General features: G+C 39.2%; 1 long non-coding RNA gene across 2 annotated transcripts; it reads right to left on the bottom strand.

Moving 5' to 3' along the window:
- Positions 1–19,769: 19,769 nt before the first annotated feature.
- LOC142059487 (uncharacterized) lies at positions 19,770–30,274 on the bottom strand. Of its 2 annotated transcripts, XR_012661379.1 has the most exons (6): positions 30,172–30,274; positions 27,287–27,446; positions 27,063–27,182; positions 26,189–26,385; positions 25,143–25,278; positions 19,770–21,661 (listed from the first exon to the last, which is right to left on the bottom strand). It is a non-coding gene; the product is annotated as an uncharacterized LOC142059487 (long non-coding RNA). The 2 variants fall into 2 exon arrangements; XR_012661380.1 differs by lacking the exon at positions 27,287–27,446.
- Between the last annotated feature and the right edge of the window lie 41,815 nt (positions 30,275–72,089).

Consider the following 72,089-nt stretch of genomic DNA (forward strand, 5'->3'; position numbering starts at 1 on the left):
TTGAAAAATTGAGAGCTGAGTTCCCCTTTGGCAATTCAGCCTTCCAGTTTTGTATACCAATTTAGTCATAAAATTAACTTACATAGCACATTTCATATGCAAACACTTTCTAACAAAATATCAGTATCATTTTCCCGCTGTGTCACTAAAGCATATTTTCTTGTATCACATGAATCCCTCCTGAATGGTCTACCTTCTTCTTTTCAGTTTAGAGGTCAAACATTGTATCTAGAAGAGCACGTTTCCATTAAAAAAGGCACTTACTATAGATGTAACATTTATAAAACTCAGGGTGTAATTTTTATCATTTTCTTCACAGTATGTTGGTAAGACTTAATTCGGTTAAATTAAAATCCAAAACTGAAATAGCTAATAAAACATTGACAGGGAAAATATGAAAAATTATCCCCAGCTGCAGCTAGTTATACTTGCTATACAGAAAAAGCTGAATGAGTAACTGAGTGTCTAAAAATAGGTTGTGTTTTTTTGAATGGTATTGAATTATTGAATTGTATTCTAGCAGCGTAGACTAGATAATGGATTCACTAGATTCTGCCCTAAAGGATTTACCAGAAGATCAGATAAATATAGTTGGAGATGAGAGTAAAAACACAGAAATGTCATCAAGAGCTTTCAAAGAAAATCTTGGATTTAAAACCAGATTAACAGGAGGCAGACTGAAAGAAAGAGATGGATATTGGTTGCTTAATTAGATAAGGCCAGTACCTTAGTTTTAATGAACTTTCCAGAATTACAAGTAGCGTTAAAGACCATAGCAATTTACATCAACAAGTACCTAATAGGTCTGTAAGATAATATTGCCTTTAGCTATAAAGCATCTATGGTAAGAGGTACTTAGCATTCCCTTTGCGTATAAACACACTCCAAACCTTTCTGGACAGTTTATTTTAAACGCTTTGGCTTTGTTTTCAAAATCTACACACTTACACTGCAGAATGGGCTGGTGGATTAGTCAGTGCTGATAAACCTAATTGAGGGCAGTTAGAGATCTGAATGTGAATATACACAAGACTACCTTTTAATGACCAGTTTGTAATTATCAACGGATAATTTCGATAGTTTCCATTATTTCTTGGCAAACTGAAATGAATCACAGGCTCCATGCTTACTTACAAGTTGTGTATAAACTAAAGGTATAAGCTACTACCATATCTCATGGAGCAGAGGCTGAGCAATGAGAGTGAAATGCACACCTTTGGTGATTTTGAAGAAATAAAAATGTATTTCAAAGCTATTAAAATTTTTCAAGAAAGATCAGGAAAGATTTATGAGTTGTTGGATTTATTGCAAAGGCACACCTTTCCTGGACTTCAGCTCTTTTGCAGCTGTAGAGGAAGAAAAATGTGTTTTGGTTCTTTGTGTTAAACTTAAGCCAAAACAAACCGAAACCCTCGGTCTACTTCTGAAGCTGCAAACACTTACTGCAAAAATTCCTGACCTCATATTTTGGCTAAACATCTATAAGGAACTATTGATGTGGGGGGGACACCTGTGACAGTCACTTGCTTCTTGCCAATTGCTGGGAACCGGAGAGGATATTCCAGGGGCAACATGTGTCGTCCTGCATCTAGCGATGAGCATTAGTAGTCACCCGTCATCCTCTTGCATGCAAATATGGTGGGAAAAGTTCGGTTCCTGTCCTTCCCAACAAGGGGCTGGGTGCCATTTCTCGCTAAAAAGATACCAATTTGGGGCTTTTAACTGATTTCTAATGTTGCTGTCTTCATGCAAATTCCTTGGCATGCTAAGCTGCAGCAGATCCCAAAGGGCTTATTCTATAACCTATTACACAAATACGTGTCTTAAGGAAAATATCATATGTATAGTGTGCCATTACATATCAATGATGCTTTATTACTTGCCTGTTTTGGGTCTTTTACTTTCAAGAAGCTGCTCAGGTGTTATCCTTTGGCCTCCATCAGAATGACCTAGGAAAGCCTCAGGGGCAGATGGATCTCCTGAGCTCTGCAGGCAGCTGCCGCTGTCCTCAGTGCCTGCACAGCGAGATATTCTACCCCGCTCCAGAAGTGCTTCCCCGTGGCTTCATTTACAGCTTGTTCAGGTGCTGAAAGTTTACAAGCGGTAGTTATAAAAGTTAACTTTAAAAAGTGACAGCTTGCCCTTTTCACTATCATTCTGGACGTCCTATGAATAATCTCTCACTAGCTTTTTATTATTATTATTTTTTAAACAGGTACATTTAGAAATATCTGCCAGCTCCACTTTATTCTGCTTCTGAATTGAATTTGTTGCAATGCCTATAAATGGTTATTGCAGATAGCTATGCATCATTTCAGCAATTAATTGCTTATTAAACTCTTGGTGTGGTGTGGAAATAAATGGAAGATTTCTGCAAAGGCTGATGTTTGTGATATTATCCAGCTGCTTACTGTTAGAAAATTGAAAGTAACGATTTCAAATTAGAATCCACTGAGCCAATTCTTGCATATCCAGATATGCTGCAAGTAACAGGTCTTAAAGGTCCATGAAGTGAATGCTACCATTAGCCTGTGTTGTGCCTGTCCACAGAGTATGCACACAAGTTTTGACCTGCTCAAAGATACTCAAAATTATACTTTCTCTGGAAAAAATGTAACTCAGTAAATCTTTGTGGATCATCACGGTACATGAAGCAGGAGAAAAAACATGCATTTATTGATAACAAACAGGTTTATTATGTCTTTAGGTACGCAAACTCCGTTTAAGAAGTACAGATTTAATTTAACCAAAAGTGAAGTGGTTAACTTTGGAGAAATAATAATATAAAACTTGAGTCTCAGGCAACCAATAAGACCCTGAACTGAAGGAATAAGTCTGTATGTAGGATATAAATGTGCAAAGAACTTCCCAAAGAAGTATTTGTAACACAGTCTGTCATCATGCCCACCAACAGTTGGGTACCGCTGTAGCTCTTTTTATATCCGACTCTAGCACACCTGTATGCAAATTGCAGCAGCTCTAAAGACCATGCTGGGGTCACGCGTCTCACAGCACGTCATTACCTTCGCAGTGCCTCGGGACTTCCTCGCTGGAACCTTTTTGATGAACAGTGATAAATAAATTAAAAAAAGGCTTTGCATGTCAGTTAGTTACAGGGATATATTTCAACGCCTGCATCACTCCTTATTAGATGTACCCGTCCCGGGGGCTTGTTTATCCTGGTGGAAATGCAATAAAAAAGTTTCTTATGCTTTTTACTACCCTCTATAACGATTACCGTCTATCCGCCCTCGGTGATTATTTCTTATATATATATCATATGTGGTCTAAATATTACCTTGCACAGCTAGATATTTATAGGCAGTTCAGGATTTAAGTTTTATAGGTAACATAGCACTTTTAATTGCATATTCTTCTGAATTTCGATTAAGCTGAATAATGGGATGACATCCATTTCAAATTCAAATTAGAGTAACTTATTCCACCAACGAGTGAACTTTATCTTCATAATCTAGCTCAGCAAGAGAGCGTGATATAACATAGAAAATGGTAACTGAGAGTGCTTTAACTGATGTACATGCCATCAGAAATGCAGCTGCATGTTTGACAGCTGAACCACTGAATTTTGATTTTTATTTTTATTAATTGGAAGACCCTTACAGTAACCTCTGTTAATCAGTGCCTGAGCGGCTCACAGCACATTGTCAAGAGCACACGTACAAATGAGGACTCTGCACTCATTTAAGCCATATATGTAAAAGTATCCTGTTGTCCAGTGTTTGCTGAGTTTCACAGAAGTAAAACTAGGCCTGAACATTTTCATGCACCACGTGATGTTATTTTACATCTCATAGCACATTTGTGTTGCACATAGTGATGCTTCCTCCTTCCATATAGCACCATTAATAAAGGAAATTGTACTGAGAATAATTCGGATTATTTGGAAAATAGAGGCCACAGATTAAGTAGAGGAATAGATATAGTTTTTGTATCTCTGCTAATGAATTTTCCAATTAAATGTTCCATCAGAGTTATTAGTTTTAATCAATTAGATTCAGACATACTGGGCCATATTTTCATATTATTCATATAGATTCATTTCAGTTAAATAGCAAGTTTACCACCAGACAAATAGGCCTGTATATTTTCCATTTTTTAAAATTATGCTGAAGTTGAAAAGCTCAAAGAACCCCAAAGCTGGCAACATTTGCGCTTATATTTTGGTTAGGTGTGAACCAAGACCAAAACCCAACACCTGTTTCAAGAGACACAAGAATATCAGAAACCATGCATACATATATTTTGCAATATATTTGCAATATTTGCAAAACAAGACATGTTTCCGCCAATGCAATATTCATTTTGCAGAAGCGGGATCCACCTTTTCCATACCACACTGCCAGGAATGAGTATCTCAGGGCTTGTGTCCTTGACCAATTTTAATTTAAGATATTTGGAAGGGGCAGACTCCGCTGACACATACTCTGCATCAGGGTCCTGGCGGTCACTGGCAATTAAAACCCCATCTGAAATGGTCCGTAACACTTTCCATCCAAGCGTGTTAAACCACTTTAAACATAAAATGTATTGACTAATTAATTAGTTATAATATCTTCTGAGACTTGTAGATATGATCTTCAGTTGGTCATTCAGGAACATGAGGCAGAGAGAGGCAAAAGCCCTCCCGAGAGGTGCCAGCCTGCCCTCGCTCGGTCACTAGGAAGGAACCCTGACTCTCAATACAGCCATACACCCACAAGACAAGGACCTATTTCTTACCACAGACACACCAATGTTACCGATTTTACTTATTCTTCCCTGGTTTTCTTCTTCTTTAAAAGGCTGTATTATGGAGGTTTGATCATCATCAAGAAGAAAGTTTACATTTAAGCACTCTTAAATATTTGACAAAGCCACAAAACCAAGGAAATTCAGATTCAAGGCTGAAAATCCAGACTGACACTCCAACCTTACTGATACTGCCACAAAACTCCTTGCTTTTGTGCATTGAAGTCAGACCTCTTACTTTACTAAATGCTGTTTTTTTGTAGTTAAATTATAGTAACAACTGCTCCAGTTTCACTAAAACCCACTACCTACAAGATATGGATTACTAAAACGTAACCTAAATCCTTTCTGCTGGTGGTGTGTGCATTTGAAGATAAGTAGCAGGGTGAGTAGGCTAATAATGGATTGGAATCTCCTATAGATAGTTCAGCACATCTCTAATTTCATTGTAACTATTTTTCGAGTTAAATTTACATGAAAGAGAGAGACTTCTTGCCTGCTATTTTTTTCCTTTAAGGCACTATGAGAATCCTGTTATATAAAATTATACATACAGACAAGAGAAAAGTGGCAGCCACAGTAGCATATTAATTTGTGTCATATTTCCGATGATTTTGATTGATTATAGCATGGATGATGCTGTCCCACAATAGTTAAAGACACAGTATTGTAGGAATTAACATAAAATTGGTCCTCTAACTCACCTTGCTAAAACATGTACTTATTATTTGTTTAGTGTAATTTTAATGACATTTCTACTGTTCGAGTCCTATGTACATCAGTCTTTAAGTGGAGAGAGCTCAACCGCAGCCTTTTCTGGCAGTAGAAAGATTCCCACATATTCACAAGCCTACCAGAAAGCAGACTCCAGAATAAGCATAGAAGGTGCTGGCATACCCTTTTGGTTTTGTCCAGGAAAATGTACAGAATCCAGAGAATAAAAAAGCATGGCAATTAAACAGAAAGGTTTAAGTAAGTCAGAGATGGAGGAGAGGCATATACATGGGGAACAAGCAGCTCACACACTATACATCTTTCTGACTATAGCTTTATTGTTTTGAACCACATCTTTGGCACAGCTCTTACCAGGATTTGTGAATATTCATCACCTACATTTTCCAGGAAAAAACTTTTGGGGGAAGATGATTGACAATACAGATGAAAAAAGTGTAATGCTTTTATTATGATTTTAAAAAAAAATTCAATGAGCAGATGAATTAGGAAAAATGCTTATTGTGGGTCCTAGCCTGCCTTAGCAAAATATGAATTAGAAAGGACTCCTAGTGAGGATTTGTTTATGTCAACATGGAACTTAATGAAAATTAAACCTTGCTTTATGTAATATGCTGGAAACCAAATCCCCAGCTTGGTAACAGAGGTGTAAACACAAACTAACTCCACTGTGCTTGATGATCCTACTGTGGATTTCCATCTTGCTGTCATCTGTGTCCCACCAATTTATGGCAGAGGTGGATCCAGCTGTCAGCAAGCGATTTGCCTAAAACGAGAGTAATATAACCCAGGGGTCTGCACATAAGCATAAAGAACTCCTAGGCTTATAGTTTGCCTCTCATCAGCTGTTGCTCATTAATGCTTTCCTCGCTGATATTCATTTTAAAGTCTAGCACCTTTCTCTCTACATTTGAGGCATTTGCCTTCAGTCATTTTAATATTCAAGCTACAAAGGTGTTTGCTGTCTTTGGCTCAGTTGACCTTTACTTGCGAGAAACTGAACCGAAGCGGCTGGTAATTTCTGTAAGAGGTGTTGGCATTAATTTTCTTGCTGTTCTGCCTTGTTGCTCCAGTAGATGTTTGTAGATGCCAACATTGTCTAATTTTTTCCCCTTTTACTTATGTTTGACAGGTTACTTATTGTTTATTGACTGCAGAAAGTTTCATGTGCGATTTTGCTTCCTGAGCTCTGTTATTCAGCAAAAAGGCTTTATATGTCTCACAATAAGGTGTTTTTTTCTGACATTAAGTCCTTTTTCTACAAGTCAGACTTCTAAATAAATTATTATAAACATCACTACTTAGCTGTTAGCAAACGCTGTACACTTTGATTATATGAAATGAAGAAAATGTGATAATTTACTGAGTGACACAGAATTGTCTAAAAAATGTTCGGTTCCCTTTTCATATCTTATTCGTGTACTATCAGATGAGGGCAATGACTTATCTTTCATAGAAGAATCTATACTGATGAGTGCTAGGATTAATAAGACATGTTTTAAAGGATCAATAAGACATCTTTTAAATGTATATTACACATTTGAAAAACAATGTGACAAGTACATTATTACAAGTATCTTTTCTAAGTTATAGTCCACCAGGTGAATAAGGAACAAAATTGTAATAACTGGAGACCAACAGTGACTGTAAAAAGAAATTTTAATAAATACGTTAAGATCTAGCTAAAGGCTTCTGTCAATAATTACCATCACATAATAACGCTCAGTGTTGATACCCTGGTGCACTACGCATATAAGCAGATATGAACACATAATTCCGTTCAAATTTAGGGGTCCTGAAGTAATTGCAGGCCATAAACAGAGCTGCCTGATTAGACTTTTGATAAACTTACTTAGGATTAACCATGGTTTCTCTGAATAAGTATGACAGCATCAAGCAGAAAAGTCAGGAAAGGTCTGATGTCTTCCCAACATCTTTTTTCTTTAAGTTTCCCACTTAACATCTTTTGCTTCTTGCCAATAAGTAGCACAGAATATATTACAGAGGAATCATCTACAGTGGGGAAAAAATTGTGAAAAGTAATTTCATCAAACACATGGTCTCTTTCCTGCCAATAATACAGAGTTTTAAATCTACAACCCTGATACTCGGTAGCTTGGTGACCGTGCTGGTCTCAAGCCTTCCTGTGTAAAAGTCACAATATATTTTGAAAATTATTCTTCCTCCCAAGCCACCTTTGCAAGCACACATTTGGTGTTTCGCTGCAACAAGAAGCTCAAGCCTGGCCAAGGTCGTTCTTCACCTTACTTTGAGAAGAGCGGAGCTTGCCCAGCCATGGAAATGCCAAAGGAATTTACACAGAGATTGTAAGAGACAAGTAAAACTAGGCCATGATAATACCATCCCTTCCTTCATGAGCTTAAAACTATGGCTGAGTCCATCTAGACAGAAAATATAGGCACTGCTTTTGAAAAGGGCCCGCTTTGTTTTTAATGCTGGGTATTAGCAGACAAAAACAGAGAGGAGATAACATTGGATCACCCGAAAACATTCCCAGATGCATATTTTTGGCAGGTAACTGCATTTCCTTGCAACATGATAAAGCAAATCAATAAAATGAATACAGAAACCGTGAAACTGAAATCTATACCATAGTATTCACAAGAAATCCAGCAGGATCTTGTTCAGAACCATGTGTCCAGGTCATGTCAAGATGTAGGCTGCATGGTTTTCTGGAAAAAAAAAAGAACAATTAAATAAAACAAAAAAACAAAAGAGTCAAAACCAGTAAAGTGATCTGTTCATCCCTTTTCCAAGACCAAATAACATTACTTTCATGCTACACTTTGAGAAACAGGAGTGATCAGAACAGTAGTTTGTTGATTTAGAAAATGTGGCTCTGTAGTGGCTTTGAAAAGGCAGTGAAAACAGTTCTTCAGCTGCAGAAGCTGAGGTTGACGTGGATATAGATTTCACTTTTGCCTTCATGAACTTATTAGATTTTTTTTTTTTTTTTTAATGAATCATCCTAATCCAAGCCACAAGGAGGCAAGCATCCCTGTATCAGCAGGACCACTGCAATCAAAGTCCTCCATTTACTCAGAGTTAGTCCTGCCCCCAAAGAGACTGCTTAGTGACAACACGTACTCACATGCTGACTGCTTGTACACAAACTCCCCAATACCAAGCTGGCTGCTCCCTTTCTAGTTGTAATTCCTGTAGCGGAGATGCCGTGTTCTTCTCCGCGAAGAAAACACTTGGTTTGCTCTGAAGAGACAGGCTTTGCAGGTAACTCCATGCGTGTGGCTTTCCTTTGTTCTCAGAGTTTTTACAGTCATTCTTGACTCTCAAAGATTTCCATCATCCTCTGGCCTTAATCTTCAAAATTTATTCCAGAGCCTCAGAAGCTTTGTTTGGCTGAGTGCAGCTAAGCAGTGAGCAGCTGAAACCCTTTGTAGCTGTCATACAGTTTCCCTATTTCTTTTCAATATCCATCAAGCTTGAAGTTTTATGAAACCTGTTTTAAATGTGTTATAAGAGAGTTTATTTGGCTACGGGCAGTGTTTTCATGATGGGTTTTGGGTTTTTTCCTGAGCTGATAAAAATGGAATTAACAGGTATTAGCAACTAAATTAGTTAGCAGGCATTAATAATAAAAGAACCTGTTCAGGCTCACTGAAGCAGATATAATTCTAGTTACAGGTAAAATATTTTTTTCAATAAATTGTTTATTTGCATTGCTTTTTAAGTATTATTTCTTAAGAAATTAATGCTTCTTAACCATAGCCCAGTGAACTCAAGAGTCTATCTGACACTGCCTTAGACTACTGCTCTCGCAGAAGAAACCCTCACCATCGTCTCATTTCCTCTCAGACAATGAGTCTGTATTCCCCAGGGGGGTTTTAATTCAACCTCAAGAACAGCATAATTTCAAATGTCTGTAGAGAAAATGGAGTTACAGAACACCATGAAAAGTATATGTTCAGGCTCGTCGCACGTGTGCAATTAGTGCTCTGCTGAATTTCTTACCAGTTACGAAAAACAATGACCTTATGTATCGCAATACGCTGCAGCAGCAATTTCTTACATAAGCGTATAAACTGCTTTTCCCAAAAGCTGTATTTTGATCTCGTGTTTACTTGTTCAAACGCTCTCACCAGATAAAGCAGTGTTCAAATAGTCCTTCCTTAGAATGCAAAAATGCATGGAATCCCTCTCAAATTTAAGGTTACAGTTAACTAATTTCTTTGGATGCAACATTTCCATCTTCAAGTCTTCTGTAGAAAATAACAGAAATGAAAGTGAGACCATCTGAAAATTAAATGAACTGTAGGACAACTATAAACTGGGAATGACAGGTTCAGGTTTTTCCTTCAAGCTTTTAAGTATCTCTACTAATAGCTAAAATATTTCTGAAACGGCCTGACCTTTAGATTCAATTTGAAAAAGGGCTTCTTTTCTTTTGGGAAACTGCCTCCACTGAATCATTTCCAAGCCTCCGGGCAACTTTCAGTATCAAATACACTGTTGTTACAACTATTTCTAAGATAATTTTATAAGTGAACAACAAGGGAAAATTAGCCCTAATGTCTAAAAAGGATGGTAAAAATATACAGAAAATCTTTTGCAACATATATGCTAGAATCCAAGTATAGCTCGTTTGATACAGACCTTCAGCTTTGCATGATTCTGTTATGGAAACTGAAAAAGCTTAATGGGAAGGTCTTGAGAGTTCCAAGCCCTAAGTAACTGGGTTATGAACCCCAGAGAAATTATTAACTTTTTTTTCTGGTGTCTGCATTTCAGCTGTGGTAGTCATTGAAATATTTGTGACGATTAAAATAGACAGAATGTTCATCAATGTTTACCATCTATATATTTCTCATAAGATCAACAAAAATTAAATGTCAAATTTTAATACATACGTGTTCTTTTCAGTACGGTATATTTGATTTGACCTAATAAAATTATATGACAATTCAGTAAATTACTGTGATAGCAAATTAATATATTTATTGTCATTACTACTTAAACATGTAGCAATGAAAACTGGAACTGCCTTCAGAATTAATGAGATTTCTATAACTTGGTCCCACTCTGGTGAAAGCAAGTGGCACTCCATTAACTGTGACATGATCAGCCTAGAAATCCTCTGTGCAAAATACTACCTTATTTCACTTGAGACTGAAGAAGTTTTGGATGTAAGGTATGTTTATTTTTCTTTTCCAAACTCTATAGCTTGGCGCCTAGTACTTAGTGGAAATTGATAAGCTCAGTTACCTGGTTATGATCTGAAACACTGGTCATGGTGATTGCTTGGACCTGGAAGACAGCTGGACAAATACCTGAATTAGAGCCACAAAAATGTTTACCCCTACAAAAGAAAAGAGGACATGAATACGTGAATAAATAGAAGCATTATGAAGCAAAGCACTTTGCCAGAACATTTATTTAAAAAAAAAAATAAAATAACCAACAGCATGGCATGGACAGAGACCTTAAGCCACTGTGAGGAGCATCAGATGATGGGTGTCGTGGTTCAGCCTCAGTTGGCAACTAAACACCGCGCAGCCGCTCGCTCACTGCCCCCACCCCTGTGGGATGGGGGGAATCGGAAGAGCAAAAGCCAAAAAAAAACTTGTGGGTGGAGATAAGAGCAGTTTAATAATTAAAATAAAATAATAATGATTGTGATAATAATAAAAATAATGATAATATAATAAAAAGGAAAATGGAAAAAAGGAGAAAATGAAACCACAAGCGATGCAGCCGCTCACCAGCCGCCGACCGATGCTGCCCGTCCCCGAGCCGCGATTGCTGCCTCCCGCCCCCGGCCAGCCCCTCCCAGGTACCGCACTGGGCATGACGTTACATGATGTGGAATATCCCTTTGGCCAGTTTGGAGCCCCTCTCTTAGCTGTGCCCCCTCCCCTCCCGGCTCCTTGTGCACCCGGCAGAGCACGGGAAGCTGGAAAAGCCCTTGACTAGTACAAGCGCTGCCCAGCAACAGCCAAACCATCGGTGTGTTATCAGCATTGTTCTCGTACTATGTCCAAAGCACAGCACTGCACCAGCTACAGTGAAGAAAATCAACTCTAGCCCAGCTAAAACCATGACATGGGCCAAGCCATGGCTGTCTTATTCACACAGCAACGCTGCTCTGTTCTTAAACAGTGGGTCAACACCGGAAATTTAACTCTAGAATTCGTTAAATTGTTCACGTAGACAGGACTATTGGAATGTGCCTGAATAAATAATGTCAGTATTTGAATGACTATATTGTGTTCCATCACATAACGTGATACGTGCCCATGGTTTACATGAACAGAGCTGAGCTTCCATTTTAGATCAGTTTTGAATAGTCTTGCTTATTTGTTTTTATCTATTTTTATATGTTCAGTTTGCTCCTGCTCTTGCTTCCATAGATGAAATGATGAAAAAGCTACTAAAAATATGATCAGAAATTCTGTCTTCATCACACAGTCTTTCAGTACAGGTTCTTCTCGGTGGCAATCTCCAGCCTCTACGCAGACATTTTTTTGGAGGAAGGTATTTTGTTGCAGGTGTTCATCTATTAATTTGTAATAAATATAGTACCTGTTTAATAAAGCAAAACCAGCAATATCCAATGACAGCCTTGGTTGATCTAAAAGACAGACCTCCAGAAACCTTGTTAGCTTCTCTCCCAGGAAATCTAGGAGCTGGCAGGCGCGGTAGGAGCAGCTGTTCTCACACGTCTTACAGATGGCTGCAGAAAAGGAAATGAAATCCCCTCTGCGCTCAGACCTTTAATGAAAACTGTATAAAATCCTGAACTGGTTGAAATCATCTCCAAGGACCAGACTTGCCTCTTGTATGGACACAAAGACTCAAACACCGGCTGGATCCTGCGTGTGCCAGGTGAGCACATTGCCAGATGTGCCTGACCGTGGGTCGCAGGTGGCTTCTGAGGCTCCTGGCTGGGAGCCAAGACCGTCCTTCCTGAGAGCCATAGCATTGATCATACCTTTATAGAGAAATAACATTACATAAGTTTTACATATTTCTACATCAATATATAAACATATAGATATAGCACTTATTAAAATAGTTTACATATAAAGAGAATACCTATATAAACTATATATCAATATATAGAGAGAATATAAGAATATATATAGTATATAAACTATATATAGTTTATATAGAGAGAGAACTGTTCTGACTACAGAATACACACCAAACTGAAACATCTAAAAATAGGAGACCTAAGTAGGAATGCTGGCTTATAAAAAGAAGTCAACAGTAAAATGCTTTCACGACACAGCAGCAGGTTGGGTAGATAGGTGCAAGTCTGAAAGGCTGCTCAAAGTTAAATGGTGTTAGGAGCAGCGTGGCAGGACAAAGTTTTGGAGTGCGGCTTTCAGTGGTGCGATGCAAGGCATGTTGGTTTAACAATATCGGCAAGGTCTGAAAGTGTTTCGCGTGCACTATAACTTCAAAGAGAGCCTGATTTATAGGGTCCCTATGATGTATCTAAATGTCAAAAATACATAATTTATGAATTCATCTGTTTAGAGATCTATTCTTTTCCAGATTATGTATACTAAAATGACTATACTCCATGTAATTCAGCTCAATTTCCAGCAGATTACTCATTTGAAAAGAACTGAGAAAATAAGTGTTTGCTATTCATTTTGCACAGAGAACAGATGTCTACAATGAGCTTTTGCACATCCTAACATGAAAACTTGGATTTGTCATCAATGATTGATCATCTCAGTGCTGCTCTCCAAATATGCCTTTTGTTAGTTACGCTTCTGGTTTTTTAATAGTGGCCTTGAAACTTTCTAAACCTTTAGCAGGTGAGATAATTCGCTTTGTAGTGAAGTGACTTTCTTCTCCAACCAGGTGAAGGAATAGGAGCTGCCGTTCCTCACTCCTTCCAGCTTTGTCATGGCATCTGCAACAGTGCAGACCCTGGCACCATCCCATAAGGAGCCGTCCCTCTTACAAAAGTTCATACGCAACAGGGCAAAATAAGCCTCAGACATCTTACGCCCCTTGTCTGTCTTTGCCACACACACTTTTAAATCCTAAAAAGAATTATACAATTGCATGAGAGGTTCAGTAGATAAGGGTAGAAACATAAATAATATATGAATGCAAAATAGACACAGTTATTATACCATAATACAATAAGACTATGTAGGAAAGAGTTCATCTTCATATCAATATTTGGGTCATTAATTTGAAAATAAATACAGAATACAGAATTCTAGCTGTAATGCTCTGGACCTCTTTGATGGTCAAGCAAAACCATACTTTGCTTGCATGAGAAGGGCTGAAGCAAAGGTATCTTGCCGTGTCCGCTGCAACGGTGGGAAGGAGGAACATATCTCGCTGCCCTGTTGCAGAGGGTGTCCACATGCCCTAAAGGACCCTATGAGCCAGAGAGGAGAAAAAGCCATTGTTCTCCTTGTGCATAACACTTAGCACTGACCAGCTCTGCCATGAATCACTGCATGGTAGCAGGAGGTAACTTCTCTGATATGGTTTCTCAGCCCATATACCTAACAGCCATGTTGCATTAATTCTTGCTAAGACGACTGTGCTGTGTTTTTATCATGGGCTGCCTACGATAGTTAAGAAAAAAAAGTCATCTTTGATCATTTTTACCCATCTTACACATCCTTTTTAAGCTTCTTGCTGCCTTGTCCAAATTCTTCTTGAATCTTCATTATGTTCCTGTTGGAAAAGTGCATATTCAAGCAGTAATAATCAGATTTTTAAAAAGTAATTTTGTTGGTTCTGGTGCTGAACATATGAAAGAGAAGATCCTATACTTCAATTTGAGACGTATCTAACTGAAATGGCACAATATATACTGGGGTGGGGTGTTTAAGGAGCTTTAGCATACATTTATCGTTACCTAAAATGACCATTATAAACCACAGTCCACAGCAGGGAACAACTAATCATTTCTTTGTGCCCTTAAAATGTTTTCAAATACACAAACACAGCTGAATTTTAAAGGGTTAGTCAACATGATATTGGGCTCGGAGTCAAATTGGCTCCGAAAGCAGACAACTCAGGATCTTTCTGTCTTCAGAGAATTTATGGTCACATAATATTAATAGTTGATGCTATAGCCAACACCCACCCCCTGGAAATGGTTTTGTAAACCAAACAGTGCGTTACCTAGTTTCAGGTTACAGAGCAGCCAACAGCAAGGCATTTTCCTATAGTTTATACTGTATAGTTAACACAGAACTTCAGGTTTTCATTAGAAGCTATTTGAACACTTCCTAAATGCCAGGATCCCACCGACACAAGTGGTATTTAGTTGATACTCAGCACCTTTAAGGCTCAACAATACCTTTGTCCTTGCCTGGGCAACTACACTGCCCATTAAGATCAAGGTCTCCATAACTAAACAGACATGAGCTAGGTGTGGGTATGAGCTAAATGATTTGAGAAGATACAAGGAATCCTCCTGAAAAGCAGATAATTGAACCTAAATCCCACAAGGATATATTACCTCCCTAAAAATTAAGAGACTTCCTCCTCTTTAAAAAAATAAATTGGACTTAAAAAACTATTCTAATTCTGTATAGATTTTTGTGTGTGGTAGGAAAATATACAGCTGTATTTAACTGAGCCTTTACAAGGTCATTAAGCCGGCTTACAATTATTAATTTGTGGGTGGTGTTTGTTTTTTGAAGTGGTTTGCATAATCATAATAAATATACATAGGAACGTTGAACCTACTAGCCAAAGCGCCTGTCCTCTATTATAAAGAGCACGTTACTGCCATCTGGGTGCAGAAGATATATTGCAAGGTAGACCAGTACATTTTCATAGGAAACCTAGAATATGGAGGAATTTTGATTCCTGTTTGTCCACATTTCAGATATTTCATCCAGTTCCTTACAGTGCTAAATCAGGCACATTCCAAACTAAGCAATAAACGGGTTGTCTCTAATCTTCAGGAGTTAGAAATATAAGAGCTGATTAAGCACTGTACAGTGTTTATATCAAATTTTGCATTATTCAATCAATCTGGCAATTGGAGAGGTGCACTGTAGGGTTTAATGCTAATAAGGCCGAGCGGAAGAGGAAAACAATCTCATTACTGGAAGGTCCCACAGTATTTTGCCCACTTACCTTATTCTTCTCTCGGAAATAAGAAAAACATTTACAAAATTTTGCCAAACAAATGCTCTTCAAAGTGTAAAGTGATACTTTCTGCATAAAAAAATGGACCATATTTGTACAATGCAATTTCAGATTTCACTTATAGAAAAATTTCATACACATGTATATATTTTCATACATATAAATGTGCTAAAATTATCCAGAAACAAATTTGACATCTGCAGGTTAAGAAAAACCGATCACAAGAAGCGGTACTACTACAAGGGAAAGGTTACATTGGCTCAGACTGAATGAGCCATCTAGCCATGTGACTAATAGCAGATGCCAATAAAAAAATGTAACAACAAGCCTTACCATTAAACTCGTATAGAATAAACTCCCAACCTCCAGCAATTTCTGAACAAGAAGTTGTACGCAGTGTTAACAGGCAGGTGATATTGATTACAAGACAAAAAAAAGCCTTTTCATTTTTGTTTATGAGGTTTTTAATCCACATGGTTTATCTGCCTCTATTCAAAATACAAAATTTTTAAAGGTGCGCACAGGAAAAAAAAAAAAAATCAGGGTACAATTTAGGCTAAACAACACCTCGGCGTATGAAGCGATAATTCAGGTGAAGCAGGAAAGTTTTCAGCTGGGCTGAAAAACAACAGCCCTTTCACTACAGCGAAGGAGCCCGTGGAGTTTGAAATCATTGAAACTTGGCATTAGTCCTTTGAAGCATCTTCCTCCACAATTATAGATATGAGATACTGTCAACGGCCAGAGACATCCTGTTATAATTTTTGTGTTATTATAGTTGTTGTGCAACTATTTTTAGTTTCAAATCTGTCATAGTCGTTCACCTGTAAGAAGAAAATGGTCTAAATGTAGTGCAACCTAGGTAGTGTAAAAACTGCCTGGTTTTGGAGTTGAGTCCCTAAAATAACCTCTGTCAAATATAAATATTCTGAAGATAATAAAAAAAGTGGCTGAACCAAATTTGTAGACCTTTCCCAAAAGTTCATCTTGGTACTAAAATTAAGTATGAGATGCTACATAATAACAGGATTTCTTTTTTTTTCTTTCTTTTTTGTTACCTAGAGGTGCAAAAGAAGATTTAGAACATCAGGACTTCTGCCAACTTTAAAAAAAAACTATAATGGTATTTCCTCTGCCAGAAGGGACAGCAAGTTTGCAGGTTTGACTATTTGGGACCTGATTTGTAACCCAAATTATTCTGAAGTATAATACTAATTATAATAATAATAATAGTATTTGGGAATTACAATACAGCCACACCCACCCACCCACCCCCCACTTTATATGTGATACTAAACGGAACATTTCCATGTGAGCAGAACCTTTGCAGTTCATTTTTAATAATGAATGCATTGCACTTGAGGGCAAATTGCTTCTCACACAAATTTGGAAACTATAAATTGTCTCCATGGTTTCCTCAGGAAACAACTCTGAGCCTGATCTCTCTGGGCAAATGTAGTAGAGGAGCATGTGGTGCCAATGCTTTATTACTGGCACGGATAAAGAACTTCTCACATAAATTATCATTTAGAAAATATTACCATAAAATCAAATTAGGAGACTTGTGAGGACCTCCTGGGTCTCTGATAACATCCGTAATAATAGCATAAATACGAAAATAGCTTATTTGATCTTCTGCAGTTCACAGATCTCAGTGCACACTGGTTAAACCCGAGCAGAAGGCGGCAGCCGAGGGGGCTCAGGCCGCCGGGGTGGCTGGGGCTGCACACCGACAGCCCGCGGAATAGCGCAGGTGAGAAACCTGCCAAGGAAATTGTCGCTGATATGAATAGGAACATTTTGTGCAGATCAAGGGATAATGAACACCATGAGGCAATCTTTGCTCTTCCAAAATACTCCCTTAGATCATTCAAATCCATAAAGAGCAGAATGGCTTCAGCTGACCTCATAAAAGCAAAGTCTTTTCTTTCAAGGTTGTCAGCATATCCCCATCCCACTGTTTATGCCTGCTAGGGCTCTATAATCACTGTTTGAACTCCACTGCCCAGCTCTCTGCTTCCTTCTTTCTGCATAGCTACAAATTTCTCTTTACCGTTAAATATTTTGTGAGGCAGCGTCTCCTTTCTCTAAGAGAAAAATTCATTTAAGAGTAAGAATGCGGCTCAGGAGATTCAGAGGGAGAGACTTCCCCATGACATCTCCCCCAAATGCCAAAAACCTGATCTGTGTTGGAACATAACATTTTAATGAATCCTATAAAGTTCCCTTGATGTTCTGATCTGCATTACAGTACCACAGAAGATACATTTAACAGGTAGAAATGAACATTAGGTATCTACCTTGATTTTTATAGTAATAGAAAATTGTTTTCCTGATTATTATAGCTTTCCTAGCCTTATAGATACACACATTTTATAAAGTTTTCTAAGGGTTTACATTAATTAAAAAAAGTAATAATGCTTACAGAAATCCTTTTTCTGTTCCTTTTGATGTTTCGTGCAAGTATTGTACATATAGAGGAACGAATCTGCTGGGCCGTTTCGTCCGTCCTTTGGTGAGGTCTTGTGCTGTTCCCTGTCCAGAAGAAGGCTTAACTCCGCGGCATTTCCTTAGGCACCGTATTTACTCTCATTGCTAGAACTGCAGAGCTGGCTGGGGGTGGTTCCTAGCTGGGAAAAGGGCTGTTGATTGCTTAGAAGCTCACTTTTTTTTCCCAAAGTTTTCAAGACACTCGTTCTTTGCTTGTCTCCATTTGCCTAGAAATAGTCATTCCTCCCCAGATTCCCCAGCCTCTTCCTCCTCCGCAGTATTGACCAGACCACAGTCCTCTTGGGTGCCTTCAGCCTGTGACCAGCAAGCTCTGCCGTACTCGGACTTCCCTTCTAGCCACGTGCATTAAGCTGTAATGGAAATCTATAACGCTACTGGTCTAGATACAGCTCCGTAATGAAGAATTCATATATAACTTTTTTTTCAGAGGACCTATTTCATCTTGTACTCTGGTTAACAGTGCCGTGATTGCATGGCAAGGGCCACGTTTGATTATTGCCGACAGCACGAGAGAGACCGTTCCCTTTCCTATCTCATATTGCGTTGTCAAACAGAATTTATCAGAATTTGTCTTACAAGCACTTCTTTTCTGCAGGTGTCACCACATTTCCAGCGTTAGATTTACCATCAGATTGCTAGCAATGCAGACAAGGAATCTGTGAAACTGAGACAGTATTTTGCATTATTTCTACTTTGTCAGTCAGCACTTTGCAAATCCCTGATACTCTGTGTACGCAGTGCATGGTTATGTTATGTTAACTCACACACAAAAAAAATCTGTTCTGAATAATGTTGTCTGATAGCATCAGTTTTCTGTTACACAGTGCTGCAGTTCATACAGCAAGCTTATAATGATTTCCAGTAATTGGCCAATGGCATTTTTTTTCTACCTTATGCTTTTCAGTTTAGACTCGTGTTTCATCAACTTTCCTATATGTGTGTGCACACGTACGTACATTTACATGTACAGTAGAACTCTAGAAACATAGTTTAGACATAAACTTATCAGAGAGTTGGTACAATTGAAATATCTTTGTATCGAATATTTTGTCAAAACCAGGTTCTGCATATTACTCTGAGTGAGCATTAGAAAGGTGAAAAAAATACATTTGTAGATTCCTGCCTTACTCAGGAGTGCAAAATATTAGACAGCACCTAATCCCTTTAATGTTTTTTGGAATGTGTGCTGACTGGGTATTTTGACATAGTTAAATGACATTTCAGAGGCTTGTAAAAGGGTCTTTCCTCTCACAATGCAATGTCCTGTGCAACAGCTCCTGCCTGGAGTCGTTTTAAGGATAACTGTCATTGATTCTTTTTCTTACTTATTCTTGCATACAGATCTCGTATCTAACAAATACAGCAGCTGCCTTGGGAGCAGGGCATGGGAACATATGGGTAAAAAAATTGTATTCATATTTACTTTCATATGTAACAATCCTAGTTACTGCAAATACTTTACTCATGGGGCAGTCGCAGCAAGCAAATCCCATACCATTTCATTCCAATTAATAGTAAGGCAGAATTTACGTTTATTTATTATTCAGCTGGTTGGCCAGCCAGTGAAATACTGCCCAAAAAGTACTAGCTAAATAAATTATCTAGTGAAAAGTTTACTGTTTTGTAATCAATTTACAAATCTGTGTAGAACAAGTTATGTGTTTCCTTCGAAGAAAAATAAATGTGGATTACAAAGAGAACTTGAGAATTAGATTTCGTTTCATATTTTGTGGCAAATTTACCAGCAATTAAATATCACCTCTAATTTACAGTAACTCGTAGTTGTCCCAAGGTAATGCCAATACAAATTCAGAAAGATACCCAGCTGAACCATGACTAAGAGGAACAGGAAAAGGCCATGCCATTTTCTCTTCTAATCTTGTTTTCTTACTCTTCCGACAGCCAATACAGCTCCGCTTTCTACTGATGAAGGTGCTGTTTTGCTTGAGACTTTGTTTTCTCTAGTTCTCTCTTACCTGGCCTCACCTTTATCTAAAGGAACAGTTTTCCATTGCTCTTGACTTTTGTGGTCACGCATGTATATATTTTTTATTTTGTGATTCCTTACTAACACAAATTATCTTTTCTGTTGAATTCAGTACTTGGTCAAGTCTTTAATAATTCACTGAAATACACCAGCTACATTCAAACACATAGGCATGGCAAACATCCATTAAAAGATCAAGGAAAAGCAGCTAGCTGTTCCTCTTGACATATTGTACCCGTCCTCTATCCAAAAGAAAACCATTCATGATTCAAGACTTCAGCTGTTATCCCTAACTGAGGGCGGAGGCCCAAGTTTATTCCCTTGTCTATCAATCACAATTTCCACAGACACACTTGGACCTTGCAATTTGTGTTCTTCACAGTCAAGGGCTCGTAATAATCACTGAATAGAAACCTTCCTTAAAAAACACTACTTCTGTAGAACACAAGAAAGTCAGGGCAAAGGTATCATAAAAACAATTCAGCAAACTATATATATATACCTAGTTTAGAAGATATTTATTCATGGAAACCATTTAAATTTAATTTCCTGCAGACTCTTCATGTAACAGCTTCTAAATTTGGTTCATTGCTGGAGTTGGCAGCCCTGACATGGACTGTAAAGTCACTTAGTTACTTTATTTTCTATAAAATAACGGCATTTTTTTTAATCTCTTGGCCTTGCATCTCCCAGATCTGGTCAAACAATGTCAAAAGTGAGAGACAAAAGTCTTTGATATTGTCATATGCCAACAAGTTTTGACGTAACATGCAATGCTTTTCAGTCACTATTTGTTGTCAATATTCCTACTTCAGATCCATTTTGGTTGTAATTACATTATTAATTGCAATTGTAGTGGATAGTAAACTGCAGCAGTATCATCCTAAAGAAATCCTTCAATCTGGGCTTAAAATAAATTTTCCTTTTTTAATTATGATGGGATTTATCAGGAGCTCAGAAAGCCTTTACCTATTTTATTTCAAATCTGATCAGAGTAAGACTTAATCCTTCAAAACTAATGCCGAAAGCTGGTATATGTAAAGGTTTTGGATACACTTTAGAAAGGAACAAAATCAGAACTATAATGAAATTTCAAATGTAACAACTCTGAAATTATTCCTAATGCTTCATGTTACTTATGAAGCTTGAGCAAAGGCAAATATATGCATCTCCACAACTATAATTTACTGCCTTAGAATCAACAGCCTTACAATAAGCATTTTGTAGAGTTTCTTTGTGCATATTAATGATTTCTACAAAAATCACTCTTAATTATGCTGTTTCAGTTTTTGCTGCTTTGGAAGTTGTCCCTGGAGATGCTTCAAGGAAGATCTATGGGGAGGAGGAAAGCGCTTGTCCCTTTCATTAGCAGTCTACATTTAAGTTAATTCCCTTGACTCATCTGCTTGCTTCTCTTTCAGGCAATCAGTCCTTTGCTGTCAATGCCAACTCGCTGCTGGTCAATGGCAAACACTCCAAGATTCCTTAAAGGGATCCAGCTGATTAACTTGGGAGACTTCGCAAGGAAGAAAAATGGCCTTTTTTCCTTTGAAGATTCATCACCTTAAACAGAAATACTATATTTCAGAATCTGAAATCTATATTTATACAAAATTCAAAGTATGAGGCTTTCCATGTGATTTCCTAAAAGGATAAAAATACACAAGCATTTCTCTGTCCGTGGCATCGTAATCATTTGAATCGTATCTCTCCCATCCCAGTATGAAAGGACTTCACAAATGAATGACGAGCAGATGGCATATCATTTTCTCAACTGGAGATTCTTGGAATCGATTTGTCACTCATTGAATGCTGGCAAAAAACACTTTTCTGCCCCAGTGAATAGCCTACATAGTTTGTATAGTCTCTGATGGTATTTGTTTAACAGCTACTGGTAAACATAATAAAGGTTTCTATCAATTAGATTTTTTTTGTTGTTGTTATAAATATCACTGCAGTCATCAGTGACTTCACTTCTTTGATTTTGCTGTCTCTGAGCTGTATTTTGGTGCATGGCTCCACTCTGCCTGCAGTATCGCTGATGGCCATATCCAGGCACTGCCCTCTCCTGGCTGCCCCCATCCACACAGCCTTATTGTACACACCTGAGGTTAATGTCTGTTGAGCCCAACAACCCAACTTTTCTCACTTTTTCCACCATTTAGCAAAAGTCTGGCTTAGCACCTATGCTATTTCTGTCGTAGCTGCGGTACTCATGGCACCCATGTGTGACACACAGTGGACATTAGTGGGGTGGTTTGGAGACAAACCTGCAGCCTGCAGAGATGGTCCTCCAACAAATGCTGCCTTTCTGTGTAAGCTCTCAGATACTGCCTAAGAGAGTAATGCAGGTATCTCCAGTTTGATACCACTGTTTCTTATTTCAAGCACCTTTCTTAATTCCATTTTTCCTTTTTATTATGCTATTATGCACAACCTGTTGCAACATTATCAACAGACTGTGGTTTGACAGTCCCATTTTCCTGAGTTATGCAAGTAACTACCAGAGATGCTACTGTGATCCCTCGTGATATATGGGTCAGTGCCTCCCATTCGCAGTGCAGAACTGCCCATCTATCAACAGCTTAAATGATCTGTTAATAATATAACTGATGCACAGTAAGATTTATCTGAACCATTTTGTATATCATAAGATAAGAAATCTAGAAACCATTACTCCTACTTGAGACAACAGAAACACTAACTCACAGCCTGTGCCTGGGAGAATTATAGTCCATCAACATCACGTATTTTATGCCATTCCGAGCCTCCTAGGATGTAAAAATAACAAGTTTTTGTAAGTAACTTCTCAAGTGCCACATTTTTGGGTTTTGAGGTTGGGGGTCATGAGAATTATCCTTCTTCCAGCTTGTTCTACTATTTCCAACATAGCAAATATATTAGTGGGTTCATTGTCAGAAGTGCTCTACCCTAAGCAAAAACTTTCCAAATTCTTGACACAGTATTAATCACTTATCCAGCCTTTTCTGCTATCAGAGCAGATGTCTAAAGCACAGAATCCACGTAGGGAGCCCTTAGAAGTTTGTATTGTTTCTACCGCCTAAGGGGTAGATATTTAAATTTTCTTGATATTGAGCCAAATCTGTTCTTATCACAGTTACACAAAGCCGCCGCATAATTCAATAGACAAATTGTCTGAATCTAATTAATCGATAAAATGACAAATTATAACACTTTTTAAAAAATCTATACTTAATAGATAGCCAAATGGCTACAAACCACATTAGGCATGAATCGGATACCATCTGTGATAGAAGGCATGTTGAGTAACACAGTCTAGATGCAAAGCATATTGAACAGAACAAAACATACCATATAACAGATTTATAGTCTATAATCCACACAGAAAGTCTGCTAAAATAGATCAGCTCTGTCACATAACACTGCTTTCATCTAGTGTCCAGGAGCACTGCGCCACTTTGACTCATTTAGCAGATTGGTTACGTGCTATTCCTGATTTCATGCAGTGATGATTAAGGATGAAAAATATCACAGACAGTTGGCAACTGCAATAAATCAAAAAGCTTTGTTCAATTTTGCTTTACGTAGTTGCATTAGAATTTTTTTTTTAAAAAAAGATCGAATTAGTCATGTAAAATAATTGTTATCTGGGGAAAAAAAGCCCGTCATGATAACTTTGGGTCTTCAGATTTCATAAGCATTCTAAGACAGGGATGTAAATTAAGCTTTAACAGGCTGTTATGAGCCCACTGTCAGATGTTGCATACACACTAAAATTAGTTTCAACTGAGACTTTTTGTTTTGTTGAGAATGGTCCAAAGCTGTAAGCGAAGTAATGGTGAGATGAACTCCATTAATCAAATAAGAGTTGGCACAATTACCTAAGCCACTTAAGGTATTTTTATGTATGCCGTTCCATCCTCCGCACCATAGACTCTCCTCAGACATAGTAAACACCTGCTGGTTTGAGAATTATGGAATATATTTTCTAAATTTACAGTGCTCAGATACCAATTTGAGTCACCAAAACCTGACTTTGACCTTAAACCAAAGCTTAAATTGTCCCCAAAAATGAATACATAAAGCCACCCTAATGAATGCTACTAGTATTATTGTACGCCTGATCATGACAAATAGCTCCTGCTAAACCGCATAACAGCGAGATGTTGAATCATGAGGCAATATTAGCCAAAGTTTCACGTTTTCTTTTCTTTCCCTGCCATGTGTCATAAAGCAGCAGAGAAGTAATGGTTGTGCTGAGGATGCGGAGCCGAACCTGTTGATTAGCCATCCTCTTGTCAGCAAAGGAGCTGAGACGTGGGTGTATACGATACAGGCTATATAGTTTCTGCATATAGCTGTCAACAACACCATTACAGCACCTTTAATTCACTCTGCAGCGCACACTTAAGAATCCTCTCTGGTTCAGATAACTTGTATCACATCGGTCCCAATAATAGCATGGAATAAAATATGCGACCACCACAGCACCTGTCTATTATATCAGAAGTTTCTAGTGGAAAACAAAGTGCAATATTTACAATAGTTTTCAAATTTGGATCTTTGGAAGCCTTCTGTCTTACTGTTTAATCTGAACATTTCAGAGAGTGTAAAATCAGGAGACTCTAAGGTCTCACGGCTGTGTAGTTTCATTTATTTAAAAATTAATCACAGACTGAAGAACAGTAGTCCATTCCCACAAGAACTGACTCAAATTCTACTGCCTTAAATTTACTTTGTTGCAATCTTTCCTTTTAATAAAGTACTCACAGTGATTTAAGTGTGACTGATGGTAGTAAGAGAGGTTTATTAGGTTTATTATTATTATTCTATTATTATCAAATTAAAGGGCATTTAGGGATAAAAAGGTCCTATATAGCTGTCATACTACAGTTTTCATTTTTATGTGTGTTTATTTAGAAAACACACTCAAAGGAAACATAAAAGTATGAACTCTGTAACTAAAGTATTTTAATTCATTTAATAAATATTCTCCCAAAACCATTTATAACAAGCCCTGTAAACAATAAAGCTGTGTTAGTTTAACATTAGATTTGCTTACTTGCATGCTTTATTCCTGTCCCAACTCTGGACTCTGCTGTTTTTCAGCTGGTGAATTCACTGAATGAAGAAACATCTCTCAGCTGCTTTTGTGCGTGGGGACACCGGTTCTGACGGAAATCTTTCCGAGGTTTCTTCTGTCAAAATGGAAATTACATCAGCTTCACCGAGGAGAAATAAAACATAAGGATTTCAAACGCACATGTCCTCTCTCCGTTCCTGAAGTTACAGAAAGTTGTTGAAATCTTCGCTTCTTTAAAAAACTTCCTCCTTTTCATGACTGTGAGGAAAAGCTGGGAAGCATGTACTGAGAATAATAGCTGCAGAGACATCTTCTTAAATCTTAAAAAAACATGAAAGGACTCAGAATAATAGAAACATCAATCGAGTTAGCACAGCTGACCTACCATAGTTTCAGCTTGGAGGATATCAGTGTACAAGTGTAAGCAAAATTTAAGGCTTCTTCAGCTTTTCTGAGAGCGCTTCAGGAACAACAGATGAACTATACTGTTATCCCGAGGAAGAATAAGAGAGAAGGTCATGACAAACTCTGGGTCTTGATGTAGCTACAGGAGTGATTCACCCGCTTCCGAGCAACAAAGAGTCTGCCTCAAAATTGGAAAATATTTGCAATTTGATCACGTAACATTTCATTTCATCATATCATGTATTTTTAAAATACAAAACACCTTTTTTTCAATGGAAAACATCCAAATATTAATGTTCTTACAAATATCTCAGCAACCATGCTTGGGAACCAGAAAAATGTTCATTTTCACACCCTTGACTGCCAGCGCGCCGAGGTTGGTTTTTTGCACTGCTGTCACTCATTGTCAAGTAGCCATTATCACTTCACATGCAACCCCCAAAAGCCAGGCTTGCTTTGCTACACCAGATCAAAAGTCCCTAAGTGGAACATGGCAATGTTTTCAAAGCACTTTCCTGTGTTAATTTCCAATGTAATTTAATACATAAATTAAGAAAGCAAATTATGAGAATGTTTGCTGTAAGAAAATGCAATTGCAGTTATGTCAGGTGAGTTCCTACCTGTGCTGGAGCTGACAGTGGCCCAACACCCGGAGACTGCAGGTGGCTTTGGGACTGGCAGGTGGGTGCACGCTGACAGTCTGTCACTTGCTCATCAGCGACTTCATCACAGTTCATCATACCAGTAAGAATTCACTCCCTCTAGCTTCTTCTTTGTACATGTAGTTGCAGATGATAGGGTAGATTTACCCCGTTCTCTTCAGATGGGCATGGAGTAGAAACGCAAAAAGCAGGAAGTGAATTATATATGCTTTGGATTATAACAATTGTGTAGTTAAACACTGGAATTAATAGATCCAACTTAATTGCATTTAAAATCAGAAAAGCTGCATTATGAAAGAATTTTCGAAAACATTTCTTCAAAAGGTGCCTAATACGTGAAATTTCACGGGCTTATTGTTCCATATCAAGTCAAAATATTGGGTCCGGAGTGATAAGTAATGCTGCCCGTATAACCTAAAATATAAACTTTAGGTTCTAGATATGGACAAGTAGTCAATGTAGGTAATTAAAAAAATTGAAACTGATAGAGACTAAATACAGGTTATAGTGCATAAAATTCAGTAATGCAGTGCTCATTAGTGTATTAATATTTAATATTTCTCTCTTTGCTCCCTAGCTCCTGTTTGATTTCTCTGTCCTACCTAAATAATGGTAAGCACTTCTGTAATGCTCATGGATGCATTTGACTTGAACAATAGGTGAAAGAAAAGGCACAATTATTTTCTCCTCTTGAACTGCATAGGCTTTCTCAGTACATGATGAATGTGTTGTTTTTTCCTATCCCTCCACCTTCGCCATCTATTATTGCACGTTGAAGTACATGGAGTAAAGCTTCCTTAATTGTTTATCACAAGTACATGCAACCACTTACTCTAAAAGGAAGGTCTATAAATGTGAAGTCCATCAGCCACGCTTGTTCAGGACTTAGGTGTTGTGGTTCAACCCCAGGCAGCAACTCAGCCCCCGCACCCAGCTGCTCACCGACTCCCCCCTGGTGGGATGGGGAAGAGAGTCAGAAGAGTAAAAGTGAGAACACTCACTTTGAGATAAAGTTGAGATGAAGACAGTTCAACAGGTAAGGTAAAAGTCACACACAATCAAAACAAACCAAGGAATTCATTGACTCCTTCCCATTGGCAAGCAGGAGTTCAGTTGTCTCCAGGAAAGCAGGGCTCCGTCCCAGCCAGAACCAGCACATTAGGCAATACTGCCATTCAGAGAAGGAATGTGAGATGACATCTAACACTTTCCCATCCTGTAAATACATTGCTGAATCAGGGCGCTGAAAAGAAATAGAGCCCTATTACGATATTTTGTCCGCGTGCTCCAAAGGAGAAGGTGCAATAAAATACAACTCCATTATACTGCAAATGATTACATATTTATAATGAATATAGAGAGGCTGTGCCCAACTGATATATGAAAAATGAAACATATTAAACTACAGTAAGAATGGTTGTGAAGGAAGGGATTCCCTTAGGAAACAGTCTAATTTCTAATACATAAAGCAATATGTCCTCTTCCACATCTGCTCATCCTCAAGAAGGTTTTCCTGATATTCAACCTAAGTGCCATTTTCCTTTCCTAATTTAATCTCATTATTAATAGCTATGTTTATTTTCATTTTGCTAAATTTTCGTTCCTGAATGTTTGCTGTAGGCAGATTTCTTTTCCCTTGCTTCCCAATTCTGGTCTCATCTAGATTTGGTACTGTATACATCAGGCCACCAGCCCTTTAGCAGTTCTTCTAGTCCCTTTCTGGCACCCTTTCCAGCAACACTTCTACCATGTTACAAGCAAGCTGGTTTTGAATATTCAGTGGTATGACATCAACCAGAGTTAAAAGCACTTAAAATCTTATGCCAGGCAAAATGGACTATAGGGTCCTGTTTGAAAAGCGGGAAAGTAAGGACAGGGAGACAGAAGAACATGGGGAAAGCATTGATGGATGCTTTCACACGTTATATCGTTGGTATTTGTCAAGTCACTTCCTCTTTATTTTATTATTACAGGACTGATTGCTTAGCCTGGAGTACAGTGCTCTGCTTGCATGATCTTCAAAAGGAAACCATTACCTCCTAGCGAGAGAGATCTATATGTAGCATATACTGGAAGCATTTAAAGGTCTGAAGATTAATTTCTACTTGTATCTTTTGAAAACATCCCCGTAGTTGCAAGAATAATATTGTGGCACCACAAAATGTGTATGCATTTGTAAGGCACTAAAGTACACGGCAGTGAGGTTAGCAGAGCGGTAGTCTAGGCTGGCACAAAGAGGAACACATTGCTTCCCTGTCTCCTGTAGCTTGTAGTCTCATTTCGACTCATCTCACCTAATGTTAGGATGAACTTGTGAGACCTGGAAAGAAATAGTTTTCCATTCCAGCAGTATTTTTCTGAAATGCCATATACAGATGAGCCAAAGGTGACCTGAAGTTTGGCACCACAGAAGCAAGAGGTCAAGAGCCCCGAAATAGGCACTACCAGGGACCCAGTTTGCAAATGATTGATTTCACCATCTAACAGACAATTCAGAGGTATAACGTACATCACGAGCTTTCAGTCTGGAGTGACGTGAACTTCTAGAGCCAATTCCTGAAAGAACAATTTGAAGAAAACTTTTTAATGTGTGAGCAACACGCTGTTTGAAGAAATTCTTTATGCCAGCCAGGATATAACACTGACATTATTATTATTATTATTATGAAAAAAGTTACCTTCAAAATACAAGTATTACGTTTTATTGAAATGTAAGAACAGTATGTACATACCAGGTGGTACCATGTAACCCATTTATAAATCAGAAGCAAAGAATGGATGGGGAATTATATCTTGTTCTAACAAATCGTGATCAGTCCCTGAATGTGAAAATGTAACCTGTTTCAACTCAGAAACTGGAACTAATTAGGATAGTTGTAACCTTGAGAACAGGGTGCTTCTCTTTATTTCTTCACAATGCAGAAAGATGAATTAAGCATTGATAAGAGCAGTCCTGAGAACTAAACAAATTCATGTTGCATCTGCTTCAACAGTAAAATGAATGTTATTTTTTAAAAATTTCATTAAAAAAAAAAGTTCAATTATATTCTAGAAAGAATTCTAAGATATGGTTTAAGGTGACCTTAACCTTGCTGGTCTATTGACCTGGATAAGGAAGCGGGGTGGGGGAGGGCAGGGGGAATGATTTAAGTAATGCACAATTACATTAGCAGAAAGCGTGAATAACCAAAAACCACAAGAGACAAGTGGCACGTATACACAACTGCAAAATATTTCCAAATAGACACTGCAGTGACTATAATAAGTAGTAATCCACAACTTCTGCTGTTGTATACATTTCCAAGACATTACTTAGAATGACTGGTGAGTGACTTCTGGACTAGGTTACTTGTAGTTGCTGAACCCAAAGTGCAATTTGCTTGCACTGGACTTAAAGTGATTCATTGTTTTAACTCCATTTCACTTTGTCAAAAAGGACGGAACATAATTTTAAGCAGGATTACTTAGTCTCCTCTATGAAATGTCTTCCACTTGTCTTGACTTTCCTTTTTTCTTGCTGACACACCAAAGGTCATTTGATTTGTCTGTCGTTACGGTTTGTGGGTGTACGCAAGATCCAGTGACCTTTGAATCTTAGTTCAATATGCTTCTACATCAAAACGCTACTTTATATAGCAAAATTTAAAAACTATGGGTATTGGCTCAGTCTGCTTAAGGTGATTGTAAGCTAAAGACATATCTGAAATGAGGAAAATTCTGCCTTGACCGCAATTTTTTGTTTCTTTAATTTTGTATTACATTTTGATGCATTTTCTGGTTATTTCTCCTTAAGAAGATTGAGGGTTTAAGCTGAATCATAGTTAAAATAAAATACATAATGTGAGTAACTCTTCAAATATTGCCATCTTTAGTGAAAAATACTAAGGGAGAACGAAGAAAAACTCTGCTGGGGTTTTGAATTTACATCATATCTACAGTACCTTCTTGCATTTGCTTGTTGGGCAAGTTCACCTTTTTTCCCACCATTCAGAGAGCACCCTGCCCAGCAGGATCCACATCCATGGTTAAGGTTTCTAGGCAGTGATACAGCAAAAGTAAACACATTAGACTAAAGATTTCATCTCTGCAGCAACACATAAAAGAGCAGTATGCCTGCATTTATTGTTTTTTGTCATCCCACCATCTTTTTGTTCTACACTTGTCAAGACATTTTGTCACTTCATTCTTTTGAGTTTCTTGGGACACAACTGACACATGGTAAATTATGGAAAACAAACACAAATATTAATCTATAGCAACAGAGCATTAAAATTTCTCAAGCTTTCAGCATTTGAGATTTTTTTCAGGAAAAAAAAGTTCATTCTGAACTTAAAAATACATCCCAGTTCCAGAGATAGGATTTCCTAGGATAGAAAACACCGTTTCATCTGTACGAATCTATATACAAGAATGTCTAAAACTTCCCAATGTTAATCTGGTCTTGCTTATAAAATACCACCTTCCTTTTAACTTCTATGCAAAAGTGTAGTAAAAAATCTCCCTGACAGCAAATTACTCAAAAAACTTTATCTAATAGTTACTTTTGATGATGTGATTGTTAACTACAGGTTTCTATAGATCACAGAAATGTTCTCTGAATGGTGTAAGGAATAAGCGGGGCTGTACTCACCATGGGCATGGAAGAAGAGACAAGTAACGTTACAGAAGTAGCACCTTGTACTAGTGAAGAAACCCTCACCCTCGGTTTTCTCCAGGAAATCTACTTTCCAAATAAATGTCCCCAGAACATCAGTGTCTGCCAAGACATCATCTTCTTTACACTATTCTTACTCTGCATATGTAAAGTCAGTGTACTTAATTAAAACTATTTAGGCTAACAGACTCTTGCTCACTTAAATATTTGAAAAAAATTAAATATTCAGTTAAACATTCAGTTGAAGCTGAATCTGTTTTCTTAGTCCCTTCAAGGCTTATGTGGCCCACTGCGTAATAAAATGTATTTTATAACTATAGATTGTTGGACACTATGACTATAATTTTCTTCTGCTTTCCCAGAACTAAGGACACCACTATGAATTTATCCATGGGTATGACACAGGGATTATTCTATCAGAACAAAATATCAAACTCCATCAGACCTTTTCACAGAAAAAAGGGAATCCTTCAGAGGAGCTGTAAGAAGAAAATGAGTAAGGAATATTTTTTAAAGCTTGTTTCTTACCTTTTCTCTTCTTTTTTTTTTAAGTTATACGCACTCTAGACCTTTCTCTCTAACTTCAAACTTAATGGCAAGCCTGTGCACAAAGGACACAGCAAATAGCACAGCACAACCACGTTCATCTTACTGCAGTATCTGTTTATTTGTGCTATGGGCAGGGATTTTTCCCTTTCATACATCATTCACTACTAGGCAGACTGATTTCACAATGTCAACTCAAAAAACAACCTTAGCATGAAGAAAATGAAAAAGAAAGGAAAAAAGGAAAAATCTATCTTTTGTTGTTGTTTTGAATATTAGCCACTCTGGGCCCTAGATTTCATTTTCTCTGCCCTACTTCAGAGGCTGCATTGATAGCAAAGGTCACATGAACAGGACAGAAATATAAATAACATTTTCTGTCATTTGCTTGGCTTTGAAAGTCCTTCTATTGTCTATGAACACAAAGAACATATCATCTCTCTGATGCACCAAGAAAGGCCCTGATTATAATGTTTCGTTGCCTGAACCTCTGTTTAAATTAAGAAGCTGTTTCGGTGATACTTTCAAAGGCACAAAAGCAGTTAACGCATCCAAGTCTTCCTGGAAATTAATGGGAAGAGGGAGCTTTGCATACGTTTGTAGCTTTGTTACAGCTTTCACCATCTGACCTCTGTTTCTGTGGTGAAGCAAGAAAAATAAGCCAGTTCATAAGGGCTGGATAAGAGCTTTACTTACTGAGAGACCCAAGCATCCTTTGGTAATAAGGATTGTTCACCATCTTTCTCGTGTTTTTGGACTGTGTTGCAACTTGAAAGGAAAAATAAATTTTGCTATTGCATTTACTAACCACTTCAAGTTTAAAATAACATATAATTGGAGGTAAACCTAACTTCATTAATTAACAGGAAGTGAAAATATGCATGCAAATCACAACTGAGACTTGATAAATTAAGAGAAGAGCAACTACAATTGCTTTGACCATCCATGTGTCTTATCATCATGTAAAGAGAGCAGGTAATCAACTCATGAAGTTGAACAAGAATTGTCTGTGAATAGTCCTGCATTAGACAACGAGAGAAAGCAGCTATGTTATTTTAATCTGAAGCATCCCACATATGATCTCTGTTCTTGAGAGTGAGTTTTTCATTTGACTCTCCAATTAAGAGAGCTTGCTCTTTGGCTAGAGTGAAAAAGATTTGTTTTAGGATAATACAGAGACTAACTTTATTTCTATAGCCATAATGACTTAATAATTAACAACATTCAATTCTGCCATACAGATGTATCGTGATCATTTCAATTCATTTAAATGAGGTGAACAATGCTTAAAGTCCACGAAAGGAGTCTGAACTACAAGTAAGACTCAATGTAATGAAGATTTAATCTTCAATTTTAAAAAAAGCATTAATGATGCTTTTCACCAAAGGGACAGAAATGCACGAATCCATCCATCTCAACAGGAATGGAAAAGTGAAAACTCCTCATATACCTGCTAGTGATTTTTGCCTCATTTATCTGAAGTCACTGCAGTCATGAGGCTCAGTCTTCTAGGCAGAGTGTTTCAATCTGCAGAGTATTGCAGATAACAGCAGCCCAAGCATTGTAACTACAGTTTTAACCACTTGCTCCTGTGGATATTGTGCTGAAGGGAACCGTCACAGGTGTTTCCCATAGATACTGTTGGTGAACCAAGATAGGAAAGAGGTTATGCCTCTTCTACCCTTATCTGACCTTTATTTTAGCAAATGACTTTCACCAGTTCAGCCTCAAACACCTATCTTTATAATTTCAGGTCTGTTTAGGTGGTCCCCACATGCTGAAAGCAAGTTGGCATCTTTTAATTTTGCTGCAGCAGGCAGATGTCAGGCCTCAGGTCACCAGTCATCCTGCTCAGGACAACAGGCGTCTGGATAAATCTGCTGATGCATACACTTGACATCTGTTCTCTAATAGATACAGAAATAGGACTTGTGTGGGCCCACTGTGAAGGAGCTGCTACCAGCCTTCAATCTGGGGTAACAGCTCTGGGGCTACCTTCATGAGCAATATTTGGTATCGTACCATGCCCTTTCTTAAAAAAAAAAGTTCTCAGCTTAGTCAGCAGCATACATTCACTCCTACAGATTTGAAACAGCCTTGCAATAAGTCTATGTGGCTCATGAGGGTTGACATCCTTACTCCGAGCAAAAAACCCTAAACACATAATCATGGGGCCTTAATTTCATAACGTACACAGTTGCTTTTGCCCTAGAAAGAAAGAGATGCCTTTTTAAAATTATTTTTTATCAGTTCAGCCTCCATCTAACATAAGTCGATTCCTGCTTATGTAGGTCAGGAATCCCCACTGGGCAGTTGCAGATGCATTGACAAGAAACTCACAGGCCCCAGCTCAGAGAAGCTGAAGAGGAGGCCCAGGTTTTTGTGATGTAGGCCAACACATTTCCCCTGCTCTCGCTCATCAAACTGTGTTTCAAATGAAGAAAACAGCTTTACAATTATTACTCTGACCACCTTCTCTCGTCCTTTCTATCCTTCACCCATCAATCCCTCCTTCACAAACCAGCAAAGGACAGAAGAACAAATAAAAACCCAAAACAACATGGTGTTTGCCAAGCTGCATAGTTCACTGTGACCATCCTCTCCCCCAGTCTCCACCTGCCTCTGCTTCAGCAAAAACTAGTTAGCCAACATCTTTTCATAGGTTAACCTATTTCTGATGAGTCTTCAGGAACACCTAAACCAGCTGCATACTAATTAATAACTGGCTCTATAAAAGAAGCAAAGTGCAACAGCTTTCACTCCTAAAACTGGTGGCCCTGGTTTAGCTTGGTAACAGAGTTACTCATTTTGGACTGTGAGGATAGTAGGTTAACTTAGATTCATGAGTCCTTCCATAACCCCTTGAGGTCTTTACACCATGTACATATGTGCAGATCCAGGCAAAAACAAGGATGACAGATAATGTTGTGGGTTGGTGTTTTTTGTGGGCAGCTAATTTTTGGGAGCCTGGCTGAAGGTGCTGAACAACCCTAACGATCAAAAGCAAGCTGTTTTTACATCATTAATTCTTTTGCATAAAGTTTCAACACCAAAAAGCTATGGGTTTGGTGCACTACTCGTGGTGTGCAGTATTGTAACTACAAATGCATTACTTCATCCTATCATCAGGGAATATTGGCCAGCAGTGTCATGAGGTCTCAAAGAGGGAGAAACTCAGAAGGAGGACAATTGGCTGGAAGGGTTGTTGGCTTAGTTCCCAATTAACTTATCTTTTGGAAGAAAAAAATCTCAGCGAGGGGCAACATTTTACATGAGGAAAATACAGGGAAGAGCACTGCAGAAACTGAGATTATTTTCTTGTTCATATTGAAGAAGTGCTTAAAAATGAACTCATTAGAGGCCTCCACATTGTACATAAACTGATCAAAGTTCTCTTGTATATTGAGCTAATCTGTCACACAAAGGTCCAGAGTTAATCTGTCTTGCAAAGGGCCGGAGTTCCAACGCATTAAGACATTACAGGGTAAAGCTCTGCAGAGATGTCAAACATCAAATCCCTTTGAAAACAGTTAAAAGCAAAGTCTCTTTACCTTGCTGAGTGCCACACATCAGCTTTGCTAATCCCCTACAAAAGTTAAATCTTTAGAAGCCAAATTATAAGTTAGTATAACACAGTAATTTATTGTCTTATTATAAAAAAGTAATAGCAGAAAAAAATCAATTTCAAAAAGGCTCTTTTCTGTGTCTAACTTGCCAATTTTGCAAAACTGTAATTTCCCTTGTGGGAAATCCATTATATTGTGAAAATACTACTGTACGTATTGGCTGCTTTTCCATGAATTATATCCAAACTTTTGCATAGCACATTGTCATTATGCAGAAGCAACAGTCTCTAGTGGTGGATCAAATCTATGATATAACCTCCTCCTCTCTGGTCCTTTAACACTACTCATCTCAGTGCATTACTAAGAATACTGAAGGTTAATCATGTAAAAGAATTCTTTCTCCTGCAGAGAAAGCTGTTTTGTCTAAAAACCAACGACTTCAAAAATTCTAAATATGTAAATGAGTAATCTGAACTGCCTCACAAATATCACTACATTGCCCGTAAATATAATGTTCCATATAAACTTTTAAGGCCACTATAGTTTCCTTGCTAAGCATTTCTCTTTATTTCAGATTTGCTTTCCTCTGCAAAAGAAGAATGTGAAGTTCACTTGGAGAAAATATATGTCCTGGAGGCATCTATAAAGAATGACTTGGCTTTCTCTGGAAGTGCTTGTACTATTTTGAGAAATGGATATATAGTAGGGTGGTTACCAGCAGTTCCTTTTGTTGTAATTTCTGAAATGGAGCTTCTCATGTTTCAGAGAATAATTGATTTTTTAAAATAGCTTTCCTGTAGCTATACAACTCATTTTATTCTGGCACTTTTTCTTTTTTTTGCTTCTTTTTTTCCTCCTCTCAGATGCTTAATTACCTTTTGCAATAGTATACACAATCAAATTACACAGCTGCTAGATAGGTAGTTTCCTGGTATCCATTAGCATTCAAAAAAGAAAAGAATGCCTTTAGAATTTCACAACAGACTCCAGTTACCTTTTTTATCCATTATCATATTATAAAAATTGTGCTTTCAATAAAACTACTAAAAGAATGTGAAATCTTACTTTTATTGTAACAGCAAAAAGTTAGGCCTAGAATTTAAACTTTGTCTGCATTAACATCCCTTTGTGATTAGGTATTCAAATGACTCAGTGCTCTAATGTATATGATATCCCGCTGAAGCACAAGAGTGTTCAGAGTGACTAGATTTAACCTTCAGAGATTAAAACCATAAATTTAGGTCATTATTTCAAATCTTCTAACCGATGTTGATGTATGTTGTTGTAGACACTTACCAGTGCAACAGGCTACAGCCTCAAGCCTTTAGATCTCATATATACATACGTGTATGTATGCACACACACACAAATCAATGAAAATAGCATATTTTTAGCATACAACATTCTTCTTCCCTTTAAGCAGATGCAAAAGGAATCAAATGTTCACAACAAATTTAAAGAAATACAGTCCCTGTTTTTTTCAGATGCTTTGAGAAGGATACAAACCTGCCCATATCTACCTCATCTCTGCTGATTCTTCTCCTTCTCCATCAGGCCCTTCATAGAAAGTTTTTACCAACATCTCTTGCTGGGAAATTACCACTTGTTTTTAGTAAAAGCAAGCAGCTGCAACCTTAAAACGGAGAGTCTGCACATGGCTGCTGCCTGATTTTCCTCTGGTTTAGCTTGCTGGGATTTTTAGCTTCCAGATAGGGAAATTAGGATACAAAGACCATTTGAGACTTATCAAAACAATGCCTTGCACTCGCTGGACTTTTTGCCAAGAAAGGTTTTGAGGAATGAGGATGGAGGAGATGAGTTTCATTGGGAAACGATGGATAACGTAGGCAGCACTTGAACAGTAGTAGCATGTATGAAGTTTTCATTTAGCTACTGATTTTAAGTTGTGGGGTGCATTGGGTTTGCATGGCAAAGTTTTGGTAGTGGGGGGGCTACAAGGGTGGCTTCTGCGAGAAGCTGCCAGAAGCTTCCCCCCATGTCTGGCAGAGCCGATGCCAGCCAGCTCCAAGATGGACCTGCTGCTGGCCAAGGCCGAGCCCATCAGTGATGGTGGTAGCGCCTCTGGGGTAACATAGTCAAGAACTGGGCTGGGGGGGGAACCCAAACTGCTCAATTGTAGCTGGGGAAGAGAGGACTGAGAAGGTGTGAGAGGAACAGCTCTGCAGACACCAAGGCCAGTGAAGGAGGAGGGGAGGAGGTGCTCCAGGCGCTGGAGCAGAGATTCCCCTGCAGCCCCTGGGGAAGACCATGGTGAGGCAGGCTGTGCCCCTGCAGCCCGTGGAGGTTAGTGGCGGAGCAGATACCCACCTGCAGCCCGTGGAGGTTAGTGGCGGAGCAGATACCCACCTGCAGCCCCTGGAGGTTAGTGGGGGAGCAGATACCCACCTGCAGCCCCTGGAGGTTAGTGGGGGAGCAGATACCCACCTACAGCCCCTGGAGGTTAGTGGTGGTGCAGATACCCACCTGCAGCCCCTGGAGGTTAGTGGCGGAGCAGATACCCACCTGCAGCCCGTGGAGGTTAGTGGGGGAGCAGATACCCACCTGCAGCCCCTGGAGGTTAGTGGCGGAGCAGATACCCACCTGCAGCCCGTGGAGGTTAGTGGCGGAGCAGATATCCACCTGCAGCCCGTGGAGGTTAGTGGGGGAGCAGATACCCACCTGCAGCCCCTGGAGGTTAGTGGGGGAGCAGATATCCACCTGCAGCCCGTGGAGGTTAGTGGGGGAGCAGATACCCACCTGCAGCCCCTGGAGGTTAGTGGCGGAGCAGATACCCACCTGCAGCCCGTGGAGGTTAGTGGCGGAACAGATATCCACCTGCAGCCCGTGGAGGTTAGTGGGGGAGCAGATACCCACCTGCAGCCCGTGGAGGTTAGTGGGGGAGCAGATACCCACCTGCAGCCCCTGGAGGTTAGTGGCGGAGCAGATACCCACCTGCAGCCCGTGGAGGTTAGTGGGGGAGCAGATACCCACCTGCAGCCCGTGGAGGTTAGTGGTGGAGCAGATACCCACCTGCAGCCCCTGGAGGTTAGTGGCGGAGCAGATACCCACCTGCAGCCCGTGGAGGTTAGTGGCGGAGCAGATACCCACCTGCAGCCCGTGGAGGTTAGTGGCGGAGCAGATACCCACCTGCAGCCCGTGGAGGTTAGTGGCGGAGCAGATACCCACCTGCAGCCCGTGGAGGTTAGTGGCGGAGCAGATACCCACCTGCAGCCCCTGGAGGTTAGTGGCGGAGCAGATACCCACCTGCAGCCCCTGGAGGTTAGTGGGGGAGCAGATACCCACCTGCAGCCCGTGGAGGTTAGTGGCGGAGCAGATACCCACCTGCAGCCCGTGGAGGTTAGTGGCGGAGCAGATACCCACCTGCAGCCCGTGGAGGTTAGTGGGGGAGCAGATACCCACCTGCAGCCCGTGGAGGTTAGTGGCGGAGCAGATACCCACCTGCAGCCCGTGGAAGACCCCACACCAGAGCAGGTGGGTGCCCGAAGGAGGCTGTGACCCTGTGGGAAGCCCACAACAGAGCAGGCTCCTGGCAGGGCCTGTGGGCCCGTGGAGAGAGGAGCCCACGCCCGAGCAGGTTTGCTGGCAGGACCTGTGGCCCTGTGGGGGACCCGCGCTGGAGCAGCCTGTTCCTGGCGGGCGGCACCCCGGGGAAGGGACCCACGCTGGGGCAGTTTGTGAAGAACTGCGGCCTGTGGGAAGGACCCACGCTGGAGCAGCTCATGGAGGCCTGTCTCCCGTGGGAGGGACCCCACGCTGGAGCAGGGGAGGAGTGTGAGGAGTCCTTCTCCTGGGGAGGAAGGAGCAGCAGAGACAAGGTGTGATGAACTGACCACAACCCCCATTCCCCATCCCCCTGTGCTGCTGGAGGGGAGGAGGTGGAGAAAATCAGGAGTGAAGTTGAGCCTGGGAAGAAGGGAGAGGTGGGGGGAAGGTGTTTTAAGATTTGGTTTTGTTTCTCATTACCCTACTCTGATTTGATTGGTAATAAATTAAGCCAGTTTCCCCAAGTCGAGTCTGTTCTGCCTGGGACGGTAACTGCTGAGTGATCTCTCCCTGTCCTTATCTCGATCCATGAGACTTTCATCATATTTTCTCTCCCCTGCCCAGCTGAGCAGCTTTGGTGGGCACCTGGCAGCCAACCAGGGTCAACCCACCAGATGGGGAAAGACAACTAGCCCTGAAAACACCCTTTACTCTGATTTAGTGCAAAGGAAAATAATTTGCCAACCTAGACAGCAAAAATATTTAAAATAACATAAGGCTTGACCTATGACTTATTTGTCACGTATTAGGTTAGTTTTCCCCACCCATGTTTATTCATCATCTACTGGTCAAAAAATAGGAGAAAACTCTTGAGTTCACAAGAAGCCAGTGTTGTGTAGACATCAGGTGCATTGTGGAATGATGCATCATTCAAAGGGAAATGTTTAATATTGGACTAGTGCCCAAGTATTACATGACCATATCTATGAAATCATGCATGGAGGTGAATAAAGGTGTAGTCATGAACTGTTTCTTTCAAGAGACAAACTAGGAACACCAAACGAAGTAAGGCTAAAAAAACCCAAACCAAACCAAAAGAACACAAAAACAAACCCCGCACAGGAGATGGGCGTACACACCCAATGTAAAGGTGCGAAAGTCCTTGTCACCAAATGCTGTAGATATGTAGATATTATAAGTTTATATGGTTCAACAGGCTACTTGGGAAAGTTCAAGGAAAACATCTGTGAGGGATTATTATATTCCAAGTTAGGGTTCGCACTTCTGGTCATGGAACTGTCTTGGTTACAAACCCTTAAAAACTAGAAGAACAGTATGGGGCAGCAAAACTATGTTCTCGTTCCCTTCCTTACAGAGCTACTTTCAGATGGAGCAGGCAACACAGTTCTGGACTGGATGCTTACCTTTGCAGTATGGCAAGTCTCATGTTCATGTTATTAATGAATAATGCTGATTTTTGAGTTGTTTTATTAAGGTCAATGAAATCTTCTTCTAAGTGAGGATCATTTTTACAGGCCCTGACTCCTCGACCAGACACTGATTTGACTGATCCACTTGGGCATTGACTAACAGGAAAAGATCATGGACTTTGGGAAACACACCAGGTAGGATGGCTGCTGAGGAGTATTGTACAGCATGCCGCCCAAGCATGTCACCAGAGACATTATGTATTGCTGAAGCTCCATACACAACACAAACACACTAGCACAAACCCAAAAAGAACCATTCTAAAGGAAACTGAGACTTTATATACATATGCATATACATATACAGATAGTCTCAGCAGTCTACACACATTAATATACATACATGAAAATCCCTACGGTGGTTGGCTTTTAACACAAACACCAAAGCAGAACTATCCCTTGTGAGCCAAAGCTCTAACATGAGGATACAGATTTACATACAGTCATGCCACAAACCCTTCAAATGAAAACAAAGTTGATGACTTAAATCCCCTCAGACTACTAGAGGCAGATTTTTGGTAATATTTCTGACATCAGTTCTATTGTTTCTCCCTATAATGCACTGACCTAGATCTGTTGGTGTAATTTTTCAGCTTCTAATACTGATAATATTGCTTTTAGACAGTGGTTTCAGGGCCCTTTTGAGATGAGTTCTTCAAAGCTGTAGCTTAATCCATTCTTTATTAGCTTCTGTAAAGTGATTACTTCTTCAGGGCTGGATGGAAGTACTTAAAGGAAATGAGCATTCTGTTACCAAACATCACTGCTCTACTTCCAAAGCATTTGCTGGAATTTTAACGCTTTAGGGTTGAATGATGAGGATATAAAACAAGAGAGGACACTAACAGAGAAGTTTCATATGGTAAATATGTTGACACTATGACAATTTTTTAACGAAATCCCAAAATGTGACAGGTGCTCAGGGACTGATGGCCTGTGACGGGCAATCTTGAGGTCACTGGAGCTGATACTGCTGTTGAGATGTCACTTTATTTTTTAGTTCAAAATGAAAAATTGCTCCCTACATGTAGTTTATTAGAATCCTGTTGCAACTAAGGGCTAGAGGAAAGGCACATCGTAGTTGCAGATTACCTTTGCAATGCTCCTTCCATAATGCACAAAAAAAGAGATATAACGAAATGTACTGCATCTGTCAGGCTGTAGTTAGATGGGGACTTCTTCCTCTGCCTGTGTGAACTTGTTTCACTAATTCCATGAAACCTGTGCTGATAAACACTAGGTTAGGATGGCTTCAAGGAATACTGATTTGACTAATAGCTACAGAAAATAAGTACCACCTGTTATCATGGAGAAGTACCTGCCTCAAGGGCAAAGCCTGTCTACCAACTTGACCACAGCTCTATAATTTCAGACTGCAAGTCCAAAATAATGAAGGAATTAAAGAAAAAATGAAAGAAAAAGACTAATTCATTTCAGAGCTGTTGAAACACAAAAAAGTTAAAAAACCCCAAAACATTATTTTTATAAACATCTGCATATAAGTCCAGCCAATGGCTGCTGTATATATTCCACAATAAATAAAGTTTTAGAAAGCAAAAAGCATTGTGAAGTTTCTTTAGGAATAACAATAGTTCCCTAAAAACAAAAGGGTGAAAGCAAACCTGTATTAAAATACACAGCACGTGATACCACTGGCAAGAGGATTGAGACCTGATCTATCACAGCGTTAAGACAATGGCTGTGTTCCTAAAATAAGAGAAAAGAAACAGTCACCCTAAAGGCACTGTTCATGTAAGAAACACTAGAGTAAGGCCTGACTCAGAGAAGTGCAACTTGTGGTGAGTTCCTGAACAAAAACAAGCCGCACAGAGACTTACAAAAAGAGTTTTGAAGGTAGACAAACTTTTGAACTCATTTAACAAAGTACTTGTAGTTCCCATCTCAAGGTGAAACAATAATAAATAGATAAAAAGTTAATTGGGTCCCCAGGCCTCTTTAAAAAAACAAAGTTATATTGAATTTTTTAAGGAAAAATTGGCATAGGGCAATAGGCTCTTACAAAACCTTATTACTGAATCATTCCAGCCTGCCACCCTTCACATGCTTAAGGAATAACCAAGTACAGAGCCAGACATTCATTTTAATAAAAGAAAATACAACAACCACAAGAATGCAGATACTTGAGGAAAAAAATGTTTAGAATGAAAACCGGAGACAAACCTGCTTCTGGGGAGCCGACAGCAGCTTTGCGGTGCCGTAGGGGACACAGGGGTGTGGGCAGGGTACCGCTCAGTGCAGGTTCAGGCACTGCCTTCATGCCTCCAAACCACTGGTTTACAGGAAGGAGGGAAGCCTCCATTTTGGAGATTTTTTTTTTACAAAAAGATTCCTAGGGGGAACTTGCAGAGTTTAACAAACTCTCTGCTGTAGCCCTTTCTGGCTCCGGTTTTGGTAGGTTGTTACTCTGGAAAAATTAATAATCTCAAGTCAACCACAAAAATACTGTCTCACCTGGCAATTACAACAGAGCAGCGTAACCCAATCCATTCCATTTCCAGTTCGGCCAGAAATAATTCAAATTTCTGCAAGCAATTAACTTCACACCAACATGCCTCAGTTTACCTATTTGGGGTAGCATCACACATCCCTAAAGTGTCATAGTCCCTCTGGGTGTCTTCTGCTGAGTACAACAATAAACCAGGACTATCTATAATGGCTATACCAACATTTATTTGCCCTGCAGTAACACTACGCATCCCATGACACTGTCCTCAACTAAGACATGGCAAGAGGAGAGGGCAGAGCTGCTGCAGGCAGAGCAGGTGAGGTGCAACCGTTCAGGTTCTGCCTCTGCTTCTGGGGTCAGCAGGCTGGTTTTTTTGGAGCAACAGCCCAGTCTGTATTCTCTCACTTTTTGGGCAAATACGGAACAGAAGAGAAAAACAAGGGAAGTGTCTTCTGCTGTCTCCCATCGCAGTGCTCAACTGGGGACCATGCCTATCTGCAGATTCTGCATTCAGATCCTCTAATGAAAAGGTGGTGTTATACAAGGACAAACACAATACAGTGGTATTATTGCTGACTTAATTGTAAAACCTGTCAAAATGTTGTGGCTTGGCTTTTTTTTTTTTAATAAAATGAGAAGAATGTTTGTAAGAAGGTAGGAAATAGCAGCGTACAATAGTATTGAAAAATCAGATGTGAGAACTAGAAGTCGAGTGCAGACAGCACGATAACCACCGTTTGGTTCCTCTACATTAGCTTCCCTAAAGGAAGAGGCAGAAGCAGCCCAGGCTATTTTGGCAATTACAGTAGTTCCCTGATAAAATCAGTCAGTTGGATTTCAGAGCATACTGCTCCCACCACAAATTTCAGGATTTGTCTGCAGATTCAAATGGCTTTCTAATAAAAATAAATTCAGTCTGTGAGGCTGTCAGGTGCATTTCAGGAGTTCTCATTTTGACAGAGCCTATAGAAAGCACATTCTGCGGAGAAAAAGCACTCTGCATAGGGAAGGAATAAACATAAGGACTGAATGCAAGAGAGTGACAATTCATTCAACCCTGATTTATACTCTAATAAAAAGAACAAGTACAGGTTCCATAGAACTGCTCTCACCTGCATCAGGAATGTTTCTTCCTTTGTTTCCCAATGTATTTGTTCTGCAAATGCAAATTCATTTTCAGCTGATCTTGACCATAACTATTGTCTCCTGTTCAGTTCTCTATATCATAGCGTGCACATCCCATTTGCCTCATGTTATGGCCCCTGTGAAAAGGGAACACGAGTTAATCTTTGCTAAGAAGCACAAATGTCAGCTTTTTCTTAAAAAGCTTGGAGAGCTTGTCTTGGGTTCAAGGAGCACCAACATTATTGAACATCCACCCAAAAGCTGGTGGCTGAACTGTGTAACCTAGCCCGGGTGCTTGGCTTAACTAATCACCTACCTATCCCAAAGCCATATATTAAGAGTGAACTCCCTGTGCTTTAGCAAGTCTACACTACAAATGATTTTAAGTTCTGTCACTTAATTTTCTAAATGTAAACAAAATCATAATCTCAGAATTAATTCTCCATTTTTACTCCCAGTACCCTGAATTCTTTGAAATTAATACAGGCATTATATGTTATCGTAAATGATATATTAAATGCATCTCAATTTTAAGCCTTAGATTATTGAAGAAAATTAATGTTACATGAAATAATAGAAAAAAGTCAGCAACTCATGTTAGGGAAAGTATACAATCATTGTATGTGTTCATCTCATTAGGCAGGACAAGTCTATTGAGAAATTTTGTCGTCTTTTTGGTGGAGATAAGCTACATTTTTTAGAAAAGTTTTTTTTTTTTTTAAAAAGACAATGCTAATAGAAAGTCAATCAAGCATTTTGGTAGGGTTACATGTATTTCCTCAATTTCATATCTTGGCAGCAAAGCCAAATAAAGCTTTTTTAAAAATTTATTTTAAATAATGTAGCTTGTCTTCCTAAATATTTGATCGTGTTATCAACAGGGAAAACAACATGGTCTGTAGGACACAGCTTGAAACCTTGAGTTCTGTATTTTGCTTTGCCAAACACCTGGTCTGAGTTGGTCGAAACATTTCACCTCCGTTTCCTCTCTCATTCCTGTTTCTTGCCTGCTCTATTTTGGTTATGGCCTTTTCAGAGCAGGAGCTATTTATTGTTTTGCGTTTGTACAGTGCCAGCCACAACGGGAGCTTGGTGCTGGTTGGGACCCTGCTGTGAAGGTCCTACTGGTCACCTTTTGGGGACCCTGGGAAGGATCTTTTTCTCCTCGTGACACACTGGGCCATACCAGGTGCTGTGTTTGTTGGCTTGCTTGCTTTGCTGCTTCTCAGCAGTCCAGGGAGGCAGAAGCTGTGTGAGGTCTGTAAAACTGGCCACACTTTGGCACCCATTTAATAGCATTTTGGTTCTTGGATAAGCCAAGAGTGAATTAGGAGCAGGAAGGGGGATGGTGTGAGGGGCACAGGGCAGCCAGGTACCCACCAAGGTATGCAGCTGGGGAGTAGAGAGACACCGCCACCACCACACCCTAAAAGGTGACATGATGGAGGAAAAGAAGGATGCCATTCCTGCAACAGCTCTCAGAGTGATAGTGAAGTGATGTCTCAGTTAAACCACATTCCAATCCACTTCTGTCCTACCGTGGAGTTTCAAAGCATAAAAGTCTGAAGTGGAAGCACAAGATTCTGTCAGGACAGAAGTGATGAAAGGGCTGGATGAGAGCTGGATTTATTTTATTTTGGAAGGAAGAAGCACTTGTCACCGCTCCAGCTTTCTCTCATTCCAAAATATTTTGCTCCTCGCTAAAGCCCTTGGGGTACTGGAGTCAATATCAATCAAATGGAGCCAATCTTACAATACTGAATTTAAATGTGCTCTTAATAGTAGGTCTGCCTCTAAGAAATGTTACAGCAGAAACACTCTTAAAAGGCAGGTGTAAGAAGTTGCTGTACCTGGACTTGCTTTGCACAGCTTAGCACTCCTCAGTGTTTCCCAGGGGAATGGCTTTAAGTCACCCATCTTTGTAATTTTCCTTGCAAAGTTTTCTTTAAAGGAATGCTTTCCAAGGACAGGGTGTATTTTATACCTTTCAGCATCCATTTGGAAAAGATTAAGAACACTATGTCCCAATGCTATAAACATTTATGTATATGATACTACAGTTGCAGGTGGCTCTTATAAGTATGGCTAAAGTAAACACAATCAAGGGCTACAAATATTTACACATTATTACAGTTTCCTCAGGAAAAACCCCCAGGACAGATACACATTTGCTTTAATCTGCTCCCAGGATATAAAGCAGCCATAAACCTATTCTGATATCCTCCAACATCCACTGTCCTTACTCCAGCAATGATAAAAATTTGCTGTAGTACTCATTATTTGATTAGTATTCATAACGTGTAATGCTTTATTTGATCCATAGCACTCATTTGATTTTTCACCAGGGCAAAATTGTCATACACATGATACATGGAAAAAGGACAGAATTGAGCAAATAAGCTTCAAAACAAAGTTGTTAAATAACACCATTCCTCTGACATCCTGTGGCAAACAAAACATGGCTGTATGAGAGTTACTACCATAAGCATGGTGGCTCACATCACTCTCACCCTCCAAACCGCTCTCCAGGCTGCCAGTCGCATCAGCACAAGAGCACGTTTCCTTCTTGGTTATTAGGAGTCCTGCTTACATTTGCTTTCAGAACTACTACTTACTCCAAACCTTAATGAATCAAGACCTGAATCTATGCTTTTCCAGTGACTCACTGTATTGTGTTTACAGTAATTGCTCAGATGCTTTCACCAAATGTTTTTTTTGAGTAGCTGAGCACCTTCAGTTTGCAGGTACCTCACAGAGAGACTTATTTTTAGATCCTATTCTCTCTGCCTGTTCAACGTCAACAGTATGAAATGAATTCTGCTGGGCTAAGCTGTCCAAGAGCTGTAAACACAGGTATGTAAGCTGCTTTACAGGAGCTGTTTTAAATGTACAGCTGGTTTACAGAGAGACTAACACTTTAAACGTGACCAGTCTTGAGGGCTAGTTCAGAATATTGTTTTACTAATCTGCTTGACTTCCGTGACACATAAAATAATGGAAACTGTTGTGAAGGGCAAAAGCTATCGTGAAATGAAAAGCCGTGATATAATTTGAGGTCGCTCAACTAACAGGAAGGATATAAATAACGAATCACCTTGACATTTTTCGGGGGTTACAGATAAGGGTGATAATCGAAGTTCACATGATGCAATTTATGGTAATCACAGAGCCATTGTTTCACATGGCACGTAACTCAGCCCCACACAGCCGCTCGCTCACATCCCCCCGCTGGAGTGGGGGAGAGAATTAGAAGACTAAAAGTCTGTTGAGATAAAGACAGTTCAATAGGTAAAGCAAAAGCCACGCATGCAAGCAAAGCAAGCCAACGAATTAATTCCCTAATTCCCATGGGCAGGCAGGTGCTCAGCCATCCCCAGGACAGCAGGGCTCCATCACGGGTAATGGTGACTTGGGAAGACAATTACCATTACTCCCATCATCCCCCCTTCCTTCTCCTTCCCCCAGCTCTATGTGCTGAGCATGACGCCATGTGGTGTGGGACATCCCTTGGGTCAGTTGGGGTCAGCTGTCCTGGCTGTGCCCCCTCCCAGCTCCTTGTGCATCTCCAGCCTTCTCAGTCAGTAGAGCATGAGAAGCTGAGAAGTCCTTGATTTAGTGTAAGCACTGCTCAGCAACAACTTAAATATCAGCATGTTATCAACGATATTCTCATATACCAAATCCAAAACATAGCCCCGTACTATCTACTATGAAGAAAATTAACTCTATCCCAGCCAAAGCCAGGAGATCTTCTTAACAACCATTTGTATTTGAAATCTGAACCTCTCCATGCTCCTGCCAGAAAAACAAAAATGAGGCTGGATCTACAGAGAGCATCCGTACTGTGAGCAAATTTGGTGGAAATAACTTAAAACAGTTTCCAGATAGATGCAAATGTGTGGTGACAACAGTGACAAAATTTTTCTTTTTAAAAAAATGTAATCATTAATGTTTACCTATTGCTTGTCAAAGCATGCATTCAGAGAGTCACCTCATGCTTGTGTGCTCCCTCCTGCCTCTCCCAGCTGGGTGCAACTTTCCCAGTAGCATCACACATTATCTCCATGTAGATAGCAGCTGGTGTGAGACACCATGGTCTCACACAACACAAGAAGCCTTCTCACTTGTTATTGGAGAGAAGATTGTACCACAACAGAGACAGCAACAGTCAAATGTCGGAGGCTCCTGTACAGCTAGTGTTTGCTCTCAGACCAGTTTTCCCACCTATTCTCAAGGAAACCTTCTGGAGGGGATGGACAAGTAGGATGATCAGCACAGGGCAAGCTATTAAACAATTCACAGACACGTTGTTTAATACAGGTACAACCAATTTCAACCATCCTTCTCCTGCCTAACCTCTGTGTCGTGCCTATACGCATTTCATTTAGTATTTTTAGAGAAGGACTGCAGAAGCAGGGACAGGTGACCGCAGTACTCATATGTGAGAGCCACATGAGAGCCTGCTAGCTTCACTCTCACAGACCTATGCCCTCCCAAAACCCTGGGCTGCATGGGGAGCAGGTGCTTTCCAGAGGAACACAGGCACAGCCTGCCAAAAATGCAGTAGCTGGTAGAGGAGAGGAGATTTAAGTTATTTAGCTTGAGGGGTTTCAAGTTGGATAAAGCCCCAAACCACCTGCTTTGGCCCCTTGAAGTGTGCATGTACTATCACACAATGCCTTCTGCCTTCAGCAATGACTCTTGCATTTTTAATGTGTTTGTACTTCTCGAACAGCAAGAATAGAAAGGGTATAACAAATTTCACACTGAATCCACTTCAAAAGTTTGAGAACAGCGCTAGAATGAATTGTAGTGCAGACTCCATTGATCTGAGACCCGCTGCTGAGTAACCAGCACTTCTGACCTCCGACGTGCGGCTTTACGCCCTTTCAGATGGCAGCAGCTTAGACAAGAAACACAACATCTCACAAAGGATCTAAAAGCTTCGTTACAGAAATGGTCAATTAACTGAGCCCTGTAACAAATTCTGTGCAACCAAAGAAAGGCAAAGTGCTCACGACACTAGGCAGCACATCTAAAACACTGTTCTTTATTTTAGGATTAACTTTATTTATAAAATTTAGATATTTATAGAACATCCAAGCATATATTAATAGCAGGCAAGGCTTTGAGAGGGATAGCAACTGTTGCATTGCAGGGCCCACAAGCCATGCTAGGTTCACCCTGGTCTTTCCTTTCTTCCTACTGCAGTATTTTAATGTCGTGCTTTGAAATTTCTGGGGCTGGCTTAGGCCAATAAACTCGACAGTCTGTGTTAGGAGTGGATATATCCCTCACAGGAATCGGCCTCCCAGCGTGCACGCATCTGAAGCCAGCTCCCAGGGCATCCCCCTCGGTGCCTGCCCAGCAGCGAGGGGCCCTCCCTCAGCAGGGGAGAGGGAAATGGAGTCAACAGGGAGGCTGAAGCCCTTTCTGTGCCACCTAATAAACCCCAACCTGCCATTTTTATTTAATATAGCAGCCCTTGTGCTGTTCCAAAACCCAAAATACATTGCCAGCCAGTATATCTGCACAGCAAATACAAAACCATGTCTGGGAAGAGGCTCAGGCAGGAATGCAGGGCTTTTATAGGATCAATGATTGTGTTTTTTTTTTTAAAAAAAAAAAACCACACTGATGAAAAAACATGGCATTATCACTGAAGTATTCATATTCAATTTAAAATGGATTAGAGAGCACTCTGAGTATAAGTGCTGCACTTTAAGTAGCAATGATAGTTCAACTATGTATACAGTGTATTATATTTCGTCTCTTTGTACTTCTTATGAAGGCTTCAGTTCAGCTTCTGGTATCTACGCTGTTATTAAAGCTTCTCATTGTAATAAATTAAAGAGTGTAAATGCTCTTTTATATTAATCCTTCACATGCTGTCCCTCTCTTTGCCTCTCCAGCAACCTTCAAGAGTGCAGATGTAATCAGAGATGGAAGAGTGCTCCAGCAAAGAAACCAAAAAGGACATGGCTAGAGCTGCTATCTACAAAAAGTAGTAAGAGACTTGGACAAACCAAATTATCCGGCAACTCAGAGAAGCAAAACTTATCTTACAGATCTTTCTCCTAGAGGACACAGGCTGGAAGCCTGCACAGCACCACTGCAAGCAGCACCAGCCTCAGGATGCCCACACCACCCGTCCTGTGCGATGTGCATGGGACGCGCACACTGACACGACAAGTATTTCAGTTTTAGTGCTCAACTGGTACAAAGAAATCTTTGTGTGTAGTAATCCCAGCAAATGTCTTTGCCCACATCGCAAAACAGACACTCCAGTCACCGTTGTCCGGATTGTACTGATCTCCCTAAACCAACTGTGCAACAAATTCCCATAAAACCTCCATATTGCATATTGATTTTCCTATTCGTATTTTATTACAGCAAGTCCTTTCTGAAGCCATACTAGAGCTATTTGCTCCTTACATTGTAAGAGGTTGCGAAGCTGTAAGCTTTAATTTAGTTTTGCTTCACACAATCATGTGTGTATACACATATTCAGACACATATCTTACATAAAATGTCATCGATTCGAAATGGAAAAAATGTATACCCAAATTTCCGCAGTTCACAGATGACAATACAGCAGGCTCTTTCACAGAGCAAATCTCATTAATCCTCTCAAAGGCAGCAATACTGGCTTCGCCTTCTAATGCACATGGTTCCTTAATTCATCATCTCCATTGTATCTACTTTAATATTTTTTCTGAGACCATGCGGGTACCCTTGAACTAATGAGATCACGTTATATCTGGAATTGATAAGCCACCATAAGGCTGTGCTGTTATTGTACTTATTCTGCTGCCTCTGGGACAATAAAGCTGTCTTCATACAGTTATTTTTACCATAAGGACACATCAGCGTGACTCGCGTTAGCTCACAAACCGCCCTCCATTTCACTGTATGGGGACGCACCAGGTAGCTTTAGTTTTAACTGGACCATATCCACCTGACAGAGAAAACCAAAATTTCATTAATTTTCCAGGATATTATATCCTATACAAATGCACTATGAAATAACCAAGGTACAGAACCAAACAGCAATTATCAGGAACAACAAACCAAGCTTCGGCCTGCTGCCCAGCACTTTTGTCTGATGTGTACTGAACATTAGGATGTATGATCTCTTCAGTGGGTCTCCATGTAATAACAGCAAATTAGCAACTGATACTTAATTACTGCCTAATTGGTAAAAAAAGGAAGCATAAAAGTTTACAAATAGCAAGTAAGGAAGATAAATGGAAAACTAAATTATATGCTGAAAACTGGATTCTGAGATTTAGCTTCACTTTAAATTATTACATTGGGATTGATAACAAACTACGTATATTTTAGTGACTTTTGACTGGCAGTTTCCAGATGGGTAAGCTCCAAGCACCTTAAGAAGTAATTCACTGATGCAGTTGACTGACTGCTCCAGTAAAGATGTCCCTTTACCAGAGAAAATTGTATGTTAAGTTCTTTTTTAAAAAAAGAGGAGTATCATAACAGATTTGTTTCAGGCATCCTTAATCTTTTCTGTCCTCGGGACAAAACCATTTTTCTCCTTAGATGTTACAGTGATCAAGTCTAAAGTCTTCCCAGAAAGCCTCAGGTGTTCGAGATTACTATGGTTTGGTTTGAAGACATTTGGTGCAACATGGTAGCCAGCCTCCAATTACATTTTGGGTGGTTTTTTTTGGTTTTTTTTTTAAATAAAAATTAAAATCAGAAACCAGAAGTGGTTTCTTTTGTTCCTCCCACCTCCCCCCCTTCAATTTTTAGAACTGGAATCAATAATACTTTTGCCATCCATATTAAACAATTTAAAGGTGGTTACTCATCCATTTCTCAGTTGTGTTTTGTAAAAGGTTTCATTATATTTAGACAATTATAAAGACTGAATATTTTCTGCTCTTCTCTGTTAGAATGGCAAGTACCTCAACATTCACTGAAAACTGCAGTAACATCACAGCAATTGACTCCAGGTACTGAGAGTGCACGCGACAAGTTTTTTGCACTTAAGACCAGCTTAAAAGAAAGGAATATCTTTAGGAAGTGGAAGAATTGTCTCACTGAACAGAATTACCATGGCTTTGGCTGCTCGCTTTGGTTCCTCACACCCCGTTCTTGGTCACAGTTGCGAAAAACTGCTCTGAAGAACATCTGCCAGTGCATGATAAAGGTGCATTTGGGAGGTCATACATACTAAATTACATTTAAGAAGTGTGTTTACCTTGCTAAGCAGATTTGTTGAGAAAATAATTTACTCACTATTAGAACCACAAATATCACCATTAGCATGTAAATCACAGTTCCCAGCATCAGCAATAATGTCCTTATATCAATGCAATATTTTTTTTACACAGCCCTGTCTCTTCCACACAACAATCTACAACACTGACAGCTCCAATCTTTTATTTAATTTGTTCCTGACCTTCCAGATAAAGCTGCCTGTTATCTGCCTGTATTTGTTCCTTGACTATAATAGCAACATTGTCCTGAAAATTGGCATTTGACCCTCTTGGAGGTGTGAATACTGACTGCAGACAAAACTCCTACAGGGTATTTTTCTAGAAATGATTAGGGTGCATACCTCTAGTTATGTATTTCTGCATTAAACTTTGAAATGCGTTTTTCATCCAAAAAGTTCCAGACTTAACAGCAGGCAAGCATTCATTTTTCTAGAAAATATTTCCCAATAATTCTCTTTTTAATTTCATCACATAATTCCTGCTAAAACTGCTTGGTTTTCAATACAGAATTGTATGTGCTGCAAATGTTTCTTTCTCCAAGTCCTTTTTTACATTTATACAAACAATTTCTGACTTTAATTTCAAGAAGAATAAAAATTAAATATGAAATTTTCTACTCCTACAAGTAAATATAGCTATCACAATTTTAAAAATATTTGAAAAATTACACTTAAAAACTGGAAAAGTCATTAATTTAGCATGGGCAGAGGATAGAGAAGGGGTATTTTTAACATGCTCAGAGCAGATGGAAAGAATGACAGACTGGAAAAAAAAAAGCATCATTCCTATAAACCATTTAAACTACCAATTTTCAACTGGCTGCTCTTGTGAGATTTCTGCCATTTTTCTCTTCAAGTGTCATAAGGATCCAATCTAAAGAGGTGCACCTCAGTGAAGTATCCTGAGCAGAACAGGGATTAAGAAGAAATAAAAATCTACCTGGAAACACTTCAAGTATGTACTTAAGAAAAGGACTGGTTTCATTCCTGACTAGAGAAAAGCAGAACGATTTTGAAATATTCAAAACTTATTTTGAATTCTGCAATTTATTCCTGTTTTGACAGAATAGTTTGCCCATTTAGAATCCCCTTAAATATCGCATCACAATATATCCTAGAAAACCCACTTAAGAAAAAAAATTAATTATTGTACTTTTTTTTTTTTCCTATAAAACCTCATTACAGGTCATGAACCACAGAACATAATATACAACAGATGGAAAACTTAAGTGCTCTTAAACCTACTTGTAAGTACATTAGTGTTGTGTGATTTTTTTTAATAAAACCCACACCAGAACAAAAAGTAAGTTCTTTAAATTCACTAGGTGTTCAATTTATTTATTTTAACAGGACTGGGAAATATGTCCCATTTCAGGAAGTATATATAAAATATTAAAATAAAAATTTCATAATGGTCTCCAAGAATTATAGAAGTGAAGAAAAAAATTAACTATTCAATAATTCTATGGCTTTCAGTTATTTTTACTACTCTTTTTAATGAATATATTTTACAACATGCCCAATGCACCAGGATATTGATACCTATATTAAAGTCCTTGCATTTTGTGCATATTTAGATGCCACATAAATGCTTATATGTTTCAAAATGCAGTAAAAAATTCTAAAACCAAGAGAACTGAGACACAAAATTTTCAAGGCAGTTAAGTAGCTCTCATGATTAAGAACCTGGCTTAAAATACTGAACTCAATGAAATTCCAAGAATTAAAGAAGAAAAAAACTTCCTATTTTACAGGTATACGATCTCCAGTTTCTCCTTTCACTGTGTAGTTGACAAGTCCTGTGCTACCTTAACACAGAAATTATGATCAGAATTTCTCTGAAACACCTGGTAAAACACCAATTAATAACCTGCACAGGATTCTTAAATAGCAGAGATTTCTGCTAATGCTGTACCAATTATGCAACAAACCAATTAACTGGAAGAAGGCTAAGTTGAGGATATTTCCTAATTAAATATGTCTGGATTAAGTATGGTATTAGTGTACTGTATAGTCACAGTAAGGCAAGAGAGAAAAATTACTTCTGTCAATACAAAGGCTGTAGATGTTGAAATCCTTTTGTAAACATCGTATTTAGGCTGTCTTGTTTGAAATAACTTTTTTCATAGTGTATTAACACAAATTTAAAAGACTAGTTCCTGAACCTTTTTCATATTAAAAATCAAACCTCTAAAAACAAAATATTAGCAATATTAAAATAGAAATATTTTCAAGTTCAAGGCTTTTGATTAAAACCACCTGGTAACAATGATAGGAATAACACATTATTTTCATCCCATTTCAGTGGGAAGATGAGACTTCAGAAATATATCAAACTGCTATAGCAGACTATAGAAACTGTATAATCACGTTAGAAAAAAATACCTCACTGCCATCAGCATTGAATACCCGCTAACATGTATGCGGTTCTTTAATTTTGGAAAATGGGCTGAAATCCTTTGTTCCACAGTAACTCCACCCTATGCATTCCAGAGTCAATTAGAATTTTCTCTTGAAGTTCTTTCCCCTCTTAGGAAAGTGGAGTATGAAAACATTCACTTTGATCTCATCCAGACGCTGCTATATCGTAGCCAAACCGATTTGTCTTTCCCCTGCGTGTACACGAGCCCTTAGTGTCAGGTGGTCAAACCTGCTCATTTTTCAGCCTCTGCACTGCCTGCGCTGAAGCAGCGAGGAAAATCAGGTAAAACAGCAACACAATTCTGTGTTAAATGCCTGCAGAGGGTGCTGCAAATGCTGGTTTAAGTACCAGTAGTGGCAGTGCTTTGGGGCTGGATCTTAAAAATCAGGTACCATCTGAAACACAATGAAGTAAGAACTCAAATCTATTAATAGGTTTCTCTCTCCCCATATCTTCCAGTTGGTTCCAGCTTCTGACATATTTTACAACTCATTGAGTATTTTCTTTAGCTAAAATTCTGGGCTTAAAATACTTGGGAGATTTATTTAAAAAGTCATTATTTGTTCTTTTTACTTTAAGATTCACACAATTGTGAGCAGAGTCTACGTAACCTGAAAATTTTGTTTGCTTGTTTGTATGCCAGCTTTGTTTTAAGGTTGCTTGAAGTCAGGGAGGACAAAAGGTCTCAGAGCACACGATATCTTTAATACGGTTGTACTTAAAATCAGACTAGAAAATTAAATTTGTCCTCTATATCTTTAATACTGTTAAATAATGGAGTCTTCCAAAGGAGTTGCTACCTATTGCGCTGGATTTTTCTTGTGGAATACACCAACCTCACCCAAATAGCTGATTACTAGTCAATTGCCCAGAAAATAATGAACTCTCCAAGTGCTTGCCAAAAACTGCAGGAGAAAGTGTTTTCTGGAGTAGGTTGCTTTGCCTTTGGTCAGATCACGTCTCTAGGACACTTCAAAACTAGGATGGCTCTGTATCATACATAGTAAAATACAGTATTCTCAAAACTACCTGCATTGTAAAGGAATTAATAACAAACAGGCACGCAGATCCCCAGCCTATTATACACACCAAAGGAACCAATTTATTCATCCAGTTTATGCTCTTAACGTTCGATGACATCTTGATGAGCTCCTAGAACAGCTCAAACAGGAATTCTCCCCAAAGCATGGAACTGTCCAAAACTGCTTCTTAATATCCCCATCTACATGTTCACCAGGCCTGCATGCCGTACTACGATGGGTCTATGCTATAGACAGCAGTCCATGCTTTACATAGCGGGGCAAACAACCATTTGCTGGAATTTAATAATTAAATTTTCATTCTTTTGGAAAGAAAATAAGTTAAGACAAATAGTTAGAAGGGAGAGGAGATATTTAATCCAGAACTTACTTCAGTTAATCACAAAGTAAATAGACTATATTTTCCAGGCCAGTCATAATAGTAATTTGGTCTTTTTATTTGTCATTTATAGTTGAGAGCACCATTCTGAGGTTCTGTGTTCCCTTGGTTATATTTCACGGGCCAGCACTCCGCACCGCACGCATGTAATGGAGAATTTTATTTCGCTTCTTAACAAAATCGGAACACAAGACTCTCTCGGGTTGACTAAAGGTAACTTTTTTTTTTTTAATTTATGGTCTCTGGAGAATAAGTGACCTTTATTGCTGCTCTACAACTCTGTTTTATTGATGTTTCCTTTGCATATTGCAAAGCGGTGTTTACTCTCATCAGTTATTACTGCTTTCACTTACAGTATTTAGCGGGAAAGCAAAGAAGCAAGATGGACAAGGGTTTAGGGAAACGTAAAGCTCAGATCACTGTATTAACCACTGTACATTTTTAATATCCTTCATTAGCTTGTATAGAGTGGGAAAAAATAACGCCTCGTTATATTTTAGCACAGATAGCACTCAGGAGTAAAACATTACACAGAAAAGTTTGGACTCACAAGCATTCCATTTGCCAGACTTCATTCCTGATTACATTTGGTCTAAATTATTTTCATAGTCTTATGCCTGGCTGAAGTTTTAGTCCATGTGTAGGGTTTAGTTAAAAGCACTAGAAAGGGGAGATACGGCTTTAAATCTGACGATGAGTCAGTACCTTTGATTTGCAATTTAGCATGCAGCATAGGAAAACAATTTTAAGTCTGGAAAAGTTCCCAGCTGGAGGCATCGAACTATTTGTGTACAAGTGTATGGGAAAACTGTTTATTCGGTATGGACTGCATCTCCAATTAATTTATGAGTATTGTAGTACTTGCGTAGATGATTGACAAAACCAGACACTGTTTCTATCTAATAATGTTCAAAAGGTACACATATTATAAGTCAGAATAGTAGAATTTAGTACAAAGCAGCGCTGTCAGGACTATGACTGCCCACACATTTCTCAGTAAGCAATTAGAAGGTTTCTATTTAACAAACTGGAATTGCAGCCATCTTGCTCTGAAGCTGGATACCTGAAAGTCCCAAAGCCCTGGTCTGACTGAGGCTTTCAGTGTTTGGGGGTCTGAGACACGGTAAGAAAAAACCCCAAGACTCTCAACACAAAGGGACTTCCTTAATTTTACCCCTGGCATGGTTAGATCAGTGTTGGCAGTTCTAATACCGCTAATAATTTCTGAGTAGTGTCACAGCCAGTGTGTACTGCAGGTTTCCTTCCTCCTGCTCAGCACTTCTTACTGCTTATGTAGGACTCCTAGCATTCTCAGACTGTAAAACCAGAGAGGAAAATTACAGTCCCACACAGTCGCATGCACAGCGGCACTAACACTTTGCTTCTGCTGTTCTTATTGAGAAGTCAGCAGTACAAGCCCTGACACAGTTTGCTCGCCCCAAATTATATAAAGTACCAATTTAAAAAAAGCTGACTCCTCTCTCTGGCTTTTGACATTGGAAGAAAGCTTTTCCCCCTCAGTAAGTAAAGGGAACTCTTAAGGAGGGTAGAAGGATAACATGTCTTGACCCCTTTAATAGGGGTCCAGAGATCCAAGACGAGTGTTACCTTTGGGGGAAAAAACCCAAATACAAACTCTCCGCAAAGAAACCCCGTACTACATCTGTCCTGGTCCCTGTGTTAAGTTTTTGCACATCCTAAGAGCTGGGCTTCCTGCCTGTCCTTCCCTTTAAAACCCGTGCTGAAGAGCCGTGACACTGTGCATCATTTCCAGCAGTAGCGATGTCTTTGGCACTTTTTAGGTTTGGTGGGTAACATTTGTGCTACCAGTGCTTGCAGAGAACTACATGGCTGTGAGAAATGACAGCTAGGTGAAATTCTTGTTCATAAATGATGTCCAATGGGACTATCTCCTGCTTTCCCAGCAGAGAGTGAGAAGGGGCATTATGTGCTGGCAGAGCCTGAAGCTTGCCTACCCAGGACTCAGTGCTTGTAAGTTTGTGGGCATTTTCTTGGGTTTAAGTGTTCTGACCTACCTGCAGTACTGCTTGCAGTCAGTTGCGTGACCCTGCCACATGAGTATGGATCAAAGGATAAACCGACTGCAGGGCAAGTGCTTGCAGGTTCCCCCAGTCCAGCACTCCCAAACTCTTGGTGCTGGAGAGAGTAATAAATAAATAAAAAATAATTTAAAAAAAATTAATATGTTCTTTGAACAACAGGATTTATCTTTCTTGCATGAACACTTTCTTCCTGCTCCCCCCAAATACTTCTCATGCCCTGAAGGTTTCCTAAGCTGCACTAGATGGAGAAACTGATGCATCTGAAACCAGAACAGTCCTTTTAAGACTGTGACCATGACACCTCTTCACCAAAAAGCTAATTTAGCACTTCTCTGAACATTCCCAACTCCCCTTACAACTTCTAACTCCCCACAAAACACTCAAGATAGCATAATTCAATGTCTGAAAGCATTAGTCTTATATTTGATCCAATATTTGTGTTAAAAATGGGTTGAAAACATATAAGCCACCTAAATCAATAAGTATCTACAAATTAAAGAATACCTTTAAGATGTAAATACCCACAAAGAATGATTTCATCTGGATCACTGCAATTCATGCTTCCCACAGGCACTCAACAAATCCTTCTTCTCTGTTGACAGCCCCGCACGCTCTGTGCCACGTACAATGCTCTGACACATCCACACCACTCTGAACCACTCTCCCCAGAGTGACCACGCTATACTTCCCACAGATTTTATAGTTTTCAATTTTCTTGCATAAGTCCTCTATAATCTCGCGCCCTGATTCCTTGCTATATTTCAATACATGCCACCTGTAAATCAATTTCCCTTTCTTCAAAAATCGTTGTCGTCATCTTAAACGCCAGCATCTCTGCAACTGCTTGAAATTGCAGCTCAATTTCTGTGTCATTTTAACCTCACAATTTTACCTTTAAAATGATGCCAAACTTCAGCCAAAATATGCATTGCTTGCTACTCCTGCCACTTTCACCAATCTTTTACTATTTGTGGGTTTTTTTTTTTTAGGCTTTTTGTTTCAAATACTGTGAGAAAACAGAATTGAGGGGACAAATTACCCTGTCCACAGCTGAAGGTGTGAACCACATTACACAGAAGAACAGATCTTTAAATGCAAACATACATACCTCAGCGGTGGATTTGGTGCTATAGTGGTAACAATGGCGGAATTTTAAGCAGCACAATGACTGCAGAGATACACCAGGAAAAAGAAACCTTGCCAACCATGTGTTGTGCTTTAACACCTATACTGCTTACTTTAACTACACTATTTCTTTACAAGATGACTCATGGGTCAATCCACAGACACGGGGATACTGCCCTTCCTATTTTCTGTGGTCTTGTTCAGAGAGCAGCAATGGAATAGAGCATTGTGAACAAAAGCAGAAGTTTTGCTTCCAGGAAACCCTCACCGGCTTCTTCTCGTGAATAAATGTCCTTTTCCCAGTCAGCTGTAATTAAAGCCTTCGACAGACACAAAAGAGGGGTCAGGATTTACTTAAGAAATATTCATCTGGAAGGGACTTCAGAATGGAGAACTGCATTAAAAAGTTGGACACGAAACATGAAACAGATTTCTTCACTCTTTTTATCCCCTTCATTCTCCTTAAAGTGTAATATAGACGTTTTGTCCAGATTATTTTTTTATAGCGTGCTTCAGAAAAGTAGTTCACTGAAATGTCTGACCAGCCTTTTCTGATGGAAAATTAAATTGGTTTCATTTTTACTGTGTTCTAAAGCTGGTCTTTTTGTTTATTAATTTATTTTTGAGTAGAGACATTTGAAAAAGAATCAAGAAAGTTCATTAAAGGCATTAAAGCTTTTCAGAATGGTTTTCTACAGAAATTTTTCAAACCAAACAATGAATAAGTGATCTAGAGAATGGGACTTTTTTTATATACCTTTCTTTTGCTGAGCTGGGGCTCTTTGCACTGGTTACTTGCTGTGGAGGGTGGGATGGGAAGGTTGGTTTTTGGTATGTGCCTGACGGTGAAGGGTTTTGCCAAAGCTTCGTCCGTTTGCTAAATCAGCTCTCTTCTGACCAACACTGCCTGAATCATCACTGTGGTGTGCTCTGCAATGCCATACAATTAACGTGACGAATAAATGGCACCAAAGAGTACGTACATGCATGCATTTATACATACACACACATACACATATATATATATATATGCACAGGTTTTTTTTAACCCAAGCAAACTTCAGCTTTTCCTTTCTGAACTTTCTGGAACTGTGACCTGATTACAGCTTGACATAACTAGTAAGAAATCTATCAGGATTGAGTTTGGCTAACAAAGTTAATTTACTTTTTAGTAATTGCATACCACCGGTATTATTTAGTGAAAGAGGGCTGAGACAATCTTACCCCCACTCTGTAGAAGTGACACTTCAGGGCATGGTTTAAGAGACATAGCTGACAGTTGGACTTGATAATCCTAGAGGTCTTTTCCAACCTTAATAACTCTATGATTCTACACATTTCAGAAATACATACCAGAAAGAGAAAATGTGCACATACATATATGAGATGCAGCTTAAATGTAAAAAGCTCAAAAACTCTTACAACTCTCCAAAAACCAGCTTCCCCCAACTCCAGCTCAAATTTTTGCTCCACCAAGACATACAGAAGTCTCCAGTATATTAGCTTTCATCAGTGGGATCACCGTTAAAGAAACTTTGTGGAGGATAAAGATGGAGATCAATGAAAGCATGGATTTAGAAAAGGAAATTAAACAATTTGAGAAGGATTACCGCAACGGACCAGCTAATGAAAGCCTAACAAAGCTCTGGAAAAGTAAAAATGCACCTGATTTACATTTATATTGTGATTTTTGGCAATTGTTTTTGTATTCTTCCTTAATTATTCTGTGTAAGACTATTTTATTACCCTAAATAAGAAATAATAAAATATGGCAATTACTCTATATTTGAAAATGAAGATAAAGAAGCAGGGTCTGACATCAAAGTCTGCTTTCTTAAAGATCTAAAGAACTAAACAGAATTTAAAAACTGAAAATGATCTCTGGAAGCTTTGCAGCATTGCCGAGTACTCGCACAGATCAGGATCATGGGAAAACAAAACTGAATTCCAACAGAGCAGAACAAAAAACGGGCTTTATTCTGAACGGAATTACTCTCCCGGTGCCTTGGGGGATGCCGTGACTTTGCCGGCGGAGACGTGCTGGAGCAACACTGTCATCCCTGCCTGCCCCAAGGGCCGTGCTGCTGGCACCGCACCGGCAGGAATGGTTTCATTTCATACAAGAGAGGCTTCTTAAGCATGTAACCATGAAATATTCCTAGCTACCCTCCTCTTCCTCATCACTCCTTTGTCGCCTCTCACCACCAGGCAGCTTCTGCCCTGCCCCAAGGAGGCACTGGGTGCGCGGGCAGCTTTAGCGATGCCTGCAACAGGACAGTTTCTGCGTGAAACACAGACGAGAGAATATCTGCCTCACGGGAAGCAAGATCAGCAAGATCAGGGGAAACCAATGTGCAGGTACCCAAACTACTGGGTCATTTAAAAAAACATAACTCCATCGGTTGCCCCATCCCCTGCTACAGTAGGAGCGAGGTGCAGATCTCAGCCCTAAAAGTCTTCAGACGCAGCCGCTGTATCTTTGTCACTGAAGTCTTCACACTGAAGAAAGAGGAGGGCTTACAGGTTTGCTCTGTCCTCAGCATACCTCAATATAAATACAAATGAAGTTTTTCCCCTTTCTATTTTTTCTGATAATACCTCAAACATTTTCTGGGGGAGAGAAAAATATTCCTTAGGTTTCCTGGAAAGAGATATCGATTTAAGCTTTAAATTGTACACTCTTGATTATTTTGGTTTTGTTTTTTTTTTTTCCCCCCAGGGTCCTATAAGTCAAATAACATTTCTGGTAAATGGAAAGACAGATCCATCTCTCTGGGCCAGCTGCAATTTGATATTTATATTGGATGTGAGTGAACTCTGCTATTGAACAGCTCACACAACCTCATGGTAACTTCTGATTTAATGCCGAATATATTGCTAAGTAAAGTATGACTTGAAATAAACCTTATGCCTTTATGCATTGAGTTTAATATTTCATGGCTTGTTCTCAAAGTAGAAAATATTTATCTACAGGATGGAGAAAATAAGTGTGTCAGAAGAAAGCAAGGCTGAAAAGCTTAAGGACTATGCTGGTGTTAACCATCACGAATGCTTAAAAAAAATTTGCTTCCAACAACACATTAAGTGTTCAAAAGAGCTGGAATTTACTATGCCGCTTTGGTATATACATGTATAAAAAAATAGTCTGGTACAAAAAGTTTTCAAAGTTTAGGAAAAACAGTACAAGAAAATATATATGGGCCTAAATCCTTTGAGAAAAAAAAAATGCATATGTATGAAGGCTCTGTGACCTAGCTAGTTATCTACATAATTCCCTTTTTTAAAAAATTTTAAAAAAAGACCACCAAACCTGAGGTAAGACAACAGTTACATGCTGAAGGCTGAATTTTGTTATTTTGTCACTAAGAAGACTGAGATAATTGTACATACAAGGAGTTGGGTGTCAAAGAAAAGCAGCCCATCATCATTTCTCATGCATACACACGTTTGTAAATATAGAAAAGAAAAATTGGACATTTCAGCTAAACTGACTCATGCCAACCCTTAGCCACATCCTTTTGTGGGATCAAATTAGGTACTCCGGTGTGGTTTTGTACTTCAGTGACTGCAATTTATGTAACTATCTTACACTAGCAAGTCTTTCGCTGCATTTTGTTCCTTTACACGAAAAATACGTCACGCCTCCAGAATCCACCCCTGCTTTGAAAGGGTGCTGCTCGCACACCCGGGGAGAGGCTGCCCTTTCTCGCAGATGAGCGGAGACCGCAGCGAGGGGCGACGCGTTATCAGCCCGCGCATTTCGTTTACAAGCCGCTGTGCGAGTGATAACATTTAACTCTGCACGAAATGAGATAACGTTACAAACCTAAACGGGTTGAATGAAAGATGAAGTAACCTGTGTACAAACCAGACAATTTCAAGCAGCAGCGCGGAGGAGCAAGAGCAGCGCTCTCATTCCCTCCCCTGCCCCAGGCTGGGGGAAGAAGGCGTTTGGCAGAGCTGAAACCCGCTGAATGAGTTCCTGTATCTGGGAAATGGGATGTGGTTCCCATTCGCTTGCGCTTACAGATCAGTTTTGTTTTGTAATATAGATGAGCCCTCCAATATCTAAAATATTTCTAAATTACCAAAACAGGCTTCCATTATTTTTAACTGAAGCCAATGCAGTCTGGATTATAGTTTTATTTATTATTATTTAATGAGCATGCACAAGCGCTTTTGCTGCTCAGAATATTGTTCCATAAAAGTTCCTTCGCAGCGATGACTCCTGTTATTTAAATTGCAATACTTCAGGGCGACTAAGTTTTTTAAGGGAAGTTTTCCGAATGCCATAGAAAAGCAGACAGAAAAGGTAATATTTTCACATAGTTCCATTTTGCGATTTAAATTATCAAAATTCAGAGAAAAAATAATTTTAGAAACACGAATACACATTTCTGAAGCAAAATTATACTCTTCAGTGTTGAAGTTTCTAAGATGTCTGTCACCTTCACTAAGACCAGATCTCTGAGTCACTAAAAATTCAAATTATCATGCGTGTGTCACAAAAAAATATTGTAGAACAAAACCCGCCATAATCCAGTGAAAAGAAATTTCTTGGAAGCCTTCTGACTGGTAAATCGGAGCAAAATATATTTCATGGTTATTAAAAGTGTATCAGTCAACCAGTTTTATAAACCAAAGAACTTAAAAAAAAAACCCCATAATCTGGATCCAGACCTGCTAATAATTTAAAAAGAGGAGGTAGGAAGGCCAATAAATTTAATGACCTGTTAAGGCAACATAACATATACACATGAGCACAGGATGTTTGTAATTCCAGATCGCTTCCTGGTATCGTTAGCACAACATTCTGAGCAGGTTTAGCTGTCCTAACCTTAAAATACATTTATTCATGGCAGTCTGTGCATGATCTACTTTCATGTCCCAATATGATTATTTTTTTGTTGCCATACACTAGAGATGGTATATTTTGAGTCCAGTTCAGAAAACAATGTATTCATAAAATCATGATCACATCTTTCTGCCTAGAAGCAAATCAAACACAAAGTTAATTTGGAGCCATTGTCATGCATTTAGTCTTTTCCTGTCCCCTGATGAATTACAAAGTCTGATCACCATCAGACTGCTCTGGGTAGCGAGAGCCCAGAAGGACAGAATTTTGGTAACAAAGATGACAAATCTGTCTAACTTTAGGCAAAATGATTACATTTATAATAGAAGCATGTCAATGGAATCAGAGACTGAATCTAAACGATGGTATTTTCTGTGTTCATATTGAAGCAGACCGTTTTGGAAAAATAATGCAGAAATTTATAGGTTGGGTTATTTCATGTTCTCCTATTGACAATATCTTAATTATTGCCTATACAAAAAAAAGAGTGCTTTTGTTGACAGAATATCCTTGATGTTCCGTTCACATCCCCCCAGAATTAAAAATAATTCTCACATGTATAGCACTGAGTTTAAGAAACAGATTTTGGTCAGCCATTAGACAACACGTACAAGTAAAAGTCTTCCAGCTAGCTAAACACATCAGACCAGCACACAGCAGTTTCTCCATTTGATCTTGATGGTTTGGGCATATAGAATATATTGAGAAGGGGTTTAATCTCTTTATATCAGAGCTGAGAAATAAAACCCTGTCATCCTCATTCAAGTCTCACATCCCCATCTGCTCTGCTTAACTTCTGAATACATCAGAAACCTGGAGAAGACTGTGTTTAGATACGATGAAAAAAGCAAAAGCTGGTGGGGAAAATTAGCGAACGCCATTAACATAGGACTTTGATATCAACATGCACTATAAATCTGCAACCATAGCCCAAGCATCACGTGGAATTAAAAAAAAAAAACAACGTTAAACATACTTTCCTGTAGATTTGCTCCTTCTGCCTGCAAGTTGCAGTATATTCAGATCACCAAGCTGTGCTGAATAACCTCACGTTGATTTAATTTTTAGTAAATGCCTAACTGCTGCTAAAATTCTTTCATCTGTACAGCTGTCCTTAGCACTGCGCCCAGTGGGGAGGGGGGTTTTGTCTGGGGAACAGGCTAAAGACGATGCACAAGAACTCGTTTAACACCTATATGCACAGCAGTGGTTCTAAATAAAGTCTTCCTATCAGCTACAGTTCAACACCAGCCAGCAGCATCGCCAGCTGCTTGAACAGTCATCCAGAGTTAGTACAAACTTCAGGTACACCTAAATATTTTGCTTGAAGGTGTTGCAAACGGTGAGACGCTGCCAGCCCCACGGACAGGGAAGACTCACAGTCAGATGCCTGAAGCTACGCTTATGGAACTGCCTGACCTACTGAAGCTGAAGATAACGTAAGGTTTCTGCAGTGTTTACAAAGTCAACTAGCAGCTCTACTACAGGTCAGGATTTTCTATTTAAAGTTTTCTATAATTTTCTCTGAAGGATTTGTGGTGACAGAGATTCAGGAAGATATATATTATTTACCAAGTCTGAACTAAAAGAGAAAAGGTCAAAGCTTGGCCAAAGCTCAGACTTCCTGGCATTTTCTAATGTAAGCACAGAGAAGAGTTGGCAAACTCCTCCTCATGAGATTTCTCTATGACGGAGCTCAGCTCACAAAATTTCAGGTGAATTTAACCGGAGCCTGACCTGTCATCGTTTTATAACAGAACCACATATCTGTGGTTTTATGACATTTTATGGCAGCCTCTCAATTAAGCTGCGACAATGACCGCTTGTTATTTATATTGCAAAAGAGTTTGAAGAGTGTGCTCTGCCAGGGGCTGTATGAAGGGGTAGGAAAGTGCCGTGGCAGCGAGGAGATCTCGCAATATAATTACTGCTGTTAGAACACCTCACGCACAGCATTGTTCACAAATTAGCTTGGTAGCCCAAACTTTTAATGACCTTTTAACTTGCGTGGGAATAATTTCGGCAGCAGCCCTTTTTAGTTTCTGTAATTAAAGTCATTTAGAAGTTTTAACTAGAAAGCACACTTAAGGCACACAAACTGATAAAGGGGAACATAGCTTCAAGAGCTTTCGCCCCCCCCCCATGCAGAGCTCCCACTGTGTCAGAAAATTACAGAATGTCCATCTTTCAATTTGGCTCGGCAACAAAGGATTTCCACCTACTCACTCCATGCTTTTCATATTTTTAGTTCTAAATCTGGATGCTTTAATGGAAAAAAAAATGAAATATGCTGCTATGAATATGTGCCAATATTAAATGGGAACAGAGAACTGGAAGAAAGTTTGGAGTACAAGGAAGCCAAGAAACCACATGGGGCCACTCCCCTGGTTTAAGTGCTGAAGCATTTGTGCGCTTCAATGTTTGTTTTTTTTTCTTATTATGCTTCTCTAATTAGTTTTTGAGGATGCTGTATTTGTTATGCCATTTTAAAATTGATTTGGATATTGATTTCTTTCCATATAAACATGATTGCTTGCCATTCAAAGATCCACGTGCAAGTTTAACTGCAAACCTTTCTTTTGAATAGGCCAATGAAAACATTTAAAGAACCAGGTTTTAAAGATGCTGAAGCAATGAAAAACACAGACAGGTGTCAGGAGCGATTTTCAAAGTCTAATTGTTTAAACACACTGTGGGAATCGGCTACTCTTGTATTGTACATTGGTACAGAAATCATGCAGCCTAAATATCTTTACAGAAGTGCCCCAAAGAGCTAAATTTTGATTTGTTTTTATATGATGCTCGCTGTAGATGCTGACTGACCTCCAAATGACGTACATCAATTCCAAGCAAAAATAATTCAGAAGTATTTTTAAGCCACTAATTTAATGCAGTAAACACAAAACCCACTGATATTCGAAATGAATTTTAGCACTTGGTAGGACAATTGAAAAATATAAATTCAAACTCATTATAAAAATATTTGCAAGTATAAGTAAGTATAAAAGAATTAATCCATGACATTCTACTACGATCTGCCTAAAGTGTATAGACAGCTATAGTTACCAAGGAAGGCAGGAGGTGAGACTGGGCTTAACTTTGGCTTTTAAATGTGTGTCTATGAACTTTCCCTCCAGTGTCAACATTCTGCAAATTAAAAGCTACCAGAAATGTTTAAAATCAAACATTATTTTGTAAATCAAGCAACATTCATATATATATATATATATACACTACAAGAGAAAAAACAGGGAAAAAAACCCAACAACAACAAAACCCAGAAGTGTTTCAAAAGTCAAAGAGGCCATAAAAAATATTTTTAGTGCATGTGTTTGACCCATGGTTCGCTGAACCAAAGTTTAATACGTTCCATAAAAGCACCCGGTCGGGAAGCACTGTTTCAGAAGGTGGCTGAAGTATGCTCACCCCGTCTTGTATGTGCCTTTCCAACTTCAGATATTATTCTGCACTTTAAATAACAATTACACAGCCTCACCATATATATAATTAAACTCCATTCATAATGAGATTATTAGCCTATTAAAGCCATCAACCTCTCACTGATAAATAATCAGTATAACTATGTGCACTTGCCTTGTGGTTATAATTAAGTAACGATAGATAGTTTGTTACTGGGTGCCAACATCTTTGCAGTCGGTGGCAACCATTAACAGGGTTAACGATGATATCCTCTCTTTGGTTTGAGGCAATACCTCCAACAACAAATACAGGCAAGAGGGTATTTCGCCTCATGCTCAGAATTTTGGCCATTTCACTTTTGATTTTAAAAAATTCAATACTAAGACTTACCCCAGGTTGGCAGAGACGTAACTGTATGAAAAGTTGCCTTATGGAGGGCAAAGAAGCAGGCTCTGTATTGGAAGGAATGTACCAAACACTTCAGAAATGAGAGGAAGGCAGGACCTTGGAAGAATGCACTACCTAAATACATTGTTTACCTGCATGCCGGTATTATGCAAGCAATTCTCCATGGTCCAGCTCAGATTTTGCCAAATTGCCACGGGTCACCCTCTAAAACCCTGTTATCAAATATCCTAGGTGGGATTGTCACAACCTCACTTTCGCACATGCAGCAAAGGAAGCACCTTCACTGGCATCCTGCTTGCGCAAGGCCATAGGAAATAGCTCTGTCTAGGAAAAGCAATGTCGAGTTTCATGAATTAGAGATACGTGGTTTTCACACGTGTTAACTTCAGCAAAAGTAAAACCTTTCATTATTTCCTCAAAAATCTGAAGGGAAAAAAAAGCAGTCTGCAAAATAACAGTCTGCAGCAGTCACTCGATCAGGAACTGAACTGCCTTCTGTGGTTTCAGGTACCTTCTGCTACTACTAGAGATGTTCAATTTTGGGTGAAGTTCATTTCCATGCAGAAGGCCAATGGACCACTTAAGTCCTACTTAAACCTCGCTTTCCTGGCATGGTAGATTTTACATATACCACAACCTTTGTTGTTTTCCCCCTTGTAGAGCGCTGGAGCCTGATCTTGCCAAAAAGATGCTTAGAGTGTCTCCCAAGGTGCCATATAAGCAGGAAAAAAAAACCTGAAAGAAATGATAAATTTCTGATATTCATGTTCCCTAGGAAGGTCCCGTGGGGGTTTCAGTGCTGGAAATGGCTGGGTGTGAGGCAGAGCCTGCCTTCCCGTGCCAACCCTACAGAGCAACACGGGGCACATTGAGCGGTGAGGATGGACCCATTACAGCCATGTGCCGGGAGTTCCCCACAGCCCTACATCACACATACAAGATGGCTATTCAACTTTGAGCAATTCCAGAAGACATTGTGTCAGATTTTCTGCCATTCATCAGCAGAAAATGAAAAAATTCCTACGGAACGGGAAAACTCCATTAAAGCACAGTGATTACACCGGACAATCCCAGTCTATTAGTTAAAATAATATACTAAGATACAGAACTAGAATATTAATCCCTTCCCAACTGTTTCTAATAACTGTTTTTTGAATCTCACATTCATCTACTCTGAGTACATAGGAAGCTTTCAGGTAATACAGTAATTCTTGGTCAAATGAAAGAACAAAAATCACATCCGTTACTTTGCCTTGTTAATCTGCTTCGTTTCCTTCCTGTTTCTCCATGGTAACACTTCAGCCAATTGTCGATTTTTAGGAATACAAACACATCGAATAATTCATGCAGAGGTATAAGTCTGGAATATTGGTTTTAGAGCTTACACGGAATATAATTTGTAAACAGAAGTTACATGCTGCTTTTCTTCTGAGGCACTGGAAAGATTTGTGAAGTCCTAAGCAATGACACCAGTTTTCTGAACTTAAAATAGCAGTTTTTCTATCACATTGGAAATACACACCGGAGTCGGAAATCTATAAAACCTTTCCTAACCTCTTTTTGTAACAAAATACTGCGGCCAGATACACTGAAGCAACATGTGGTAAAAGCTAAAAATTATGTCTGATCACTAACATTCAGCCACGCATGCTGATCAAACAGGAAAGAGTTATTTACCGATTTTACATTACATAAATAGAACATTTTAGTCTAACAAAAGAGAGAAAAGTATAATCATGATGCACTTGTCATAGATATGGAAAATATATTTTAGGGTTTTTGTTTAGGTGATAGGATCTTGTGAGAATGTTACAAGGTTTACTTAGTGAGACAGACACCACATGGCTACTTGAAAACTGAAAATGGATTTCCAGGATTACATCTCGTGTTTCCAAACACAGGCTGTAGGTGCGGCCCTGAACTGCAGCCCCTACATTACGCACTGTGAAATTTACCATTTTTCCCCATTATTTGTTGTAAGACTTTTGTTATGTCCAGGGAATACCTCCCCGTATATCTACAAAATTTACAATTCAACTTTTCCCTTAAACACCTGTAAAAGAACAAATATGTCAAAAGAAAATACCTGCACAAAAGAAATATAGATTAGTCTGTCAGAAAGACAGCCTAAAAGTCCTATTTCTTTTTGATTGAATAGTTTTTCAAGCTGAACAAAATGTATCATTTATTTTGAGTGATAACTCTACATTGGCCAATTTTGCCTTTTGATCATCCATAATATGGATAGAGCCGTAGCACAGAAGGAAAGCTAAGAAGAGGTCCCAAAAGCTTTTAATCCCTCCCTTTCTGAGCAATCACAGACTAATCTTCCTGTACCATGCCAGACCCAAATCTTCTCTGTTCTTCCAGGACATAGTTTATGAGGCTTCTCATATTGTTCAAATTATCCCACCCAGTAAACTGAGACGATGCAGAAACTCTGAAAGAAATTCAAATAAAGCTTCCCATCAGGTTTAACTCTTCCCAGAGTCGCCATCGCCATTTTGAAGTAGTTCCTCTGTCACCACCTATAGATATTCTTTAGGTGACAGAAAAGGTACTCTCACATAGGCTTTTGCTGTGAGCTACCACATAAGTCAAAATCCAAGGAAAGGAAAATACAGAACATCAATATTTATAGTTCTTGAAAGGCCACTGTCAGGTTTTTATTTCTTAATTTGATGCATGTTAGAGAAAATAATAAGAAAGAGAAAAGCAATAAAGAAAAGGAGAAGTTAAAGTGCTTGGAGAGATTAATTCTCAAAGCGAGACAATGAAGTGGCTGGAACACAGAGCTAAACTGGTGGCAAATCTCTCTGACATTATAAAAAAGCCTAGTGGACAGATGGATTGGGCAATCATTTGATACGAATCAGTTTATAACAAAGATAAAACAGAAAAGGAGAAAGGGGAAGAGATGTTTCATGTCTGAAAACAGCAGGTTCAGGAACAGGGAGTTGCCAGCTGACTTTGCTAAAACAACTGCTATCAAATTAATACGAGAGAGTGACATGCTTGAACAGGCAGGACAAGCGATGTAATAAATGAAATTCAGAAGATGCAAGAGAGATCAATGCCCTGCTCTGTGGCAAGCCACTGAAAATGCAAACATGATGCAAGGAAGAGCAAGGGGATGGAAGACTTGATGTACGAGCAGGGGAACTGAGAGGGGAACCAACAGAAAAAAAATGGGAAATAGAAAAAGTGGTAGACTTTATTCTGAGACAAACAAAACCGATAAAGCTTGCCTGCAATTAATAGCAGCCTGTATGCCGTACAACTTTGCTGTGTTCATGTAAAATATCTAGGGGTACAGCTTCAAGTCTTACAAATCACCGTCACTTTACTCATTTGGTATCAGCTGAGAGTCTGGGACTGGAATTGTGGAATGTCCTTTTAAAACAAAGAGAAACCCACCACCCCAAGCTCCAAATACTTTGGAAAAATTTGACAGCCTGATCTACATATCTTCTTTGTGATTTTACCTTTGTGACACGCACCAAATAAGCCCCGGTTTTTGTAATTTCTTTACTGGATGGAACCAAATATTGTAGTTTTTTGTCTGCTGACAATGGCCGTATGTGAAGAGCTTTTGCTCACATACGGGAACCAAATCAATCCAATAAACCTGCTGCAATTTTCATGGTCCCTTATCAAGCAACATGTGAAAATGAGGATGTTAGACACAGGAAAATAGATTAATATTGGACAACTGACACTTCAAGCACTCAAGGAAGTTTAGCGTTCCCACTGCCATGCTGACTGACAACACTTACTTCACGAGCAGTTGTGATTTTAGAAAACTAACTCAAATCAGGAAAATCTAAGCAGTGTGTGGGGACAAGTTATTTGTAATAATCCTCCTGTTCCACTGGGATACAGGGTGGCTGGATGCACAGCAATGCCTCTAAGCCTAGTGAGTCCTAGTAAGCAAAATAATTCCTATTTGGCACCAAACTGTTTTCTTACTTTATGCTCTGAGCACAAACAATTGCAGCACTTCTTCAGTCCTGCCGTCAGCTTTACCATTATTCTTACAAAATAATTGCACAGTAATTCTTACACAAATACCTAGGAGATGATCTGTTGACTTTAAACTTTTTCGCCTAGCCTTTAACGCGTAGAATGCACGACAATAAACTCTCATATTGTACAAATATGCAAAAAGAGATACAGCTCCTCAAAGAGACATTTTGTTAATAGTTAACTAGTAGTCCTGTATACATATATACCTATCTATATTTATTTCTCTCTATATAAGCAATCTCATACTAAATGAAAAGTTAAAAAAAAAAAAAGGAAAAGAAAAAACCCTAAAAACCATGGGCTGTAACTTCACTCTCTGATACTTCAGTATTTTTTTGCCAGGAAGCTTTTTTATAAGACTGCAATACAGATGGTCCATTAGACCTCCTCTTGGCTTAAATCACCATTTCCAAAAACCATTTCAGAAATACTTTTAAATACCTGTATACACACTTTTATATAATAATTCTGCTTCCAACAATTGGTTATGGAACTCAGTGAAAAAAGAATCCTAAAAATCAAGCAAACCC

This window comes from Phalacrocorax aristotelis, chromosome 7 (assembly GCF_949628215.1).
Source record: "Phalacrocorax aristotelis chromosome 7, bGulAri2.1, whole genome shotgun sequence".
Taxonomy (NCBI): Eukaryota; Metazoa; Chordata; class Aves; order Suliformes; family Phalacrocoracidae; genus Phalacrocorax; species Phalacrocorax aristotelis.